The sequence below is a fragment of the Dermacentor variabilis genome, chromosome 5, assembly GCF_050947875.1.
Source record: "Dermacentor variabilis isolate Ectoservices chromosome 5, ASM5094787v1, whole genome shotgun sequence".
NCBI classification, from domain to species: domain Eukaryota; kingdom Metazoa; phylum Arthropoda; class Arachnida; order Ixodida; family Ixodidae; genus Dermacentor; species Dermacentor variabilis.
Window position 1 is genome coordinate 41,443,844 of NC_134572.1, and position 72,089 is coordinate 41,515,932.

Below are 72,089 nucleotides of genomic sequence, written 5' to 3' on the forward strand. Positions count from 1 at the left end.
GCGACAAAGAAGTCAGCATGACATGGCATTCGACTCATTGTATAGCAGGGTTGGTGTTGTCAGCTTAGTATTCATCTTGTTGATTCAGTAAAACCAATTCCATCGTGTATAGCCCTTATACCGAACTCGACAAATCTTTATAGAACTTTGGATAAGCGACAGAGCGAAGCCAATCATTTCACACAAAGCCTGCACCCGTATTGATGGTGTAGTTTTGAGCCACATTAGAGGAGCAACACTCACAATCCCGTTTTTTTTTATAGGCACGTATTGCGCGAGCTTTAAAAAAAAAAGTCTGCGGTCAGTAATCCCTTCCTTGGTGGTTGAAGTGACACATACATGGCGTTATCGTACATTATGAAAGTGGGACCCAATAAATCGAATAATCATTGTGAAAAGGCGGGATCGCTTAATTATAGACAGACGTACCCAGGCACACGAATCATTACTGGGTGTCGTCATACCGCATGAGATGCATTTCTTCTCTGATTGGTGCACACGATAAATTTAATTATGTTCATTGCTTCGAATATTGGCTGCAAGTAAAACAGCATCGTTCTAACTTGATGCTGCGTAACAAAGTGCCTACTTTGAGAGTAAGGGGCGAAGAAAATCACCCCGTTTAAGTTAGCATTTGATACGTCTGGTAGCTAACTCCTACTATGGGGAAAATATGGTGCTTCAGGCAGAGGGAAGGCTTTGCAAGGCCTCCAGAAGCAGCTGTGTCGTGTGCGACGGCAACGGCGTGACGAAGGCAAGGACGGCGACTACGGCATGGTCACCACACTGCGAAGTGCCGCAGCGCTCACACCTCATTTACGCCGCAGCTTAACCGAAAGCTGTTGCACAGGTGGTGCGTCAAGTCGTCTTCTTACTTTGTGTCGACAACCATGCTTAGCGCGTGTAGCGTTCGCGTGTGCTTCGCTAGTTCTCGAATTCACCGATAGCAACAGAGAGAGGCCCCCCATAGTAGTAGCCAAAAAAGTGGTTCTACAAAAGATGTCGTTTGAGCCAACTTTCCGACAAGAGGACTTGTGTTCGTCGGGAGCACCGAAAAGTTCCCGTGTCAAAGCTTGGCCCAAACAACATCCCTTGTTCGACCGCTTTTCGTCACTTCGAGCCTCCACTTTTCTGCGAGCCTCTTTCTTGTCAGAAGTAGTGGGTCCTAGAAACTGTCAGCGGACTGACCCTCTCTAAAGGGGAATTTGAGCCTTCGTGTTGCGGTTTCCTCCTTTTTTGTTGTTTTCTGGCAGTTGTCAGAGTGATTCGTGCCATTCATGTTCGAAGCCACAAACGCACGCTTCTTTTCAGCGGCGCAACACAGAGCTTGCAAATACTATTTCGGCGACGAAGAAGGCACACGATTGGTCGTCAATGTAAAAACAGCATGTGCAGCGTTATTTGGCAGGGCAAAACGTTAATAATACTCGTCTTACGCCACAATAAGCAGTTTGATTGCGAGGGAAAGGGTGAAGTTAAACGATATGGCAGAAATAAATAAAAGAAATAAGCGTTCACTCAACGTACTATCCTTTTAAGAACCGTAAGGAAATTAAGTACTTAAGCCTTCTCAAACGAAACAGTCAATCACCAGGAAAAAAACAACAGTAAGCGTCTTGACAACGTCAATGACAACGACGATGATAATCAGCGTGGTTGGGGTGGTCGCAATGGCGATGGCCCGACAATAACGATGACTCACGATGGCGAATCCCCTTAAAAATATCGCTACGACAACGGGCGATCCGCATACGTAAATAAATATCTGCGGACGCCTATCCCTGATCCGAAGACAGCGCCTACTTCACGTAGTCCCTCTACGTTTCAGTGTAGAATCTAACATCGTGGACTTCAGGCAGCTCAAGGTCCTAATGCCAATTAAACGTTCTAACGATACCACACTATGCGTCCTTTGCCGTACCTTGCAAAGTATTGGGCTCTGATTGTTGTACAGTTAAAAAGTACGTGCCAAGATCCGCATTTCTTTACGCGTGGGTAACTTAAGAGCGGCCTTAATAGCGCAAACACAATAGAGTTTGAATACCCGTACCGTCGTATAGATTGCGGTGACCAGCTGCACTGTGCTAGACTTCTTGAAAGAACAGGCGTCGTCCTAGCAACTGTTCCTTGAAAGAACGGGCGATTTGCGTTGCATGAAATTGTGCTTTTTGCTCGGTTTATTCGCAAGAGACGGAGCCGCATACTTCTGATTTCGTGAGCAACGACTTGGTCGTGCAGTTCTCAATGAGAATGGTGTTTTGAAATGATGCTGGCGATACCAGCACGTCATATGGTGCAAGCGAGGTTCCATAAAGTGAGAAGGGTCACCCGACGAAGCTCATTTTGAATACCTTTAAGGCCGCTAAGAATTTCACGCGCACGTTCGCTGAAACAGCGGGTTACGTGTATGGTCTGGACATATTCAAACGACTCATTAAACTAGAAAGTTTCTGAGATTTTCTGTTTCTTCTCTTCTGCACAACCACTGCAAGGAGCTGGAAACTGACTACGCAGTCATATTTCTCAAACTCAAGTTTATTCGTTTTATAGTGGGGGGAGTTTGTTTTCCGAAATTTATCGACATCAAGCGGTTGAGTTCTGTCCTCCGCCGATGCCCATTTATAATTCTCAATGACTCAAGCGTGACAGCGCAAGAACCCACTTTTCGGCGCCTTTTGCTTAGCCATGTTCATGGGCTTCGCTGACGAGCGCCCGTATTGCACAGACACACCCACACTAGAACACATCACATGAGAGTGCCCAAAGAGGCCTCCGCACATAGACAGCCCCATAATACACCAACATCCACTAATGAGGAATGAGGCATGTGCAGCGGGAGACATGGCTTGTGTACGATGACCGCTCGTGCCAGTGGGGCTCTGGAATAGGGGCCCCAACCATCGCGCTATATTTTATTTGTTTTCAATGAATCTTTTACTCACTCACTCGAAAATTTTAGCTTTGGCTAAGGTAGTAGGCGTGAGCGAAAATGTACACGATTTGCGCGATCAACTGTGCGTTTCGCTGAGAGACCGAATGGCTTGCATGAACTAATGGATGTAAAGTGCGGTATACGCGAAACCTTAACAATAGGCTCTTTTGTCTCATACCCAAGCGTTTCGGCTATCTTGCAATGCAAATAGGGTGGCACCGAATTCACAAAGCCGATATTATCCCAAAGCGTCTTCGTGGATACAGGCGCCAGCCAATCGTCACAGCAAACACAGCAGTCGCCGGCTAATTGCAAACAGTTGTTGCGAACAACGGCTTGCTGATATGACTCTTGCTTCAGTGCAACTTTGGCGTAGCGATTGCGTACTAATTGCTAATAAAGTAGGTTTTCGACAATCTGCATGATACGGAAGTCGAGCATTTCGTTGCTTTATGACCTGCAGGGTTTTACACGCGAGCAGTTCTGAGGCATGCAAATGGTGGTGTACCTTGAACAGTACTTTTGTTACTTATCGGTCACGGTGGTATGGGCACTCTGCAATGAAGTTTGCCCGTACATGTCGCGCCACCTGGCAACGGCGGTGAGCACCCGCAAGTAGGCTCTCACCGTCATTTCACCATTGTCCGACGTGCGCTCGATCAGGCCCGCCTCCTTTTCCAATTTTCTAATGGATTCACCGTGGCCTCTTGGCATCTCCTCCGTGAGAAGTGTGAACAAAAAGAACAAGCGCAGATACTGCTGCGTTAAGGATTGTAACAACCGCGAAGAGGATGTCGGCGTCAAATTTAACATCTTCCCTTCAAAACCGGCGGAAGCACCCCGGCGGCTGAAGTGGATCGTGGCGGTTTGTGTAAGTCTTGCTAATTGCTGTTAAACGAAATAAGACGTAAATGCAAAAGCAAGAAAAAAAAAACAGCTGTGGCATCCGTGAAAACACACAATATAGCGTCAACTGCATAAAAACGCGTGAACCGATTCCCGCTGTTGTAATTTAGCTTATATAGTTGTTTAGCTCGTCTTACTCCTAAACAAACGCGCAGTGGTTGTTACGTGTCCAATCTAGCTTCGTAAGCGCTCCGTGTTGGAGCTTTGCACGCGCTGCGTTTCTTCCTGCGCCAAGATCAAGACGCGACTGCTGGAACCGGGCTCGTTCGTGCCGATGTTTTCTCGCGCTTAGAACAACGGACCTAAGGTTGCAGTACACCGCAGTACGCGTCAAGGTCAAGTATCCGAAAATTAGCATTTCTCTCGCGCACGCTAGCGCATATTCAGTCATGTTGTTTAGACTCAACTGGTTGCTCTCTATTATGCTTCAGCGGTAATGCCCTCTCACATTCGAGCCCGAACGACAATACTAGAATATGCTCGAGGCACTTTGTCAACGGAGGAAAAAGCACTTACCTGCCATTTCGCCTCTACAGTTGGGAGTTGCAAGGCACGCTCCAAGTAATGAAGCTAAGAATGACACTTGAATAACGTCCACGGCCGTATTTGCTCACTTAAGTGGCATAAAATAATGATTTGTTAACTTACTTCGAGTTCGACGCCGTAAGCATGTTTGGTTTGTTGTGACAAACACTTCGCGATATGCGGTGGTTGCTTAGTCGCTATGGTGTTAGGCTGCTAAGCACGAGATCGCGGGATTAAATCGCGGCCACGGCGGTATAATTTCGAAGGGGGCGAAATGCCAAAACACCCGTGTACTTAGATTTTGGTACGCGTTAAAGAACCCCAGGTGGTCCAACTTATTCCGGAGTCCCCCACTACGGCGTGCCTCATAATCAGATCATGGTTCTGGCACCTAAAACCACATAATTTATTTTAAGCACATCCCTGTGATGTCCGTGCTGTTTACTTCTTTGACACAATATACATGGTTGTAGTCGTAAATTTGACGTCCTTTCTCAAGCGTCGGTGGTCCAAAATGGCCCTCGATGTTTTCGATTGCCTTAAAACCGCAATTTAGAACGGCCGACACGTTTCAAACGAGCGCTGCAAAAGCATGCCTCCACAACAGTGGCCGCCTCGGTGCTTCGCGAAACTGACACGGTGACGCTGACGGCTGAACAGATTGCTGCGCCGCCTGACCATTGAAGGGAGCCCATAGAAGTGGCATAGCGTGGTTTGTGACGGCTGTGAACAACACCCAGAACAACAAATAGACAAATCTGTTAACAGCGCAAAACGTAGACGAGACACGAGACGAGAAGACGACACTACAAGCGCTGTACACCAGGACGGAAAACCGAGCCCCAAGCTGCTATTCTAGCGAAATAGACAAAGATTACATTTTTTTTTTAAATTCCCACTCTAGAGATATAACCAAGGTCCAAGGTAGAGGCGCGCTTTGTCAGAGCGCGTGCGCTTCTCAAACGACACTCGAAATAGTCGGGTCCTTGAGCATTAAAGCAGTAGTTGCAGTGCAGCGTCTGCGTGTGTCCGCCTTCATGTGTGCGTGAACTTGTCTGTTTTAAGTGCGCCGCTTCATCAATATTGTCGAGGACGTGTAAAAGCACTTTATCAGAGCAGTCAACGCGACGTCGTTGTCGTCTCTGTTTTTCTGCTCGCACGCTACTTCAGCGTCGTTTTCATCGCCTGGCACATACCTGCGGCGACGATAGAAGATGTGGCATTTGCCCCTCCTTTGAAAAAAAAAAAAAGGCATCGTCCCGATGCACCAACCTGCGATGGCTGTGCACAGACGGTGCAAAGTTGCGGTCATGAGGAAAAGTATGGCTTCATACGAAGCACGTGCACAACCTCGGGCAGATGCCACCGGCGTTTGGAGCAGTTATGGCTGTGGGGGAGAACTTCATAATTTACATCGCTGATGCGGCGCGGAACTATAACGGGCTGAAGTATCTTCGCAGGAGCTTTTCAAACAACCCCCGCCGACGAATCGGAGTCCAGACCCACACCTGGTCACCGACGTTGTATGTGACGGGTGTGTGCCGAATATTGTAGTGTCGGGCATCGTATTCCTGTTGTTCTTGGATTCGGAAACGCGCAAGCTGCCTGGCTTCCTCTGCGCGTCGCGTAAACTCCTCGGCACCAGTCTCGTCGTCCCCGCACTCGTGTGGCAGCATTGCGTCCAACATTGTTGTCACTTCCCGGCCGTAAACGAGGTTGAAAGGCGTCACACGTGTTGTGTCTTGGCGCGCCATGTTATACGCAAATGCAACGCATGGTAAAATCTCGTCCCAGGTCTTGTGGTCGACTTCGATGTACATACTCATCATGTATGCCAGTCTTATTCAAGCGTTCTGTCAGCCCACTGGTTTGGGGCCTTTCGGTGAGTGATACCACTTAGTCGCAAAACGGTGTCCAGAAGCGCAGCCCTGAACGCAGATCCTCTGTCTGTTATGACCACTGCGGGAGCGCCATGCCTTAGGACGACGGCTTCGATGAAAAATCGTGCTGCTTCGGCTGCGGTTCCACGTTGGATAGCACCTGTTTCGGCGTATAGAGTAAGGTAATTTGTGACGACGATTATCCATCTATTTCCGGCAGTAGACAATGGAAACGGACCTAAAAGGCCCATGCCAATTTGTTCGAATGGCGCTTGCGGTATCTGGACAGGATGCAGCAGTCCAGCTGGCTTGCCGGGTAGGGCATTGCGGCGCTGGCAATCCAGGCATGTCTGTATGTAACGTTTCACGATCGACGCAAGTCTTGGCCAATAGTACTTTAGCCTAATTCTTCCCAATGTGCGGGTGTAGCCCAAGTGACCAGCGGTCGGCTCGTTGTGACAGGCATGTAGGACTTCGTCGCGAAGAGATGCGGGAACGACGAGTATGTAGCTGCTGCCACTAGGTGTAAAGTTCTTTTTATAGAGAACATCGTGGCGCAAGCAAAACGAAGGCAGCCCTCTCGCGAATAACCTCGGCACGCTGCTTGCTTTCCCCTCCAAGTAATCGAAAAGGGGAAGCAGTTCTGCGTCCTCGCGTTGGTGGCGTGAAACGGCGACAGTATCTACCACGCCTAGAAACGCCGCGTCATCATCGTCGTGCACTGCAGTCTCAACAGGAGACCGAGAAAGGCAGTCGGCGTCGGTGTGTCGTTTCCCTGATTTGTAGACAACCGTGAAGTCGAACTCTTGGAGCGGAAGACTCCAGCGCGCAAGCCTACCAGCTGGATCTTTTAAATTAGCCAGCCAGCAAAGTGCATGATGATCACTGACAACGGTGAAACACCGACTTACAGATATGGCCGAAATTTCAGGACCGCCCACACCAGTGCGAGACATTCTTTTTCTGTAGTGGAATAGTTAGCCTCCGTCCTTGATAGCGTCCTGCTGGCGTAAGCAATCACTCTTTCGGTGCTGTCCTGCCGCTGTACAAGCACTGCGCCAAGGCCGACATTACTAGCGTCGGTATGAAGAATCGTAGGAGCGTCGTCATCAAAGTGTGCGAGCACCGGAGGCGTCTGCAGCCGTTGCCGTAGGTCGCGAAATGCCCGTTGCTGGTCTTCGCCGCACACGAAGGGGTCATCTTCTCTGGTGAGATGTGGTAATGGCCACGCGATGCGCGAAAATTCCGCAATAAAGCGGCGGTAGTAGGCGCAAAGGCCCAGAAAACGTCGCACGGCCTTTTTATCTGATGGCGTTGGAAAATTAGCAACGGCAGAGAGCTTATCAGGGTCAGGTCGGACACAATCACGACTAACAACGTGACCGAGAAATTGAAGTTCTTCAAAGCCGAAATTGTACTTTTCAGGTTTTAAAGTTAGACCAGCTGAGCGCATTGCTTCAAAGACCGTCTTTAGTCTCCGTAAGTGTTCCTCGAATGTGACGGAGAAAACAATCACGTCGACGAGGCACGCCAGACAGGTTTGCCATTTGAGGCCTGAGAGTACCGTGTCTATTAGTCGTTGAAACGTTGCTGGCGCAGAACACAAACTGAAGGGGAGCACCTGAAATTCATAAAGTCCATCGGGCGTCACAAAAGCGGTCTTCTTACGGTCTCTCTCATCAACTTCTATTTGCCAGTAGCCGTTTTTCAAGTCCATCGACGAAATGCAACGTGCGTTTCGTAGCCTGTCCAGTGAATCGTCGATACGCCGCAGCGGATAAACGTCTTTCTTTGTGATGTGGTTGAGTTTTCGATAGTCGACGCATCCCATGAGGTGATGCCCAAGGACTCTTAGATGGACGAATAACCCCGTCCTCAAGCATCGTCTTCACTTGGGCTTGTATTGCCTCGCGCTCTTTCGGTGCTTCAGGATAAGGATTCTGCCGAATTGGTCTGGCGTCGGCTTCGGTGACAATAAGGTGCTTAGTGAGCGCCGTCTGGCTGACTCGTGACGTTATTGAGAAGCAGCTCTTAAACTCATTGATGAGCTCAAGAAGGCTGTTGCGTTCGACGGGCGACAAGGTGGGACTGATATCAACCACAGGGGCAGGCATAGCCACGGCGGACGTCGCGTGCTCCACTGGGAGACAGTCTTGTACTGAGGTAAATTCGTCGAAGTAAGCAACAGCCGTACCTTTAACAACGTGTCGACGTTCCCTGGTAAAATTCGTCAGCAGGAGTTCAGCACGTCCGTCGTGTACGTTAATTACGGCCCTGGCGATAGAAATACCTTGACTCATTATCAGTGCCTCGATGTGTTCGGCGACGCCAGTCCCGGTGTTCAAGTTGTCGCAGATAACAGGTGCGAGGGAACAGCTTCCCGGCGGAAGCGTGACGCCGTCGTCGGCGACACGTAAGCGGGGTCGCTGGTGTTCCGCGGGGTCGACGTCGTCTGAGCTCGTAGCAAATGTGACGACGAGGTCACGGACATTATTCACTGCACCGTACTCTCTCAAGAAATCCATCCCCAATATAAGTTCCTTGCAGCATTCAAAGAGAGTGACGAGGGTGGCGACGAAGGTTGCACCGGCGATTACCATTCTGGCTGTGCATTTTCCTATAGGCGTCATCAACTGGCCGTCGGCAGTTCTGATGTTGGGACCAGTCCACGGCGTCTTCACTTTTCTCAGCCTGTCGGCCAGCTTTTAACTTATTATCGAAAAATGGGAACCAGTATTGACGAGAGCGGCCACTTGGTGGCCGTCAATGCAAACGACAAGATCGGCGCTGACGGCGTCGGTTACAGGGGGTGTGGTTGGAGTCGTCAGAGTTTTACAGTCGTCGGTCGTCGTTGATGGGGGCTCTTGGAAAGTTAGACGGTTTGGAACCTCACCCCCGGAGGTCGCTGCCTCTAGTTTCCCCTGCGCGGTCTAGGGGACCTGCCCCTAGAGGCGTCAGGAAAATAGCGACGGGTCGGTGGGGTGTAACCCGGAGAAGGGGAAGGCGATCGAGGCGTCGCTGAACCTTCCAGCCGAAAGTTTGTAGAATTTTCGTCGCAGGTACGTGCTGCATCAAACACAGGGTAATTGCAGTTGGGAAACCTTGGATACCCAGCTGCGCGGTAGTGGCACGCGCGGTAAACATGTCCTGCTTCGCAGCAATGAAAGCATAGCGGCCGGTGGTCAGCGGTGCGCCACAAATAGGTCTTTCGAAGCGGGCAGCCGGCAGGGGATTCGCCGTAAGACCGAGGCGCAGCGATCGGCTGGCGGCGATACGGCATAGCTGGCGGCGGCTGTGACTGTCGAAAATAGGGCCTCGGAGGTGGCGGTGATGGCTGCGTCGTAGTGGTTGACGGTGTCGGCAGCATCGAAGTGGCGGGAGGTGGACGACCGACAGCTTCCGCGTAGGTTAATCGTCGTGGCACCGCCTGCCGGTCGGGCTACGAAAAGGCCTGTCGAACTTCCTCCCGAACGATATGAGCGACATAAGCCACCGCTGCTGCCATAGGAGAAATCCCGAGCTGCCGGATCTCCTCTCGCACAATCTCTCGGATGACTTCACGCCGAGACATGCCGCAGCTCTCAGGAAGAATTGAAACATTCACCGGTGAGTTCTTGCGATCATATTGGCGGTACCATTGCTGTAGTGTCCGTTCTATAGCGGTAGCCTCCTTGGTGAATTCGGCCACTGTCGTCGGTGAGTTCCTCACAAGCCCGGCAAACAGTTCCTCCTTAACTCCGCGCAAGAGATAGCGTAACTTCTTTTCTTCGGCCATCTCAGGGTCTGCTCTGCGGAAAAGACGGGTCATATCTTCTGCAAACATGGCAACGCTCTCGTTTGGTTTTTGAATACGGGATTCGAGCAGGCGCTGCGCGTTGTCTCTTCTGCCGCTACTAGTGAATGTGTCTAGCAACTGGGTGCGGAAGGTACCTCATGTGGTCAAACTTCTCACCCTGTTCACAAACCACGTCCGCGCACTGTCTTGAAGCGCAAAATAGACATTAGCCCGCTTCTTCTGGGAGCCCCTGTCATTATAACTGGTGACACGCTCAAATTGCTCCAGCCAATCTTGGGCATCTTCAAAAGCGTCACCATAGAAACTTACTGGGATCTTAGGATTCTGTAGCGTCACCTGCGATGGAGTTGCAGTAGCCATGGCTGAAGTGGGTAGACGCGTTTCTGGAGGGTCCTGCAAAGGGTTGAACTCGGACGTGAGGCCTAGCAGGCGGTGACTGTACCGGTGAACAGGAGTTTCGACGAACGCAGGTGATTCCGCGTTCGGTGTATGGCTCCGCGAAGGGGTGCCGAGCATGAGGCAATCCTACCCAGCACCTCCACCAGTGTCACAGCCTAGTGGGAGACGGGAAAGCCGGTGTCGAGGACGTGTAAAAGCACTTTGTCAGAGCAGTCAAAGCGACGTCGTTGTCGTCTCTGTTTTTCTACTCGCGCGCTACTTCAGCGTCGTTTTCATCGCCTGGCACATACCCGCGGCGACCATAGAGGATGTGGCAATACCATGGCTCGCCAACTAGCCCATCAGTATCTACTAAATATAATATCGGCTCACAGGCATCTCCAAAGCACGCCAATCTGTTACAGGAACGATGAATTATATTCAACGGTTTCATTGATTTACTTCCTTTTCTTTGATTTAACCACTGAATGTGTGCCACTAGGTTCTTGGCCAATCCTCCAGAATGGGCATGTCCCAGTATCTTTAATTCCTACATGAAGGTATAACGTCGGCTCAGATATCGCTAAAGCACACCTTTCTGTTAGTGTAATGATTAACTATATTTCACGTATCGTTCGATTTGCTTTACTTACTTTTAATTTAGCCTTTAGGTATGTTCCACTTGGGGTGTGCCCCTTCTTGGCTATTTCTGCAGAATGGTTATGTTCCATCGTGACGGAAGTGGTACAGAATTCCTGAATGTGGCTTTGCACGCATCGTGCTTTACAGTGCATACAGCTTTCATCACGACATTGTACTCGTCCGCCATAGTGGTAAAGCATATAATTAACCGCTTTACTTAAGCTTTGCTTCGTGTGAATTCCAGCATGCGCGTTGGATCCGCATACTTTCTTTTGTTTGGGGTTTTTTTTTTGTTTACGCGATAACTTGTAGTTAGTTACCTCAGAGTAAATTTCTTCACCTCAGGATCTCTGAAGATATTTTGTAACGATTCAGGGCAGATATTCCACAACAAAATTCACTATGTTCGCACTTAAGTGGTGTATTCTTTTTGATTTACATGACATTTATGTTCAGTTCAATAACTTCACTATTCCAACACCCCTAATAATTAGACACTTCACTAGTTAATTTGCCAAAAATAGGACGCATGCTTAAGAGGCGGCACAGAAGCGGACCTGCGTGAAAAACGTGCCTTCTACTTGTGCCTTTGCTTGACTAAAATGAGCGCTAGGAATGATAACTTCGTTTTGAAAAGTCGGCCACCATTTTTGACAAATTTTATTCGGGTAGGCGGATTCACTTTTCTTACCAGTAATGATTGCGTGTCTCGAAATATTTCTGGGAACAACGACCGCTCTTTAAAAAAACATGACCAGCCATAATTCCTGACAAATATTAGTCGCGTAGGCTCATAAACCGTTCCAACGTCAAAAATAAGTGAGTCACTTACTGTTTTCTGCTATTCTAAGCAGTAAGACAGAATACTAACCTGCCGGTTGCACAACGCGCCGTCTTCAGTGGCTCTTCCTTTCATTGCGACAGCGCTAATTATTACGAAACCTTAATTTCAGATGGAGATTCTAGCCCCACGCATACTGAATGGCGATTCTGCGAGGGAGACTGTTTGCGTAACACGAATTATTGCGGTGTTACTACGATTGTCTCGGGAGTTGCGGTGAAGAGAAATATACTCCGCTGTGGAAAATATTTCACTAGATCTCAGCGCGAGTCCAAATGGTGCGCTTCGACGCCCGATTTACGGCATCCCGCGTTAGACTACGTCGCTCGAGCGAGTTTGTTATTCATCCCTCGTAGTAGACGCCGCATGGCAATGCCCCCGTTCGCAAATTTACATTTCAAACCGGGGAACATCGAAACCAGGCCTGCGCTATACCTTGGTTGAACGGACGATTCTATCTTCCTTATACGCAAGGATCAGGGGCAGTTGTACTTATTTTCAAATGTACTCCCACGCTCACCGATATTGTGCCCAACGAAGACATTTTCGTTTTTCGCGTTTTCGGTCTTTAAAAACACGGAGGAGATAAGAGTGGGAATGAGATGTTTAGAACGAGCAGCGCATTGTCTGTATGTATGTTTGAAATGCGCCTCTCTATCACACTGTTCTTTTTTTTTTTTAGAGCACTGCTTTACACTTGCGGATTTTCACGCGCATCATCTCTGTTTCGGTAGAGAGAGCGGTTATTTGCCGCTGCAGCAGCAGGCACCCACTGGATTTCTCATAGGTAAAGCTTTGCTTTCCATCTAAAACCCCTAATCGGGAAGAAACAAAAAATACTCAATGCTATTTCTTCAATAAACGTCTAATGTACCTTCGGTTGTTCCGTGTCTGGAATTGTAGGCGTTTTATCGTGACTCATATCAAATGGAACGGTTCCTATGTCTTGCTAATAAACCGGCGAGTGATCCTAATCTGAATATTACGAATGTAACAGAGAATTACGCGCGCGAGTTTTTCGTTCTTGTTTTTTTGCTGTGCAGATAATGATATTACGGTTTACTCAGTTTGCTGCGATAACGCAGCAGGCCGTTCTTTAAAAAGGCAAAACCAATTTCGGAACTGCAATCGCGCGGGGAGCGGTATATCGATCGCACCGCTCGTATAAAAACGCATTTCACTCCAGGCAGGGGCTGATTAGGAAGCAATACGAGCTCTTTATCGAATCTCTGTCGCCACGCGGGGAGCCTCATTTTTAACCTTAAGAAGCTTAAACTTGGTGTTTCTATTAAAAGCTTAGCAAGCAGGAGCCTTAAAACTTAGAAAAACGAGAACGAGTAAGCGTTCGAAGTTATGCGTCTTGAGTAACGGAAAAAAACAAATCTGCAGCTAGGCGAAAGTTCAACTAGTGTTTCACTGTTCAGCACTCAAGAATTCTAATAATAGAGAAGCAATGATGCGTCGCGCGTGTTACCAGACGCTGTTTATGTTTACGGTGATAAGAAGAGGCTTCCAAGAAGGTTACCTTGAATATGACCTCAACATGCAAATGCACCGCCTGCTTTCCAAAACAAAAAGAAAAAAAAGAAGCTGAAAAAAAAAAAACATTGATCGCACCGTGCGTCATTGCTCTCTGTGGCGTTGTGTTTTAAGTTTTCCAGTGTAGGTTCTATGCAGTGAGTACACAGTGACTGAGTGAGACTCCGAGGGTGGCTCATTTGCGTGCAATGCCCAACTTGGCACAATGAAAAATGTGTGACTTTCTTTTTCTATGCGCTCTCAATTTTCACGCGTAAAGGATTTTAAGGTTGGCAGGACGGCGCAGTACTTCTCCACTCAAGGTAACCGACACGCAGAACGAAATACGAAAAAAAGTAATAAATCCAAGATATCTTGACTGACATTCACTTCCTTTGTCTTTCTTTCTTGGTTTCTTTTAAGTAAGTATATTACTACGCCACCTTTACTGTGACCCGCCGTGGTTGCTCAGTGGCTATGGTGTTGGCCTGCTGAGCACGAGGTCGCGGGATCGAATCCCGGCCACGGCGGCCGCATTTCGATGGGGGCGAAATGCGAAAACACCCGTGTGCTTAGATTTAGGTGCACGTTAAAGAACCCCAGGTGGTCAAAATTTCCGGAGTCCTCCACTACGGCGTGCCTCATAATCAGAAAGTGGTTTTGGCACGTAAAACCCCAAATATCATCAAATATCATCAACCTTTACTGTGCCTTTTTAGTGTGGCATTGTTTGTAAACTATCATAGTTTTAGAGCGTTCCGTGCGGCAGTGAAGAGGGCTTGTATTGATATGGCTTCAATGCGACCACGTCGCATTTTAGCCATATCGTGATAGTGTCGAATGCGGCTACGGTCACGGAAGTTTCTTTTATGCGACACGACAGCTGAAGCTCAAGCCATATACCTTGCCATTTAGACAATTGTTCTTCAATGTCCTTCTGTCTACTACAAAAAGAAAGAAGAAAAAGGAAAGATGGAAGAAAAATACGGAAAAAAAAATAACCTGTCACTATGAAAGCCGCTCGTGAAGTGAGCATGTCAAATTGTCTTCGAGGTTCTCAACACTTGCATATAATCACTGTTCTTGTGCTTACACGACAGCGGCGACAAGTGACAGCAGAGCTCCCGATCAGTCTTGAGATCTCGGCGTGAAGGCGAAAGTTAAGAAGGCGCAGGCTAACCATATGAGAACGTCTGTTATCATATGGCGCGAAGGCGTAGTAACGGCGTATTTTTTTCATTCTTTTTTGGCAAGGAACAGCCGAGCCATTCATCAGTGTCCATCTGAAGGCTGCGTTCAGTCCGAAGTTTGCGTTCATCCGAAGTCGCTCGGTCCCACCGTTCCCATGGCGACTGAGCTACTGCAGGCGAGGCTTCTGTTTGGGTAACTCGGAATGAAAAACTCGAGGTTCCAGCCACTCGTTATATATTGTTCTCTGCACAACATGCACATTCAGCAGCGCTTCTCAGCCCACCTCGCTGTGACATGCAGTGGTAGGCTTTACCATAACTAAATGTTTTATCTGTGGACACTATGGGCTACGAAGCACGAGGCTTGTTTGTTAGCACTGTGTGTAGTAAGTATTAAAGCTTAAACATGTATAGTTACATATCGTTACACACCTCATCTGCACTGTCTAGAGAAAGAGTGCTGAAATTTGCACAATGCTTTGGTACTGTTGACGAGCCATACAATTTTGGCAATACTCAGGCGACCTGTTGCTTGACAGGAATTTCTTAAATGATGCTACTCGTCAGCCGCTATTATGCGCACGTGATATATGTTTCTGTTCATATTCTTGACAGTAACATTTCTCCTGAAGCAGTCTGTGCGCGGCATAAAGAAAAAGAATACCGTAGTATTTTCTAGGGGAAAATCGATGCGTAAATGGATTGGACAAGTTTCCTCACGAGATGGCCACGTAAGTGGAAACCTTTGATGTCCGGTTTATTGTTCTCATTGCACTCATGCTGACTTGGCCGATTTTTTCCCCTTCGGTTTCGTTTGGCCCTGTGGTATATGTACATACATATATATATAGTAGCAGCATGAAAAGGGTATTCAGTGTCACCTGCACGTGACAGATGTTTGCAATGACCACCACATAAGGCAAGAGAAATCGCGCAGACAAGAAAATGTTACTAACATAAAAGGACAGCCGGCAAATGAAATTCACGGTTATGTTGCTCTGGACGGACTGACGAAACAGAAATTCAGTGTCCGTAATAAGAAGATACCAAAACACGTTTTGGATCCTTTGGTTTCTATTTCTGTAACCTCAGACACTCGTACAATAAAGATTAATGAAAGCTACGGCGCTGTATCTAAGAGCCCACTGCATACCGTGCAGAGTTGAAATAGCAACAAAAATAAAATAGTAGAATGAAATCAAGAGTTTGACGAAATCTCGTCTGGTCCGAAAGTATGGGCATAATAGGAATAAAAGCAGAACGCCGACCTTAAATGAAATAAGAGAAAATTAAATAGCATGAACATAAGGGAAATTATGACCGGACCTGGGGGTTTAATATCACCAGTTTTGTTCGTAATGAACGCGAGCTGCTAGGATGAGGGCATGTTTTGAGGATGGGTGGGCATGTGGGTGGAAAGAGGGAATGACACGTGTACAGTCAGAGTACCTTGCTCTTTCAAAAATTGAGAAGGCTTCACGGCTTATGATATGTATCATCATTTTCTCTGCGCACGTTGCCCGTCGCCGCTGAAAGAATTTAAGGGGCTGCGAAACGAACTGAACAGTGAGTTAAGGTGGTCGAAAATTATCTATTATCATTCACTTTTCTCAGATATCACTAAGAAACGCCCAGATGCTGCATGGAAAGTGGTAAACACCATTCCGGGTCGCGACAAGAAACACTTTACTCCAGAAAGTATCACGGTAAGCGGTCACCGTGTTACTGGCACAGATCTGGCTGAACATTTCAGTGCATACTTCATGAATACTGGCGTGCCTGATTGTAACAGAAAGCTTCATAACACATCGCAAAGTGCCTCGAGCGGCCAGTCGCGCGGCAATATTGAGTGCATTTGCGGGCTTCTTTCAGAATCGGACAAACACTTTTATGTAGCACGTACTGAGCAACAGAAAGCTGTATCGGGAGTTTTTCATGCCGATCTCCAATCTCCTCATTGACACTTTTCATTTTACTGTAATATTCGAGAGGTTTATTAGTTAATTAAGGATAATTATCTAATTAGGCGGAATGAAAAAATAATTTGAGTATCTCCAAGCGACGGCAAACAACATTACCCTTGTTCTGTCCAGCTACGTGGCATTTTTTCTTTAAAGTTTGGCTAAAGTTACCTAGGACACCCTGTATATACGCTGATTAGTCGGAGCACCGCGTTGTTACACAAGCAGGTATTCAGCGTCGTTGCAAGCACGAGCTTGTGCCACTGACCCCGTACGCCCAATCACATTATCCCGTTAAATGTTCTGTATGTTGTGCATGTGAAATTTTTTCAGACACTCTCAATATAGAAACTTCTGCAAGGAGGTCTTAGCACAACTTTATTGATACCTCTCACAAGTTGGCTACGAGCACTCATTACAACTCTGGGAGAGGCAACCACAAATTCTTTCATTTAGTATATAGAGCCAACTGAAAGCAATATGAGATATTCTATGACAATCTATGACAATAATATGCATAAGAGTTATTTAGCGAAGGCGCGAATGTGGCTGTATGTATCTGTTAGAACGTGTTTTTTTATCATCGAAATGTAACAGTAGTATTTCCAGCGCAGGTGGATACAATACCTAAAGCAAATTTAATTATGCGTGCATATTTAGAATGCGTCTCTCTCGGCGTCCTACTCAGTGTTCAAGCGTCCTCCTTGCGTGCTGGCATAGACACGCAAGACGAGAGGCTCCCACAGCGTCTCCATCTCTTTCTTTTTCCTTTCAAACTCGTCCCTGGTAGATTTCTGCGAGGAAACAAAATTGCACAAGCGCGTGAGAGGATACAACAACGGTCTAAAACATTGATAGCGAACGCAGAGCCATATGTCTGCCGTTAGAACATGCTCGCAACATTTAGGCAAAGAAGAAATGGGGATGGGATCGTCACAGGCTTTACAAGGTAAAGCAGATGAGCAGAATGCTAAACTGTAATAAGCACTTCCCGCCCTCAGATGCCGGCTAGGTCACTACTCGTCGACGCCCCAATTCAAGGAGCATGTCATCATCATCATCATCATCTACTACCATGGCTCGCCTCGGCGCTCTTTTTGAACATCAAATCCGATCATTTCAAGAGTTACACTTGGAAGCCACTGATTCCACTACAGTCGCTTCCGTTCGTAACTTAGCAATAAATCATTCATTGAAAGAGCTATTCCGGTCTGAGCGTGGCTGAGCCAAAATTAGTGCCACCAGGGTATACCTAAAATTGTCGAGCATACAGTCCTGCCCAAGCGCCTTTGAATATATCAAAATTTGCGAAACAGATCGCGTCGACAGCTGTCGTACTTATCAATGCGGTTAGTATTCTTTGGAAAGTTCAGCAAAGAGGCGGTATCGTTGTCTGGATCTCACCTCTTTCACGCAAACTTAGATCACTGGGTATGTGCCTCTTCAATTAACATTTTCCACACCAACTTGAGCTACTGGGAGGAATCGAAGCTGCGTCTATACATATTCAGACAATCGTGTCTGTATATACAGGGTGTTTCAGCTAACTTTAGGCCAGAGCTGAAAGATATGCCGATGTACTCTAAGACAACGCGATCAAATACACGTTGATCATTTTTATATGAAGTGTGTCACGCTATTCTTTTGTATTTTGCTTAATTAGATAATTAGCCAACTTTAATTAGCCAGCTTGCGAAGCAACGAAGTTAGGCAATCACTTCCAATTAGAAAGTTGTAGAGCGCTTTGCAAAACGTCCGATTAGGTAATTTCTAACTTTCTATCAAGTATTAGTGTTTTTCAGCTTGCTGCGGATCCCCGCGGAATGCAAAACAATACCACGTGACATACCCGCTTGCACGCCGTGATTGCAACGCTCCCAAACTGTCCCCGTGTAAACGAACATAGCATCTAGCAGGGCGTGTTGCCGCTTAAAAGGCGACAGGGCAGTGACAAAGGCGTGGGCTTTGCGATTTACGCCAGCGATGTGCTTCCCTCGCAGTTGTTCATTATAGCGATAAGCAGACGCAGCGACAGCACACCCGGCTAAGTGCTATGTTCGTTTGTGTGCGGAACGCTTGGGAGCAGTGCACTAACGACGCGCAAGCAGGCATGTCACGGGGTGTTATTTTTTTTTCTTGCGGGAATCCGCACTGCGCGGAAAAACACTGATATTTAATAGATAGAAAGAGAGAAACTGTTTATTCGGACGTTTTTCAAACTGTTCTGCAACTTTCTAATTGGAATTTTTCCCTAGCTTCGTTGCTTCAGAAGTTAGGTAATTAATATTGACTAATTACCTAATTAAACAAAATAAAAGAACTAGCTTGACACGCTACATACAGAAGTGAGCAACATGCATTTGCTCGCGTCGCCTTAGAGTGCATCGGCATATTTTTAAAATCTGGCTAAGGTTAGCTGAAACACCCTGTATATTCAATCTCGCGCCACACGCGGACTTCGACCCGGTACCGCTACATGGCGCAAGTAGACGCCTCATACAAGCGCGTATCGGCGCTGACAATGCGGTGTGTCGTTACATTGCTTCAATGCTAGTCGCATTAACGTCGACGGTAATACCGAGATGGTTTCTGTCGAAATATCACATAAAGATAGATCATCAGGCTTCAGCAACTTCTCCGCATTAGAACCCTACAACTACACCACCTTCCCCTCCGGCTCTCGCCAACGCTCCAAATTAGTGCGAAACTCCTGAACTGCTGTGAAGACTCTCCCAACAGTGTACAAGACTGAGGTGGCGGCATGACGACGACTACTCGGCGACAATGACGATGGCGACCATGCATGACGACACAGTCAACGACAGCGAGATCAAGACGAAGTTTGCATGGTAACTGCCGCTTGTTGTACTTCGTCGCAGTACAACGCACTCACCCTCACGTACCTTGAAGAACACACACTTCGTGAAGGCGACGTCTGATTGGCCCACCCTTTTAAAGCGAAGCTTTTTATGGCTTACTGATTCGTCCGTGAGTGCCGAAAACGCACTGCAGGAAAACGAACTTAGATATATGGATAGAACACTACAATTTACATTCGCAGTACCGCGCCAGGGTCGACTGGCCGGTCGGTCAGTGCCTGACAACTGCGCGAAGCGACGTGTTCAACAAGAGTAGCGCATGCGCACAAAGTTCACTGGAAGCACAAGTTGCGTATGCCAGGCATGACAGCACCCCTGTCGCGAATAACTGAGCTTCCCTGCTTATCGGAGACAGCAAGTGCGCGTGAACAAGGGCTCCGTCTTAGGATCTGGAAAAAAAAAAAAAAGCCCATTTCTTAACGAAAAATGGTTCAATGCCACGCTACCCAGACGTACTGTATATATCTGCATTACATTACGCGCGTCACGCAATGCATTCCCGGCCGTCACCATGGGTAGGCCGTGGGCGCAGCGCACGGCAGAAGAGGCTGCCTTACGCGAACGTAAGCGCGATTGCGATCGCAAGGCAGACCCCGTGTATCGGCAACGGCATGCAGTAAGCAATGTGGGAGACGCTTGTGCAGTCGAGATGCCTACTGGTTTTGTGATCGTCAGCCTGTACATCAGACCGAACACATCTCTTTGTGATGCGTAAACGTTCCTGGCAGAAACGATGAAGACCCTAAAGCCACATAATAAAGCCACATAATACGCCGATCCTCCTGTGCGGTGACTTTAACGTCGATGGGGCGAAAGAGCACGGCAAGCGGATCGAGAGTTTCATGCTAGCTACTCGTGGAAACTGAAGACGCTACAGAGACCCACGACACAACACCGTTCCTGAATTGATCTCACGTAAGCAGGCTATGTCACGTTACATATGTATACCATGGCAGAGCTTCCGACCATCTACCACAGTGATCACAAGGCAACACTGTGCAAGTGTAGAGCCGTCCGTGAAAGCGTGTGTGCGCGCGTAATCAACGGCTACATGATCTAAAAAAAGGCTGTGTATCTTAACAAAATGTGTCTTCATTCAACTTCAGCGTTAAGAAAATCCAATCCTAAACAAACAATCAAATAACGTATGCATAGCATCGAGTCGTCGCTGAGCATTTCTTGGGTTCGTTGCGTGGTCGTTGGCTTTGGACTTTGACTTTGATTCAGCTTGCATTAAGAAAGGGGCTTTGATTTCTTTTTCCTTTGCACTCTTTGAACATCTATTCGATAACCAAACCCACTTTCTTCATTTAAGAAAGCATGCGCAATGTCTCCTGTCAACTTTCATTCCTCTTACATTTGATGAAATACCGTTGCAAGCCCAATTTCTTCTTTTCACTTACGATCCGAAAGTAATTGCCGAAGCGCTTTCGCTCCGCCCATAGCTAAGACTGTATAAATAAATATCTCATGTATCAAGCATACCCAGTGTGTGTGTGTGTGTGTGTGTGTGTGTGTGTGTGTGTGTGTGTGTGTGTGTGTGTGTGTGTGTGTGTGTGCGTGTGTGTGTGTGTGTGTGTGCGCGTGTGTGTGTGTGTGTGTGTGCGTGTGTGTGTGTGTGTGTGTGTGTGCGCGTGTGTGCGCGCGTGTGTGTGTGTGTGTGTGCGCGTGTGTGCGCGTGTGTGTGCGTGTGTGCGTGTGTGCGTGTGTGTGTGCGTGTGTGCGTGTGTGTGTGTGTGTGTGTGCGTGTGTGTGTGAACAGCAACACACAAAAAAATCAAGAAAACGAAAGCGCAGACGCGGAAAACGAGAAGGCGGACGAAGCGGAATGGAGCTCACCGCGTTCATCTCCAGCCACCCTTCTAGCTCGTCCACTTTCTTGAGCACGCTGTCCATCTCTTCCTGCTTGAGTACGTTTTTCACGGATGGGTCCTCCTTGATCTTGGTGCGCAGCTGCGAAACGTAGACGCTCAGCAGTATAAGGGCTTCAAAGACAGTTAACACAACGCGCCCGTGCACTGCTGTATGGGCGGCCATAACAAGGGTGCGCAGTTTTGTAATATATACGGTAAATGATTGTAATTCGGGAAGAAAAACTGGCAGCGGAGTCAGCAAAATTCAGAAAGCAGCGTACACGCTTCACAAATGGCAAAGTTGATGCTTACGTTTTGTTAACTAATGTGAGGCGACGAGGAGAAAAGCCAGCCAGAAAGAACGAGCGAAGGGGAGAAAGAATGGTAGACCTTAGGTTAGAATGACTAGAGCACTCGCTAATCTTGAGGAGAGCGAGAAAGTAGGCGGTATGAGAGTGAAGTAGAAAGAAAAATGTGTAAGCGCACATACAGCTGACGGCGTTTCTAACTCTCTTTTTGTGTGCGCATGATGTGTTGTTTATACGACGGCCGGACGCTTCAGCCGTCGGCTATTCAAAAGCACGCAAAGATGCGTATTTAGAGAACAGGTCAACACAAAACGCGTCGAGGGTGCTGATCAGGCAGCGTGCTACACTGGCGCCGTGCGGACGATCAGCGGTGTGCGCCAACTTGCACAGAAAGCGGCTCTCGCGTAGCCTGCCTGCGCTGCAGTATAGTATGAACAGAGTGGAGAAGGTTCTTCGTATGAATTGGGATCTGTAGACTAAAGGCGAACGCATGACGAACGTAGCACAATTTCGAAGTAGCCGACTGCGTCGCCTTCAATTCAGTCGTGATGTTTCTTTTATTTTCACCTATATTCCCTTTCTTGCGCCACAGTTTTAGTGATTTCAATAATGAGTGACCTGTGAACAAATGATTATTGCCTGTTCGGTTCGCTCGGTTGGGTGTGCCGATTCCAACAGCCCGAAGTTCATGGCGTGTGGCACCAAACTCTGACAGTAGAGAGCCACGGTCGGCTGCGGGTACCTGAAATAGGTAGGTTTCCAGTGCGCTTCGGGCGGCGATGCGGTTCCTCTCGACGATGTCCTGTTCCTTGTAGTTCTCGCTCTCCTTGATCATCTTCTGGATCTGGTCAGAAGTCAGACGGCCCTTGTCGTTTGTGATGGTGATATTTTTGGGCTTACCCACGCTCTTCTCGACAGCCGACACGTTCAGGATGCCGTCAGCGCTGAGGTCGAAGGTGACTTCAATCTGCGGCACACCCCGCGGCGCGGGTGGGATGCCCTTGAGCACGAACTTGCCAAGCAGGTTGTTATCCTTGGTGAGAGCCCTTTCGCCCTCGAACACCTGCGTGCGCAATGAAACCGCAGCAAGGAATTCCAAAATTTGGTGTTTGTAGGCGAAACCAGTGACAAGGCAACGAAACCTGAATGGGCGAGCCGGACATATACGACACTTAATAAACTGTGAACGTGTTTTCTGCGTCTTCGCGGATTCGTACGCTATAAAAGAGGGCCTGAACGATCAGCCTTGCTGGGTTAGTTGTTCTGGGTGCGAGTGTGCTTAACTGTTTTGTTGGAGCGTTAACCGGGCTGATACCACTGTAATTCAACCTCATTGCTTTTATTGATAACGATTGCCTGTTGATTATCTGCCTCGGCATAATGGCATCGAAAGCGACTTGAAGGTTTTTGGAAAGTATGCCGTTTTCTATGCATGAGGAGTTAAGCAATACGAGTGGGTTCTTAGGAGATTACTAATCACACCATCACAAAATATTTCCTCCAGGACGGCTTCTCTCACCTTTACCTACAGTATCTAAGTGATTCGATCAATGGTGGTAATGCGTGAAGGCAATGGTAAAATGACTCCAAATTTCTCGCCATGCCAACGACATCCCGTTAAGTTTTCGGGCTGAAGTAAAACACGAACTATATATTTTCGTTCCCCTGTGAATTTACTTGGTTGACTTTATAAATGTATATTGCAAAGAAAAATAATGCCCAATTCGACTTAATGTTTTGAACAAAAGCGCAGAAAGCACAGAGGATACAGAGGAGGGAACCGAATGAACACTCCTTTGTGCACTCTTTTTGTCGCGCTGTTAATCACGCCATTGAGCCATGTTCTATACCAACATCGTACATACGCCTGCAAGATCTACAAGACTAAATTTTATACCGCACCTGTATGAGCACGCTCTGCTGCTCGTCCGTGTATGTGGTGAATATGCGGGTCTTTTTGATGGGTATGGTGGTGTTGCGCATGATGAGCACCGTCATCACTCCGCCCGCCGTCTCGATGCCGAGCGACAAAGGAGTGACGTCGAGGAGCAGCAGATCCTGCAGCTCGACTGTCTTGACGTTCGTCAGGATGGCGGCTTGGACGGCAGCGCCGTACGCCACAGCTTCGTCCGGGTTGATGGACTTGTTCAACTCTTTGCCGTTGAAGAAGTCCTGGACAAGCCTCTGTATCTTGGGAATCCTGGTTGAGCCACCTACAAGCACGACGTCCTTGATGTCTGACTTGTTCAGCTTGGAGTCATTCAGGCAGCGCTCCATCGGGTCCAGGCACGACCGGAACAAGTCCGAGTTGAGCTCTTCGAACCGTGCTCGTGAGATGGACGTGTAGAAGTCCACGCCGTCGCACAGAGAGTCAATCTCGATGCTGGATAGAGATATTTGCCAAATTGTACTTTTTGCTTGCGGTAAAACAGTGTGACGCAGTTGGAAGAATGTAGATGGGAAAATATTAATTGCATAACAGTATGTGGTCTAGTAGTGCGTAGGTGGAGAGAAGATCGCTGCCGGTGCATAAAATGCCGCGCTTTAACTTTCGCGATGTCTTTCACTAAAATAAACATAGTCATTAAATGGATGGGCGCCGAAGCCATCAGGCTGAGGCGACTGAATAAGACGGAGGAGACTCTCGCAGGCAAGGCACATCAGTGTTTTATCTGCGGATGTCGTGTTTTTTGATTAACCAATTTATTTTAGCGGATGCTATTGTCTTACAATACTCTGCCAATGGCACTGCCGCTAGTAAACGCTTTTAAGCCATTTTGCAATCTCCGTGATACATTAGAATAGCAAAATAAATCACCTTGCGTTGCTTAATTTACGTGAACGGTATAGAGCAATACAGGGGACAGCTGGCTTGGCAAACAGATTTCTGACATACTCTTTAGTCAAATACCATTCCTTTTCTTTTCTGTCGATCATAACTTGTCAGTTAAGGGTACATTTCGCTTTCGAGGAAGCGGAAATATAATCTGATGTGTGCATCATATTTCACAGTCTCGATTGCGAACGTGTGACGCTCAGCATTTCTCATCACTTCGTCACGCAAGGTATCATAAGCGTAGACCGCTGGGCCAGTTCGTGCATCATGTAATGTCGTTGAGCGGAAATACGGGCGGGAAGAAACGGAGTGGACAGGCGCTCATATACAAATGAAGTTTAATGAAAGGTTATCCAGGGAGCGGAGGGCCGCACATGCGCACTCAGAAGGCTGATACAAAGCTAATGCATAGTCGCATGTAAATATTGTAATAAATGCTAACTCCCAAGGAGTTGAGCAATTTCTTTATCCGTCATGGCAACTGACGGGACATTGACACACGTGGCAGATTGTGCGTAGGTCTGGCCAGCGTCAATAATTTCTCTGGCCAATCTGTCATTAGATTTGTTTAACATGGTTGCATTTTTTAATAGCGGAGTGCAACCGCAATCCTTGACGTGTCAGTAGGTACATACCACTCGCAACAGCCTTCAAAGACGCTGAGTTCTCCCTGAGCCGGTCGTTTACACATCGGCCCACTCAGGGAGCACTCAACTTCTTTAAAGGCTGTTGCGCGCGGTATGCACCTACCTGCACACATTAAACTTTCATTACTTTCAAACTTTCATTAAACTTCATTTGTAAGTGAGCGTCTGTCCTGCCCACTCCCTTTCTTCCCGTCCGTATTTCCGCTCAGCGACATTACATGAAACAACACATTGCACAAACACGCAAATGACATGTCCTACGCGCTGCAGTGCTTATGTTTGTGGCCTCGAAACTCCCTCACCCCAAGTGACAGACTGGTATGTGTACTCTTTCTTACATAAGTGTAGGGCAATTGCCACACTTCAAGTGGTAGTGTACTGGCTAACAGCTTTCTGGCATATTCTTTAGTCAAATATGATTCTTTTTTCTTTTCTGTCAATCATAACTTGCTGTTAGGGGTACATTTCGCTTTCAGTGAAGCGGTAATGTAATCCGATGTGTGCATCATTTTCCAGGGCCTCGAATGCGAACGTGTGACGCTCAGCTGTTCCCATCACTTGGTGACGAAACATATCATATTGTACAAACACACTGACGCGTCCTACGCGCTGTAATGTTTGAGGTTGCCGCCTCGAAGCCCTGTCCAATGCCAGACTGGTGTGTGTACTCTTCCTTACTTAAGTGTAGGGCAATTTGCACATGTCGAATGCCAGCATACTGGCTAAAGAGGACGGGACAGTGGTGCCTTCCTTTCAGGTTGTACACCCTAAATACATGGAATGGACTAATAACTGGGCTAGTAACTCGACTCCGTTGCTTTCATCCTTTATGCTTTATTCTCAGCGGGCAATCCACAATGCACGGTTGGCATCGACGTTCTGTGGACTCGTACTGAATGCGAAGACACTCAACCGCACGCACGCACGCACGCACGCACGCACGCACGCACGCACGCACGCACGCACGCACGCACGCACGCACGCACGCACGCACGCACGCACGCACGCACGCACGCACGCGCAATGCACACACAGACGAACAAAATGGCGTAAACGTGTTTAGGACGCCCGACACAGACCTGATCGAAGAGTTTGCGTTATTACAGAAGCCTAATTGTCTAGGTAGTGCCACTGTACCTGCTGCACCACTCACGTCTTTTCTGGAATGTGTAGAAACTGCTTACCTGAAATCGACCTCTATCGCGTTGCAAATACTAGTGTACCGCCAGGCGAACAGCCTCATCTATAAACAGCCCAAACATTATCCAGTGTTCAATCTTCATTGTTAATTTCTGAGAATGAAATATACCAAATTGTAAGCTTCTTTCAGTGTTGCCTTTACAGTACCATATACATGAATAATGCTCCCAGTGAGCTCAATATCAAGTTATCCGTTAATTTTCTTTAGTTTGGTTTCATAATACTACTGACAAGTAATATTCGTAGCCATCTCGACAATATCGTGCGATGCCTTTCTAAAGAACATCGTTTGGCAACAACATTCCACGGGGACCCCTAGCCAGCGTTCGGGTGCCACTTTGGTGTCCTCTCAAAGTGAGGCTTTGCTTGCCTCTTCTCCGCACTTTGCGGGTGCTGGCTGCTGGTGTGTTGCCATGTGGACAACAATTTACAGGTAGGCCGCAAGGTATGCGCCACCAAGTACGTCCCATTGGGTATGTTCCGCTGGGTTTATTTACAACTTTCTGCTGGTTGCTGTCTAGCCGAGTAAACAACTGCGATAATTCAGTGTGTGCCACTATATATGTGTTCCAATAGACACCTTATACCGCCGGGTATGTGCAACTGAGCGTAGGCCAAATCTTGGCCAATCCCCCCAGAATGTGTGCGGCTGTGATACAAGGGGCACAGAAAGGGGGAAATTGTCATCTACTCCACCGAAGTATGAAGCTACACAAAGTCAAACCCACACGGGTTTCTCAGGGAGAAAGCTTCGCAGTGGCAGAAAATTTTACCGCGGTCCATGGACCGAACTCGGGACCAATGCCTTTTCGGGGTTAGTCGTTCTAGCATCTGAGCGAATTGACAACTCGTAGCACAGGGACGCCGAATATGGCAAATCAGTTCTGCGGAATACGCAAGGTGGAGCAAGATTTATGAAAGGGAGAAATAATCATCCAGCCGACTATAACATGATGCTACAAAGGAAACCAATATGGAATTCTGAGAAAGAAAGCGTCGCAGTTGAAGAAAAAAATTATCCTATTACAGGCGATATCACCGAAAAGGCGTTGGTTCCGGGTTTTAAACCCACAGCAGGACAAAGTATTCTTCTACAGCAAAGCTTTCTTTAAAACGCGCATTGGTTTCCTTCGTAGCTTCGTGCCACAGTCGGGTGAACGGCAGTTTCTGCCTTTCATGAGCCTTCCATTCCACCTTGCGGGCATCCGCAGAACTGATTTGCCATATTAACTGGTATAGAAGCCGTAACGCATTGCGAGATGTGTCGTGCTTCTTTGTGTCATGCACCTGTCATTGACATTCTTCCCTCGAAAAGCATCAGAATCAGTGTCAGGCTCAGTTTTATTGTGACGATAAGAAAGATTACGGGATGTTCATATACAGGGGGAGGTCCCGAAGGGTAGGACTGCGTGGGGACCTCCTTTCTAAACTTAATAAAACAAAAATTACAGTAATTGCAACAGATTGTGAACAGTGAACAGTTAGAGGTTTATAACATAAATGTCATAATTAAAGAATGAAATGTGCATAAAAAATAAGCGTATGAAAGAGCACTGTTGCATAATCTCGTTAAACAGTAATATAATTTAATAGTACAAATGACAATGTATGCATAGTCTGATTGACGAATTCGAATACATATGCATAACTAGTACACCAAACAGCAATATTATATTATCGCAATGAAAACTAAATGAAGGTCTACTGAAAGAATGTTAATGAGTATATTTATACAAAATATATATTTTCTAGTTCATTAAATCTGTGAACTTCAGATGTTTCTATATATAATGTCAGTGTGTTCCAGAAAGCGACGAATGAAAAATGGACACTCCGCTTACCATAATTAGAATGTATTTTGGGTAAAATTAGTTCCTATTTATTGCAGACCTCATGACATTATTTATTACAGTAAATTTTGGAATCAAACTATCGTATCGTGTGTAATTGATTTTTGGAACAAAAAGATAGCAAGGATACATTTAACAATTTTTGTGACTTAGAGGATGTTGTCAGTTTGTAAAAGATATGAGGTGTTGTGGTAGTGTGGGCTAAATGTAATTCTCCTAATAGCCTCATTCTGAACGATTTGCAATGAGTTTAAATGGGCTACAAGAATGTTTACCCATCAAGCAACGTCGTAGTGAATGCGCAAATGAATACATGAAAATTATAAGGATACTAATGTGTGATGGTTAAATACGTGCCGTGTATTTGAAGCATCCTAATCCCATTGGTAATAATCAGTTTTACTTTAGATATTTGTTGAATACATTTAGGACTTTTGTCAAGTTCTACACCAAGGTAATCACAGGGAAAACTTGCAGGAATAAGAATGCCGCCAAGAAAAAATGGGAGGAATGGAGGGGAGTGTTCGTTGGTAGGAAGTGAATACGACAAACTTTGTTTTCGATGTGTTTATCTGTAGCTAGTTTGTACGGCTCCAGTGCAGCATGCTGTACAAGTCGTCATTAAGTTTGGATATTAGAATTGCAAGACATTTATCATAGTTAATGATAGTTGTGCCGTCTGCAGAAGATAGGCAGTTAGGCAGATCAATGATATAAAATAACGATAAAAGCGGACCCAGTATATAACCATCGGACACGCTAGTATTAGTGAGCATTGTTTTAGGATAAATGTCTGAAATAGTTAATGCCTGCATTGTGTCTGGTAAAAAATGTTTAGTAGCTGTAGTGCTTGGTATGTAATTCCTAATGATTAAAGCATATGAAATAAGATATGAAGATTTATTTTTTTCAAACGCATTCCTTAAGTCTACAAATACAGAAGCTGTATAATTACCCTCATCAATAGCGAGCTTTAGTTGATTGGTTAGCGCAGCAAGAGCAATCGCGGTCGATTAACCAAGGTGGAAGCCGTGTCAGAATGGCGAGAGAAAGTTAAATATTGTACATTTATTATTTAAGCGTTTCTCGCTAAGCCTTTCAATTACGTACTTTGATAAAGGAGCTAATACACAGGTGGAGCGATCATTCGCGATTAAAGAGCGGTCACCTTACCTGAAAATTGGAGTGATCCTTCCTTAGCAAGTTCCTGCGGCACAAACTGCCAGATTTAATCATGATGTTGATTATGTTCGCAAGAATAGCAGTTATTAAGGATGTAATTAGTTTTATATTAGAAGGGTGTAAGCTTGTGGGCATCATTAAGGAGTGTGCAATGGAAGTCGGTGGTAACTCCGTTAGGCAGGATACCAGCAAACTATCGCAGGAGACGAAAGATCTGATCAAGAAACGCCAATGTATGAAAGCATCTAACCCTACAGCCAGAATAGAACTGGCAGAACTTTCGAAGTTAACCAACAAACGTCAGACAGCTGACATAAGGAAGTATAATATGGATAGAATTGAACATGCTCTCAGGAGCGGAGGAAGCCTAAAAACAGTGAAGAAGAAACTAGGAATTGGCAAGAATCAGATGTATGCTCTAAGAGACAAAGCCGGCAATATCATTACTAATATGGATGAGATAGTTCAAGTGGCTGAGGAGTTCTATAGAGATTTATACAGTACCAGTGACACCCACGACGATAATGGAAGAGAAAATAGTCTAGAGGAATTCGAAATCCCGAAGGTAACGCCGGAAGAAGTAAAGAAAGCCTTAGGAGATATGCAAAGGGGGAAGGCAGGTGGGGAGGATCAGGTAACAGCAGATTTGTTGAAGGATGGTGGACAGATTGTTCTAGAGAAACTGGCCACCCTGTATACGCAATGCCTCAGGACCTCGAGCGTACCGGAATCTTGGAAGAACGCTAACATAATCCTAATCCATAAGAAAGGGGACGCCAAAGACTTGAAAAATTATAGACCAATCAGCTTACTGTCCGTTGCCTACAAAGTATTTACTAAGGTAATTGCAAATAGAATCAGGAACACCTTAGACTTCTGTCAACCAAAGGACCAGGCAGGATTCCGTAAAGGCTACTCAACAATAGACCATATTCACACTATCAATCAGCTCATAGAGAAATGTGCGGAATATAACCAACCCTTATATCTAGCTTTCATTGATTACGAGAAAGCGTTTGATTCTGTCGAAACCTCAGCAGTCATGGAGGCATTACAGAATCAGGGTATAGACGAGCCGTATGTAAAAATACTGAAAGATATCTACAGCGGCTCCACAGCCACCGTAGTCCTTCATATAGCAAGCAACAAAATCCCAATAAAGAAAGGCGTCAGGCAGGGAGATACGATCTCTCCAATGCTATTCACAGCGTGTTTACAGGAGGTATTCAGACACCTGGAATGGGAAGAATTGGGAATAAGATTTAATGGAGAATACCTTAGTAACTTGCGATTCGCTGATGATATTGCCTTGCTTAGTAACTCAGGGGACCAATTGCAAAGCATGCTCACTGACCTGGAGAGGCAAAGCAGAAGAGTGGGTCTAAAAATTAATATGCAGAAAACTAAAGTAATGCTTAACAGTTTCGGGAGAGAACAGCAATTTACAATAGGCAGCGAGGCACATCTACTTAGGGCAGGTAGTGACGGCGGATCCGGATCATGAGACGGAAATAATCAGAAGAATAAGAATGGGCTGGAGTGCGTTTGGCAGGCATTCCCAAATCATGAACAGCAGGTTGCCGTTATCCCTCAAGAGAAAAGTATATAATAGCTGTGTCTTACCAGTACTCACCTACGGGGCAGAAACCTGGAGGCTTACGAAAAGGGTTCTACTCAAATTGAGGACGACACAACGAGCTATGGAAAGAAGAATGATAGGTGTAACGTTAAGGGATAAGAAAAGAGCAGATTGGGTGAGGGAACAAACGCGAGTTAATGACATCTTAGTTGAAATCAAGAAAAAGAAATGGGCATGGGCAGGACATGTAATGAGGAGGGAAGATAACCGATGGTCATTAAGGGTTACGGACTGGATCCCAAGGGAAGGGAAGCGTAGCAGGGGGCGGCAGAAAGTTAGGTGGGCGGATGAGATTAAGAAGTTTGCAGGGACGGCATGGCCACAATTAGTACATGACCGGGGTTGTTGGAGAAGTATGGGAGAGGCCTTTGCCCTGCAGTGGGCTTAACCAGGCTGATGATGATGATGATGAAGCTATCAATACCGGCGCTGGTTATCTTCACGTTGTTTATAACGTTTATAACTTCCTGGGGTGTGGCTGTAAATACAATGAAAAACTTTGGCAGGCGGCGGGACACGGGACTGTCTTGCGCAGGTGTTTGTGGCTCGCTTCTCAAGAAGAAATCAGCGAACGCATCAGCTATTTCTTTGGCGGTATTGAACACCATGCCCTGATGAGCAGTTGCTGTTGTTTCACGATTACGTGTCCCATTTATGAAGGAGTTCACAATTTTCCATCCCTTTCTTAAGTTCCTACCGCATTCCAACATGCTTCTTTCATACTATTGATTTTTTTTTCAATGTGGCAGAAAGCTGGTCAGCAAAGTTCTTGTATACCCAATGGCCAAATTCTCGGTAAGTGGTTGTCGTTTAGTTTTCTTGAAAATGTTATCCTTTTTGCTTATTAAAGCTAGGAGCTTAACCGTTATCCATGGATACTAAGGTGCCGCAAATTTCTGTTTGCATTTAACTTTTTGGGAATGACGATCGAAATAGGATTTAAGCAGAGAGGGAAAAAGTGCAAAGTACTCTTTGTGGATCCTTTGTAGCTAAGATGGGGGACCAGTCAGGATTAGAAATGGCTTTAAGAAATGATTGCTTGTTTAGCATAAACTTCGAGTGCGTGAGTTTTCTGGAGTGAAAACTTAAAAATATAGGGCAGTGATCAGTTATGTCGGTGATTAGAACATCTTATTCTCGTGGATACGCGAAATTCGATAGTGCATTGCCCAATTACCGTACCTATGGGTGGTTAGCATATCGTGTTGGTATGTTATTTAAACATTCATAACCAAAGCAGCTAAAACAATCAGAATAATGGAAACGAAGTTAATTTTGTTGTGGACTATGGTTACTGCATTTTTGTTTTCGTTTTCTAGGATTTCCATAACATTATGGGGACCAGCACGGAAACCTATTGCTGATGAAGAAGGTGAACGATATATGCGATCAATTATTATATTTTTGTTCGCTATGTTAAGGAAGTAATTTTTAATTAAATTCAAGTGTCCTCACAATTAATCAGGTTAAGCACAAGATCACAGATTTTTTGTATATATGTAATATCAGAATAGATATATAGTGCTGCTCCGCCGTGGTTGTTCAACAGACGATTGGAGTATTCAGCAACAAAATTATAAAGGCAGAAGAGGTGTTTAGCGTGGTCACTCAATCAAGCTTCAGATATTCCATTGACTGAAGATGGGAAGGTGAATGTAGAAAGGAGATTACAAAATTCTTCCATGTGTTTGCGCAGACTGCGCGCATTCAAATGCAAGACAGATCGTTGATGATTTGAAAGAAGATTGCAACTTGCCAGCTGTGAGATAGGAGGAAAGGCGAAATCTGATATTCGCCTAGGTGATACGCACGCGCATGGTTGATTACAGCCAAGTTATAGCGGGAAAGTAGGATGCAGTTACGATTCAAAATACGCGGCTTTCGGCTGTTTTCCGAGCCTTGATTTGAAAGTTGTCTGTCCACAGACACAATCCAAGGTAAATATACCTGGTAGCGAAGCTTCCATAGCAGCCCATACGTTCAAAACATGGCGGTCCATCGGCGGTTCATGGGGCTTAGCGCCATCTGTATGTGGTGGGAACACTTCCGGCGGAAGACAAAATAATGTGACGCCATGTCCGCTAAAAGCAGAAGTGACGTCAGTTTGTTTTCGAAGGCGCGACATTTGTTTTGTTGTCCTTCTTTTGGAGCTATATATTCAAATGCCCCGCCATTCGACTTGATGGGCGTTTCAAGCTTTCAGCGTGGAAAGGGATGCAGGAAAAGGCCAGCCGTACGGTTGTCGAAATCGTATCCCTGCACAGAGCATACTTTCTTTGGAGGCCGACGAGAGCTTTAGGTTTAGAGTGCTGATCCTATTGTCGGATCCCAAGCCCGTTGGCCAGCGCTGTCTCCCGAAAACAACTACACAATTATCTGGCAGTCGTAACCCACTCCTTTTAACTGAACAGATTAAGAAGCGATGAAGCTACCCGCGTCACCGAATTTAGACAAACTTCGACAAGCAAGAAAACACAAGCTCTGAGGGGGGCGTATTTCAACAGGTGAACTTTACGAGTGCGCCTTTCTGCCCATTTCAAGACGGGCATTGCATTGCGAGTGATAGTGGCGTCAACGCCCCCTGTAGCGATGGGCGCTGAAAAGAAATGCATTTATTAGTAATAACAAAATTAAACTTGTGTTTTCTTAACTCGTCACGAATATATAAAAATGACTAGGAATTTTATTTTCATTGATTGACTCTAACTGTGTCTCGTTTGAATTAAAAAACGCGTTTTTCTTTCCAAATGTTTGTTCCCTCCAAACATAGTCGCGCTTCAATCGCTGCTCCCATAACCCCCCCATGCTGATGTCGGTGACAATTTGTACTGAACCGCTTTTCGCCCGAAGCTTCGCGACCTATTTGAATCGACCTTGCACAATCTCCGGCCCTAGCGACACAGGCAAGCTAACAGCTACACGCGACGAAACTACGCTTCTGCTGTTTCGCCAACTCAAGCAAGCGTCGCGCCATCTACGATCCAACACTGATTTCGATCCATGTGCTTCTTCTCAGTGCCGACAATTGCGCGAGGTGGCACCGGGCGTTGTCGCTCGGAGTCGTGCCGGCGGATGGCTCACCTGGCCTGCGTGCAGGACGACAGCGTGCGCTTGGCCTTCTCGCAGGCGGAACGCAGGCGGCGCAGCGCCTTCTTGTCCTGCTCGATGTTCTTCTTGTGCTTGCGCAGGAACTCCTGCGCCAGGAAGGACACCATGCGGCTGTCGAAGTCTTCGCCGCCCAGGTGCGTGTCGCCCGACGTGGCCTTGACCTCGAAGGTTCCCTTGTCGACGCAGAGCACGGACACGTCGAACGTTCCGCCGCCCAGGTCGAAGATGACCACGTTGCGTTCCTTCTCGTTCGTCTAAACAAGACGGAAGCCCGCAAGAAGATGCAGGTTTGATATGTGGTCAAGAATGGTCGAGTGCCACGGTCGTGTTCCCTTAGTGACTAAAATCGCGTGCACAGTTTTCTAGTCATTAACAGTAACAGCTCGTCAGTGGCTTGTGGCAGGGCATACATGGTCGCATTAAAACGCACGGGACCACGGCGTAATCCGACAGACCGCTCCATTCACTGCAACCACGTCTGCCCCTGCGGAAGGCACCGACCTGCTGATATTGTTAAGGACGCTAATATTATTAATTCGGTGGCCGTACATCTCGCAGAAAAGCAACCAACCTTGTCAAGGCCATAGGCTATCGCTGCCGCTGTCGGTTCGTTGACAATGCGGAGCACTTTGAGGCCTGCGATGGCGCCGGCATCCTTTGTCGCCTGCCGCTGCGAGTCGTTGAAGTAGGCCGGCACGGTGATGACAGCCTCTTTGACGGGCCCGCCGAGAAAGGCCTCTGCGCTCTCCTTCATCTTGTACAGTATCATGGACGAGATCTCCTCTGGGTGGAACACCTTGGTCTCGCCGTGGAAGGTGACCTGGACCCGGGGCTTGTTTCCGTCGTTGATCACTTTGAAGGGCCAGTGCTTCATGTCATTTTGCAGCGCCGGGTCATCGAAATTTCTTCCGATAAGCCGCTTCGCATCTGTCGGCCAGAACATCGGCATCAGCGTAGGTTCGTATTCCACACGTCTCAATTTTTTGAACGAATGCATCGTTTTTCTCCTAAGAGTAACTAGAATAAACGCATGAAAAGAAGATACAGCAAAACTAAACAAGTGTTGGGTGCGTGTGCGTTTGTGTGTGTGTTGAATTCTAGGGTTTTACGTGCCAAAACCATCATTTCATTATGAGGTTCACGCCATAGTGGGAGACTCCGGAATAATTTTCGCCACGAGGGGATCTTTAACGTGCCCTGAATTCAGGAAACATGGGCGTTTTTGCATTTTGCCTCCATCGAAATGCGGCCGGGATTTGATCTCGCGACCTCGTGCTTAGCAGCGCAACACCGTAACCGCTAAGTCACCGCGGCAGGGTGCGTGTGCGTGCGTGGGTGTTTTTCCCTTGATGACTGCAATCTACACTGCGTGTGAAAAGATTTCTGACGTTAAGTCTATTGGTGTTCCGCGTGGTGATATACAGGCCGCAACAAGTTCGCACGCAATCCTAGCAGCAGTATTGCACAACTAATACTTGCGTTGAACTTACGTCGCGCGTTGGTGATCGGAGCGCGAAAGCTTACCGAAGATGGTGTTCGTAGGGTTGAGCGCCGCCTGGTTCTTGGCAGCCTCGCCGATGAGGCGCTCTTGATCTGTGAAAGCCACATAGCTGGGCGTAGTGCGGTTTCCCTGCTCGTTGGCGATGATCTCCACCTTTCCCTGGCGGAACACGCCCGCGCACGAGTACGTCGTGCCCAGGTCGATGCCAATCGCCGGCATACTCGCCATCGCGCCGCTGCCGGGACCCCACCGACCTGCTGGCGGCGTCGAAGCGAAAGCGAATACGAGTCAGTCCGGCAGGTACCGACCTTTACGGCTATAGCAACGCGTTCCGCACTATTTAAGGAAAATGTGCAGCCACCGTAATAGCCTCGCAGTGTGGAAACAAATGAAAGACAAAAACAATTAGATTGAGCCCATCCATCTCGCGATGAATGTCTGTGGTAATGCGTTTAGCATTGAATCACTATAGTGACACAACGTATTGTCAGCATCGAAACGAGTTATGTATGACGCGTGTGCTGCGGTGGGACTCCGTTCTTGCGCTTCACTAAGCACACTTAGTGCCATCTAGCGCCGCCGTCACAAAGCTTGCGCGTGGTCTCCGAAATGCAACGCGCACCGGTGCGTGCGTACGCAGAGAAATGCGTCATACGGAAACCGCGCTCCTGTCTCCCGCTTCTTTCTGGACACCCTGCGTCATGTCGTGGTGCTATCGAGAAGTCCGTGCGTCCCCCCCGAGACCAGAAGCGTGGCGCGCCGGTGCCTGTGAACGCTCGGAATTGTTGCTTGGCTTGCCGCACACCCAGTGGCGCATACTCAGTGTCCTAAGTTGGCGAGACATTTGTTAAAGAGTTCCACATACGCAGTGCATTTGTGGCGCAGCCTGCTAAAGCCTCGGGTTGCTGTCCTTGAAGGACCCTTGTGACGTGGCTTCGACTCCGATCAGCATCGAAATAATTTAAGCAATCTTTGTTCGCCGTTGCCGTCATTAAGGATCTTTTTCGGCACATTCCCAGTGACAGACACATAGTTACCCAAATTGGCGTCAAAAACATTCATTGAAGAGTGGCATACACCTTCTGCAACATACCCAGTAACCAGAGCTGGCATGAAAGAGGTTCATTGAAGACCAGCACAGACCGAGTGGCATTTACTCAGTGCACCGAGTCGGCGTTAAAAAGTATCATTGAACAGCGGTACCTACCCAACCCCGCATCTACATTGACCCAAGTCGGCATGAACGATGTTCGTTATGAGCAGCACATATGTACTCAATGCCACTTACTCAGTGACCAAAGTTCGTCCGACGGTTGGTTTCTAACCCTGTTCCCTCTGCACAGCAACCCGATGCGCTACCCATTCGACCATTAATTATACCAATGACCCAGGTAGGCGTGAGAACTGTTGGATAAAATCATACATATGTACGTAGACAGCTTGTGCCAAGAAAGTGCGTTAAGTACCCTAAGAATGCTAACGCAATAAGATAAAACTCAATGTTGTAATCTAAATGATATGAAGTTGTAGTTACAGAGCTAGCAGCGGCAGTGCATGACACGGACATGGCATTGTGGCCTGTATGTTTTAGCTCTGGGCGCCTAGAGGATGAAGGTATTATGTGAAGCTTATCGGGGAAGAGTTTTGATGAGACGCGTATGCACATAGAAGCACGACAGAAGTAAATACATTTAAGGGTTCCGTACCCCTTGTCACATTCCCATTTTGGAGTATTGGCCAAGAATGCTCACGTACACAGTGGCACATACTCAGTTGTGCAAACTCGGTGGCCCAAGTACTCTATTCGGGCACGTGCGCAGTGACACATGTCCAGCGGCTAGAGCTGTCTCCTTTGCAAGATAGCACGCGGATGTTCGTATTTGCGTTAAAAGGTGGGACGAAGGCCGGTGGTGACTGAGTTCGCAACTCAGTGCTTTTATCAAGCCAATGGTCATATGTTCACAAGCGTTCTCAGCCACTTCCGTAAACCACACGGACGTACAGGTATGCCCTTCTAACTACCCTAATTATTTTCAGTGTCGCAATAACTAAGAGGATCGTTACACTTTGTAGTACTTTTGACCAATAGGGCAAAAGTAATATTACAGGAACTGCATATAACAGGAGTATTAGGCAGTTTCAGATGAACAGGTGGGTTGTGGACGACGTCGCATTTAAACACTTTCACGTCGGCCAACGAGCAGTTGTGAAATGAATCATATTGTTAGTTACAGAGACACGATGATTGCTGGAAGAACTGAAGAATCAGACACCTCGGGCAGATTATCCTCTGTGTCATCATATAATCAACATGTCGATCTTACTTTTCTCAAGTTAGCGCCAAAATTCACACGGTTTTCATTTCCCCTCATTTCGGTCATATGTTGGCTATGCTTTCTTAGGCAGCGAATTAGCTTAACAGGTATGCTTCCTAATCCGAAGATATGGCCTGTCACTTCACTAATTTAAAAGAAATAGTGACATATATGCATGGGCGGAAGAAGTTGATTTTTTGTGACTTGGAAGCGCCACTAATGAATTAGGTTCCGCTAGACTGTCGCAGACTCCCACTAAGGATCACTGTTTACACCACGAATGACACAACATCGAAAACGCCCGTTCACACCAACTTCCTATCCCTTCATCACCTCCCCATGACGTCCTAGGTAGTAGCAGGGTCTAGTAGTGCCTAAGTTATTGTCAATAGCTAACATTAGCGTTATATTCCCGAATTTACGACGACTCTGCCAGACGTTGCACTGGTGCCTTTAAAACCGCATTGTTTCCTATAAATGCAAAAACAGAAGCTTTACTTTCACTTTCACCAATAATTAGCAATATTTTTTCCCCGAGTAAATTTAGAGAGCTGCAGGATAGTAAGACACGAGGTTAGCGGGATATATTTGTTTATCGTCCATTCAAGCTCTGCTAGGTCAGTGACACCTGTACAAACCATAATGATTTGCATAACACATACAACACGACTAAAAACCAAAAGCACATGATAATTTGAAAAATCTAATTGTCAGAAATTTCAATTATTTAATTGAAGAAGTCTTCGTGCAGCAGATAAGATTCTTTCTGAAACTTCGGTAATGTCAGCGGGGCATAGCAGTTTCTGAAGGTCATTGCTATGTTAGCGAGGAATTTTACCAAGGGAGCGGCGTTGGTGCGCAGCTTCTAATGAGGGAATCCATCCATCGAAGAGACTAAGGTGTGTTGCAAAGAGCATTGGAAAGCAGCCCTTCACACGCATGGGCATTGCAGTTTCTGTGATGCGCCACATATTTTTGTTTGTTTGTTTCCTTCAACTGACTTGGATCTAGAATTTTATGTGGACACTTCACCGTCTAGCTGAAGTAAACCGGACAGTTGTAGATTCATTATTCACCGATCAGCACTGAATGCTCTGTACATCAGGAGCAGTTACGACAATAAACCGAAATACATAAAATGCAAAGCAAGGCGTTCTAAATGCCCTTTAATTTATACAGGCACATGTCCACATTGATTAACCTGGAGACCGCTGCAATTGGGAACCGCGGTGACATTTGATGCTGGCTCGCTTAGGGTGCATTTCAAAGTGAGCATAAGCCAAAGGGACTCGGAAACTGAAATATGGTGAATGCTAAACAGTCCCAGGTCAGTAAACTAGGCTGGACTCCTCTCTTAGAACTATCCTAAAGCCTAAAGCACAGCGGTCGCTGATCGCCGTTAATGCCCACCGGTATTCTGACCACCTGCTGTTAAACCGCCGATTTTTGCGATCGATATTTAGATTGCGCCCAAAAATTAACAAGGCATACATCAACCTTAAGTCGGTGTCTATAACGGCGACCCGTGCTCCGCGTGGTTTCCTTAATTATTCAATGCGTGAATACAGAAAAACTTTGTTGAGAGACAGTGTGGCTCTGTTTGATTAATCGGATGTTTCACCGATTAATGTATCTGGAACAGAATAGCGTAAAAAAATATTCAACTTCTATGGCAACAAATTCTGAGCAAGCAACTATTCACGGTAATTCCGGCAACTTCGTAGCACATGCACAGTCCGTGTACTGTCCGTGCGTAAATAATGAAACGTGTTTAGAGGTCTACACTTAATAGGGCCTCTGGGCCATTTAGGTCTAAATATTCAAACATGCTTCCACACTGTGTTTATAAGCTTGGTTAGACCCAATAGTTTTGTATTCCATAAATATTGATTGAAGTTTAGAACAATGGCTGTAGGTAGCCGTCTATAATGGCGTACATAGAAATGAACAAAAGACGCAGCAGCCGCACTACTCCCGAAATATTCCCGTGCGTATTCACAAAGGTCACGTTTGAGTAGAAATAACCTCTGCCATCTCTAACGGGTTCAGCATTTATGTATGCGCGTGTTGCATGCCTTGCGCGTGTATAATTTACGGCGGCTCCGCATTGAGAAATGCGCGTAAAGAGGCAGCGATCGTGCAGCGAGAGCAACATTTGTCGCCATTGTCCGTGGAGATTTATTTCGCGACATCTTGCGTAGGTGGCGGCCCCAGCCACCAACCCATCGACCGGCGACTGATCCTTTCTCAATGATGTGTTATGCTGCACTTAATGTTTACAACGTCATTACACCGCCTGTGGCATAGTGTCATACAAAAAGAATACAGAATATAATATGCGCATGCCCCTGTACAACCTGCTGTGAAACCTAAGGCCTTCAAAGCACAAAGTTGGGACATATTGCTATTGTTGCATCGACCAAAGGTTGTCGTCAAGGTTCCCACGTTGTGACATTATAAACGCATACATGGCAAGCAAAGGCTTTCTTAGCAGGCGTGACCAGGACATAAACATCTGTCCCGTTCGATATCTATGCACAATGAACAGACGCTTCGCTTAGCGACTGTTGTAAAGCGGGCGCGTGTGATTGTAAAAATACCACTTACTTGTTACGCGTATATCACGGTAAAGTGAACAAACGTCCGCCGTGTACTAACGTCGTTGGATCATAACTAAATCTTGCAATAGTGAACTCGTAGGCTTCGTTACGTTATTTCTTGAATATCCCAGCAGACAGCCTCTTAAGATAGCCATTTCAGGAGCAATTAAATTGCTTTGTCCTTCTGTCTTAACGGTTATGAAAAAATGTCGTAACTAATTTACGTTGTTTTTGTCATTGGTAATTTCTTGCGCTAACGCTTCATGGATTCCAGTTGATTTTGCAGATGCTTGTGAACATGTAAAAAAAGAACAACCTTGCGCTCCAAAGAGATCGATCGCCGCTGGTAATAGCAAAATTAACCCATCCAATAATCATGGATAGCGCCCACACTTTTAGTGTGTGGCAGTGGAATTGTCACGGGTTCCTCAACAAAAAGGCATCGCTGCGCCAATTAATTATATCTACGGGGGTCAAAACAAAAGTAATTATGCTGCAGGAAAGCTTAGCGGACGAAGTCAAGCTAACCGGGTAGAAATCGGTATGTAGAGAAAAAGATTGTGGGAGGGGATTGGCAACCCTCGTTGACAAAAAGCTACCCTTTATCGAACACGATATCCATCTCGGATTGAGTAAAATCGAATATACCCTAGTAGAAGTCGTACTCAAAAGGAACAAGGGCAGGGCGCTGAGTAACTTCTGCCTAAACATTTATAGCAGTCCCACCGACAAGAAACAAAGCTTTAGGGCACTTTTCAACAAGGCACTCGCAGTCGCAAATAGCTCCCCGCTCATCATCAGAGGGAACTTTAATGCCCCCTACCACGCGTGGGGATACGCTTGGAATACAAAGAAAGGTGAGGGGTTATGGGACCTCGCCACGGGCTTGGAACTGTGCCTGATCACCGATCCGGCTTTCTCCACCCGCTGTAGCACGTCCACGTGCAGGGACTCTACACCGGACCTCACTTTTGTCAACTCGAAACAAGCTAGTTGGGAAAGCTCGGGCACCGATCTAGGCAGAAACCACTATATAATACACACAGGTATAGGCATGCCGAAACAAGAGGCTAGAACATTTCGGTGCGCAGACTGGGACCTTTTTAGGAAAGTTAGAGCGAAGAGACTAGAATCGGAACCGATAAAAGCGGGCAGACATTTTTTCCAGACCTGGGTCAAGGAGCTCGAAGAGGACCTCAGGGAGGCCACTAGAGAAATGAAGACCGAAGAAAACATACAGAGCATAGACAGTAGGCTCGCGCATCTGATCGAGGCCAAACAATCCATCCTGCACAGATTGAAAACGCAAAGACTGAACCGAAAGCTCAGGAAAAAGATAGCATCGCTAAACAGACAGATCGAGGTGCATTCGAGGACACTCGTGAAACAGCAGTGGGACGAAGTTTGCCACTTGGCAGACGGCCGAGTCAAACATGGGGGTAGTTGGAACATCCTCAAAAATCTATTGAACGAGAGCGAAACTAAGTCAAACAAGAGAACTGCAATTACAAAACTAGTGCATTAGTCAGCCAGTACAGGACTCGGGAGGTAGTCATGAGACAGCTCGCGGACAAATATCTCCCGCTAAAACAACCGGGCGATAGCGACGAACGCGTATAGTACATGGGAGGACCGTGCGAGGAAATGGACCGCGATTTCACCGAGGGTGAGGTACGGGCCGCCCTCCATGAACTCTTTAGTAGATCGGCAGCCGGACCCGACGGTATTAATAAGCTGTTAATGAATCTAGACGATGACTCGATCACTTTCTTGACGGATTATTTCACCGAGTTGTGGAGAAACGGAGACTATCCGGAGGAAAGGAAGATGGCGAACACCATCTTCATACCCAAACCGGGTAAACCGCTCCATATGGATAACCTGCGTCCTATCTCGCTTACATCGTGCATAGGTAAAGCTATGGAACACGTTATTCTCAACAGACTCACTAGATACGTCGAGCAAAACGACATGCTCCCGTATAACGTGATCGGTTTCCGCCCCGGGCGATCGACTCAGGACGCCATGCTCCTGATCAAACATCAGCTCATACAAGTTAGCCCGCTGCACGCGAGTGGGATTGTGGGACTAGACGTCGAAAAACTTTTGATCGCATAGAGCACAAGTCCATCCTCGATGTCATGTCCGAGCTGGGGTCGGGCGAGAGGCTATTCAGCCTAAAGGCGTTTCTGGGCGGTAGGCAAACGAGCCTCACGCTAGGAGAACTAAAATCGAAGGTGATGAACCTGGGAAACAGGGGCACCCCGCAAGGGGCCGTGCTTTCTCCCATGTTATTTAATCTAGCAATGACCAGAGTCGCGAGGAAACTGGAGAGTATAGCAGGTATACACTTTGCAATGTACGCCGATGACATAACCATAGGGAGTGCCAACGGTAACGTAGGCCAAACGGAGACCAGCCTGCAGGAGAGCATACACATCGTGGAAAGCACTCTAGGCGAGATGGGACTAAACTGTTCGGCGGCAAATTTGGAGCTTTTGGTCCTAAAATATCCAGGCAGGGGTCGAAGGCCCAGGGGCTACGTCCCCGGGGAGGAACCCAAGATTATATTACGCTGTCACGACGGATCCACGATCAAGCAGGTCGAAACGATTAGTTTTAGGCTTCCAAATAGCAGCGGGAGGTACCAATCTCAATGTCATTCAACACATTTCAAACTAGACGGACCAAGTCATCAGGTTGCTAAGGAGAATCAGCAACAGACACAGGGGCCTCGGTGAGGACAGCGCTCTAAGGCTAGTGCACGCCTTCGCTCTCTGTCACTTCACCTACGTGGCAAGACTATTTAAATGGTGGCAGGCCGAGCTTAACAAGCTCAACACTATCACCAGAAAGTTAGTCAAGGCTACCTTTGATATACCCATCAGCACCTCGAACGTGAAGCTCATGAACCAAGGCGTACATAATACGATAGAAGAGATGGCGGCAGCGCAACAGATGGCGCAGCAGGAAAGACTGACGAAAACGTGAGCGGGCAGGCTGATACTCAATAGGGACAGAACCCAATAGATCGATGAACGCGAAGGAGGCCGAGGTAGAGTTGAGCGCGGACCTTAGAGACGCGATCAGAACCACCACCCTCCCGAGAAAGATGTACCCGGAACACAATGTTAGTAGGAGAAAAACGAGAGGGAAAGTTTTGTTGAAAGAAATTGAGCAGCTAGGACAACAGGCGGCCGTCGTAATGCTGCCTGGGTCAAAGGTAGAGGCCTACACGGCCGTGGTGGTCAACAGCCAGGGCGAGGTGCGGGTCGCCGTCACCATCTTCACTAAAGATTCCACGGTGGCGAAGCAAGCCGCGATTGCTCTAGCCATCAGGAACTGTAAATGGTCTTTCATTTATAGCTATTCCAAAGAAGCAATTAAGAGCTTTGACAAAGGCTATGTCGCTGGGACTGCGCTGGGACTGCGGCTAAACAAGGTCGAAACTATCAAAACTGAAATCCGATGGTTTCCTGCACATGGGGGACAAGTGGACGAGACTCTGCTCAACCTCAACGAGGTGACGAACGACCTGGCACGAGGGCTTTCTTGCTGTGCCGGTCAGAACCGAACCGACGCCCACTAGCATTCCGGGAGCATAAAGATCATTTACTAACTTCCAACGACATCACTAAATACTACATGGGGTGTAGGCAATTCTCACTGCCACACGTAAAGTTGAACAGGGCTCAGGCAGTGATGCTACGTTTACTGCAATCCGGGACGTACCCCACTCCGTTTTTCACAAATGAAATTCACCCCGAAAGAGGAATTAGGAAGGAATGTAACGTGTGCGATGGCATCATTGATATCAGACACATGCTGGCGGGCTGTCCCGTGACTCTCGCCGACCCCGAAGAATAATGGCTTTACTGGCACAAGATGATATCAAGCTCTTCATATCAAGATCAACTACGGGCTGTCCAGAGGGTCCACGATGGCGCCATAAGGCTGGGCCTGACGGTGCCGACGTGGACGCGGCCCGCCTCGGTCTGAAAAGACCGGGCTTCAGGACTCTAATAAAGTTTTGTGAATGAATGAATGAATGAATGAATGAATGAATGAATGAATGAATGAATGAATTAATGCGATTCTACTATGCACAATACTGTATAAGAAGCCGTAGACATGCGGTATTTTCCATATAGCAATATTGGTTGCATTTCCAGACACTAAATGAAAAAGATACACTATTGCGCCTTACAGGTCTAGTTAGTCCGGAGCTAACAGTGCTGAAGCATTCTCCGTAGCGTAGTCGACCAGGCGCAAGAAATGCCTTTCTAGCAATAATTTTCACACTATCTTGTTAAGACATGACTAAAGAAAAATTACAACTTGTTCGGCCACTTCCCAAGAAGAACGTAAACTTTTAACAAGCCCGTTTATTTATTTTTTCGTTGCTGTGCATGGGAACTCGAAAACTCTAACAAAGGCACGATTGTTAGCTCCACGTTTTCTGTAGTTCTGTCATGGTGTTCTTTGTACCTTCATAAATGACATTTCTTTGCGGTCGTCATTACTTCATTGGTCTTGTCTGTGTGCCGTTCTTCTTTGCTTTGTTCCGAATTCTGTTCAGTTTGCGCCTAACCTGAGGGCGATGCACAACTTTACTTTCCAACCTGTCATGTTCTTGTACGGAGAGACGTTTATTTGAGCTACCCTCCCTCCACCCTCTCTTCAAACGGATATCACTCGCGTCCACGGACGCACGTCATGCTTCAAATGGTTTCTCAATCAACCCGAAAATTTCCTATTTCTACGGCATGGCCGTGTCTTCTGTTCACGAATGTCAAGTTTCGATATTTCTCGTGCTCGCTACCATGTATGAAAGCGAGGTACCTCCGTTCGATTAGTTGGTCAGCTTAGCAGAAACGGGCTCGAATGCGCAGACACTCAAAGATTGTTCTGCGCAATGACCAAGTGGAGTCGTTGCACCATCTTTAACAGAAACTTGAAGACCATCAACCCTGTTTCCACAGTGCGCTGCCTACATGCGTTGGCGTTGCGCTCACCAAAAATCTCTCGCAGCAACAATGAGCATTAACTTTACTGCCAACAAATCCGGGTCGTCCACTCTTACGACAACAGCGGCGGCGCTCTTTATAGTTTTAAGCATGAAATGAATTCAGCTCCCGTTGTCTGGGATTTTCAAGAGACCTTGAGCCGAAATCTAGAGCGGTTATTCGGGCACTGAAGACGCGAATGGAGCGAGAACGAAACGAGAACATTCGGGCATCGTTGCGAGAGCAAAACGAGATCATCCGGGCAGCCATCCAAAACTTAGGAATATGTGGTCTCTGGCCCCTGACCCCTTGTACAGGACGCCATTACATACGCCAGTTACTTCCCAAAGAAGTAAAAAAAAATGCTTCCGATTTCTTCCTAGTGTTTGTTCACAACATCATTCAAGCTGTAACTTCTAGTACGCTGATGTTTATTTTGTCATTACCAACAGCGACGTTCAAAAATCATATACAGCGCACCATACACTTGATTGTAATCTTTTGGCGCTTTCCTTTTCAACGTCAGTGGTCCGTGAGTTCCGCGGCGCGGGTTTTGTACCGCCTCCTTCAAGAGATGGCGCCACGATGCGTGACCAGGTCGGCAGCAGCGTCCAGCGCGCCGCGGATGGTTGTGTGGCCGAAGACGAGACTTGCAGCGAGGTTCAGTTCAGTTCAGTGTGGTGTGGTGTACCGGTTGCGAACATGCACTATACCCAGTTGAAGATTGTCGCTGGTATCATCTCCAATCAATCTGCTTTGCCGGTAGCCATTTCATGCTTACATCTACTCTCAATTACGGGAGAGCCAGCATTTATTATTACAAATTATACGTCCCCAAGCTACACCGCACATCAAAACAGCGACAACTATCGTTTGTTTCGGCTTGCTTGGCTTCAGACACGCGACCGCTCCGCGCGTAAGAGCACTAACTATGAAAGTATATTAAAACCCCACAGAGCAGAAATACGTTCCTTCACTTACCTTCTTACTAGAAATCAAAACACAGCAAAAAAAAATATGGCAGAATCATTGGAGCATGATAGGCAATATCAAGTGATAGCTGTTTGGTAGGCCGCCTGAGATTTGCTGCAGGGGGCACTTATTGGTTAACTCTGTCGGTTAGTGCATTGAGACGCGTGAATGCTGCGACGTTTCACTGCCTCCAAGGTCGACCCGTGGTACAAAAGACATTAAAGCCCTTGCGAGGGCTATGTGTACACGTCACACACACCGTGTACTCTTATCAGGGCAGGCCTACCAAGGCACCACTTTGATTATCCTGTATTTGAGGTAGGCCCGGCTTACTTTGGTGGACAGCCTTCCACGCAAAGTGGGGGAAGAGCGAAAGAAAGCTCCGTTCTAAAATGAACGCTGATAGCTGATAGCCACCAGAATGAAATTACTGGTGTAACTCATGCCCGTGTTACATTTTGTTACATTTTGTGCACGTACATAAATACCCAAGTACATGGACGTGGGGACAGCCGCTGCCGTATCACAATTGGTAGTGCAACGCACGCGTAAAGTTTTGGGTTCGGTTACCACCAGCGGCGAATTGATTTTTCTTCCATTTCCCTTTAGCTCGCCATTTCTGAACTTTAATTAAAACGACAAATAACTTCCCGTATCCTTTCCTTGGCTTCATCGTCTGTGGCATCATATGGCTGTGACTAACCAAAAATCACGCCCCTCTATTCTATGTTATGTTACGTAACAGTATGACGGCAGCTCATTTGCCATGTAGTTACACAGCTATTACTATTATTACAGCCTGCTACCATGCAGTAGAGACAGCTATTTATCAGGTACTGTCTTTACGAACACACGCATAGTAATTTAGACTATATGAGTTACTGTACATTTGAGTGGTAGCACGTAGCTGCCACCGACTTTACAGAATTAAAATTTCTTTTTAGGTGGATTAACTGGAACTCATTACAAAGGGTTTCCTAATGGCGCATATTATGTCCAAGATGCAACGCTCTGTTTGCTTAAATTGATTCTTAAGAAGTACAATCGACCGTTTATCTAAATCTGAGGCAGTAGTTGTCCCCGTGGCCTAAGACAATATACACGATAATTATAGACGGTGCGCCGTTTTCTTCGCAATAAATAAACAGAGCTGCGTGTTTATGCAGCCATAAGTAACGGCATCGACTCGAAGTACGCTCACTGCGTTGTCCGCCTGGACTGAGTACAAAAGAGGAATAGAGCTCGCTGAAGTTTCTAAGAGGCAAAAGATGACATGTGATGGACGCTCTTATACATACGCATAGTCGAGGTGGAACTCAAGTACTAGCTTTAGAAAAGCTCACCTGTCGGTTGGAGCTCACCGGGAGCTCGCTGGAGGCGTGTCGAGCCTCCGTTTCCCTGATTTCAGTGCGGTGGCCTGAGTGAAAGACGCCCTCGTCTTCTTTGTACCTAAATGCAACTGACGCACGCTGACGTGAAACGGTTATTAATAGTTCGTGGTCAGGCTTCAAGGCATTGCGTGGAACAACATGCATATTTTTATAGGTACGTACACAAGATGTGATGAAGAAAGGACCACTTACCTTTGCTTTTGCACATAAAGACTTGTAGTTGTCTTCCTCTCAAGCTATGGCTCATACCCAGACAAACTCCCATCTTTTTGTTGATCGCTAATGAGCGCGCGCCACCCACGAGACACTGTACGCATACGGCCGCGAAACAGGCCTCCTCCGCCTTTTTGCAGGAATCCTACAGCCTTCGCATCGCCCACTGATCCTCACTGTGTCCCTCTTTTCTGCTTCCATGCGCACATCTTCCCACTTTAATCACAAAGCAGCATTATGTTAATAAACTCTTTATTTATAAATACACCCATGTATTGCTCGATCTTGCCTCTTCATTTCTTTGCATGATTTTATTCGAGGGCTTCACAGTAAAGAAAGAGCCGATCTACGCTACTTTAAAAAGCAGCACGAGGAGGCTTTCGCCGATTTATTGGTTGATTGATTGATTGATTGTGGTTTTTTCTAGACGACAGATGGTAACTATTTGTTCTAAAAGGGCGTCCTCTCGATTGTTCATTTGTGGGAAAATTCAGCACTGTCGCGGTGACCGCATGATGTAGATGTTGATCGTTGGAAATACTGACACGTGCCCACTCTGAGGAAATGGCCAGAAACTGTGTAGGTCAAAGTAGAGTACAAAATAAGAGGGCAAAATTGTATAATAGGTAAGTGAGAATCGGAAAATAGAGATTGAAGAGACTGCATCACTTTAAGAAAATGAAAAATTATCGAGAGCATGAAAATAAAGAATCTTATATTAAGCTTAGTTAAAAGAACAGGAGGCTTAAAATTTTGTATTCGAGTTCAATTCTCATTGATCCTAAAAGAAAATCTTCGACGGCGGCGCTAGTCTTCGCGTCACTGCACCCAAGGACACCAGCTGGTGCCAACCATCGCTTCTTTTTTTTTTTCTTTTATAGTTTTTACACGATGGACTAGGATTGAGTTCAAATGATTTATCTCGATCTCTCTCATTCTTTCTGCAACACGTTCGACTCATTTCACACGTGAGAGAATTGAACGAACAAAACGTGACATGTCCTTCATGTTCCACAATAACTGAAGGGCTTATCTACAAATTTCTCATTTGTTGCAGTGTTATTTGAACGTCAGCTAGGACGTGAAATGTGGTAGTTTAGGATCGCCAGTGAAACTACAGAGATCAGATATGTTTACAGGAAAGTGCCAGTGCTTGGCCGTATAATTGTATACTTGTATACATTTTACAAAGGCTCTACTAACTCTGTAGATCTAACAATAGTTTTTCCTCAGTAATTACTTTCCTGGACATGACGCCACCGCTGCCCAAAGCTTGGTACGTTTTATACACGTAACGCCATATAGTGTTCCATGCTTGAAACGATGTTATTATTCAGTTAAGCCAATCGGTCAAGTGGTCAACTTTGCTTTTTACTATAAAAGACGTATGCCGATGAATAAAGTGCCATCCACTTAAACGAGCTCAAACATGTTTCTCTAGTGAACTCAAAAAGTGCAGTCACGTTGTTACTCCAGGAGGTCACGTAAAAAAGAAAACTGAATTCTTGAAAAAAGTCGTTATTTGATGATCGCCGCCAGTATAGTTACGTTGGAGGGGAGTTGTGTCTCGCGTTCTCTTTTGTAGGGAATCTCCTAACGAGTTGCATAATTTTGATTTTGTTCATTGAGTGTCCGCATTTCTTGTAGTACTTGCGTTTTTTTCTCAATAGAGAAGTTCCTTGATTCTTCTTACTTTTTTTTTCGGCCAAGTTCCCGTCGCATCCAGAGAACTCCGCCTTCTCACGGAAGGACCTTCGCGGCTGTCCAGGTCACATACCCATGACAAAGAGTAAGTCCATTTTCATATACAACTTTATTACCCCTTCTCACTATATATACCTTCACATACTTAACGGGTGAGAAGAGGTTGCAGTTCAACTAACCTTTATCAGAATTTATTTTAGCACCGTTCTAGACTGACCTCAGGAACACGCAGGAGGTCCAATAATCCTTAATATTTACCCCCCCCCCCCCCACTTCCGTAAACACAGCGTCCCTAGCAGCAAAATCCTCTTGACCAAGTCTTCCTCGCTGTCATCTCGCGCAGTAGTTTTTTTGCCATTTTTGAATGTTTCTTTTTTTAGTCTGACTTCCTTCAATGTTATTTATAATCAGGAAACTCGCGCCTAAGCTGCATTTAATTCACGCCCAAGAAAGGCACCATCAAAAGCAGAGCAATGAGATCGTTTGCCGAGCATCACAGAAAAAAAAAAGAAAGAAAACATGCCTGCTTTCGTTATCTGCATATTTTATTGGCTTTCCACTTAAGAAACTATAAACCTTAACGTAATGAGTTGTTGGCGCTTCTGTTTGTGTAATATTTAGAAATTCTTCAATACGAGGTCTTAGCCAGCTGAACAAGAAAATGGCCCGGTCATGAAGGCAATATAATTTGCTTGATATGCGAGGCAATGGTAATGGTCCCTATGTAAGCATTCGTTGCATCTTTATTTTCTCAGTAGTTAGACCCGCTCGGCGCACGAGTCTGCTCCATAATGGCTTCCAATTACATGCAGTGTTTCTCGCGGTCAACGCTGTCATAGTACTATCATGGTCCCTTAATACAGATTTGAAGGACCCTGGTTAAACCTTGATGACCTATGTGGCGGCGCCTGCGCAAGTTCGTTCTGCTTGCCGGCAATCTGCTGTTTATTGCGTTCTATTCTGGATGATAATACGAAAAATGCAGATAAAGCTTTGACGTGTTCAGTCTGAAAGGCTTGTCACTCACGTGTTTTTCATTCTAACTCCGGACATTCAAAGATTATAGCGATATAAAGCTATAACATTCATTCATTCATTCATTCATTCATTCATTCATTCATTCATTCATTCATTTACTTCTTATAAACTCAGGGCCTAAGGCATTATAGCGGGGAGTGCTTACGGTAAACAAACGAAAATATATCAACAAAAATATAGGGAGGTAAGAAAATAACGTTACAAAGGCTTCTGATTATAGTGTTAGCTAAAGCGGCTCGAAATTGTTAGTTGTCATTTATAGATACAACTTCCTCAGGAAGGTTGTCCCAGTCAGCGGATGAGTGAGGAAAAAAAAATGGAAGAAATATTTAGTGTGACATTAATCAAGATCAACCTGATAACGATGATAAATAGAGACATTGAGAAATTAGTTAGCCGCGTGGAGTCGTGGTGGAACTTGTGAACGACGAGATGGTTGTGGCGTGAGCGCCAAGTTTGTTTTCATGTAAGATATACTTGCAGTTCTATTATAGTTGCACAAAATTAAACGACCTGAATTATTCTGAACAAGTTATAATGCACTAAATAGTTTCTCTTGAGTAGAATTCCGCTCAGCACTTGCATACTCCAACTTGGAACGCGATAGTGTCTTATAGGCTTAGAGACGTAGGGGCAGTTAAAAAGTTACAACGCAGATAGTCTCGTATGCTATTAGCTTTAATTACGTAGCTGGTGTGGACCGTCCATGCTATGTTAATGGCGATGTGCACACCTAGGTACTTACATGTGTCGACTAATCCCAGGAGAACATCATGTATGTCCTATTAGTTGGTGATGCGCGCATCATTTCGTGCTTGGAAAGTTTATTTTTCATTAACCAATCTTTGCACCAGTTAGCTATAGTATTAGGGTCAGAGTCGAGGTGTTTAATGCCATCAGCAGTAATTATTTCTCGAAGGATAACACAGTCGTCGGCAAAATTTTTGAATGTTAGAGGACAGCGAGGAAGGGGATTGTTAATATAATTAAGAAACAAGAGAGGCCCTGGCATCGATGCTTGTGGCACACTTGAGGTTATATCCTATAGCGATGAGTTATAGCCGCTTGTAATAACAGATCGCATGTGATTAGTAAGGAAACATAGAAGCCACACCGAGACGTTACTGTCAGGGCTTAGTTTATTTAGTTCATAAAGCAGGAGATTATGGAACGCTCTTGCGAAGTCTAAAAAATGCAATCCGCTAAATATGAACGATCAAGAATACGAATACGATTTAATTTGTGCTTAAATAATACAAGGTGTGTTTCACGGTAGAATGTTTTCCTAAATCCATGGTGCGTTGATGTGATAAACGCGTTAAATTCTAGAAAGTGATCAATATTACTGAATAATATGTGCTCTAGTATTTTAGACCATAGGGTCCTATTTTATATAGTCCTATAAATATTTTATAGTCCTATTTATAGTCCTATTAGACAGTATTGCATACCCGCTCTAATTGAACTAACGGGTATAGCAAGGAATTGAATATATGGAACAAAGCAATACATTTATTTGCTTTAACCGAAGCGACATGAATAGTCTCGCCATTGAAGAAAACTGAAACCGCAAACACAAAAAGAGGGCGCGAAAGAGAGAGAAAAAAGAACTTCTTGACGGTGACCAATCAAACTATGGCAGCAATCACCATGGCGAGTGCCAATCGAACTTGCATGCTCAGCTATCGAAAGAGCCAAATTTGAAATCTTTTATTCGACAATCAAATAACTGTGATCAGAAAGTCTTTATTGTAGTTACTAAAATAGAAAATGGAGCACTATGTTTATAAAGGAGATGCCGATAAAGCGACAATTTTTCTTCCGTCACTATGTGTATAATTAGGTTCTGATCTAATACTGAGCTGGAAAGCTCGAATGTTGAATATACTTAGGAAGAGTAGCGAACGGTGGTAAAAAAAAACGAAGAATAATATAAGTGAATAATAGAAAAGAATAACAGAGGCCCATATCGATTGCACAGCCCTTCGTTCCGTGCGTACCTTAGACGGTTGCTTTTGGCTTTTGCTGAGCAGTTCACTGCGCTGTCTACCAGCTGTGCTTCAATCATTCAGCGCTGTTCAAAAGAATGCAGGCTTTGCTTTGAACAGGTGAGAACAGGTGAGAACAGGAGGTGTAAGCGTGGAACCTTTACTCAGATTATCCATGTTTATTAGCATCTGGCGTTGATAATTTGGTTACGACCTTGAAAAGCACAATAGCAGATTTTCGTGAAGGTTCTTTTCTATTTCTGGGAAGTGACCTTTTAGGTATCTTAAGTTTGTGCTAATTGAGAGTTCTGAAAAGAAACCCGCGTAATTATCCAAGGGCGACGATCAACAATTTGTGGATATCTTAGTAAAAAAAATATTATACCGTTATTATCGTTTTTTCTTTGCGCCACTTGCCTTATAATGTGCGGTGCTTAGTTGCAGGTCCTTTAAAATAGGCTGCGGATAAAACACTCATTGCTCAGCATGTAGCTCCTCGCGTAGAAAAAAAAAAGTAATCAGCAATTATTAAATAAGAAATATTAGCATCTATGGTTTCGTTTTATTCCTCGTTGAATGTGCGGGAAATGTGCCAGGGTGCATAGCGCGCAAGAAATGAAAAAAATATATACGGCGTGGGTTTCGGGGTGGCGTTGCAGCATAGTTTGGCCCCCCTAAAGAAAGTCCCACGAACGCCTACGCTTACGAAGGATAATAATATCTTTGTTTTACTACAGACCCCACGTGTTTTACGCGTGCAAAGACAGAGCGATGCCCTATAAATCCGTTTCGAGGATAAAATAGCTCTGCATTTCGATGAGCGCTGTTTGAAATAAGCCGCTTACACTTCTGCTCTGTAAACACCTTCCCTGAAGTTGCATCCCTTTCACCTAAGATGGCACAAAAAAAGAAAAAAAAAAAGACAACGAATGCGTTCTAGGTCGTTGGACCTGCCACCGCTCCCTTCTCACTCGCCTCCAATTTTTATGCCATTCAAATACTTGCCTACAACTCAAACCCGCGTGAGGATAATAGAACGATTTTATTCTATTCCACCTCTTCCTTTTTGCGCTTCGTCAGTGGTCCAAGTGGCCTACGTTAGCATCAGGATTGACGGGTCAGTTACCGCGGGTGATGGAACTAGATGACGTAATGATCGAAAGGCAGAAAGAAATAGACCATGCGCTGTGAAACAAATTGTTGCGGCATGCCAGCGCGCGCTTCGAGTGAATTCTAAGAGGCTATTTACATGTGCAAATCCTGAGTGGTAATGTAAAAATTGACTTTTTTTCTCCTCTGTGATTACCCATTTACGACTGACCGATCTCAGTGGTAACACAGGCGAAGCGCTTCTCGGACGGAGGAGAAGCAGAGCTAAAGCTGCATGCATGAAACCAGTGCCCCTACTGGAGTTGCGCCGCACCTTGCGTAGCTATATAGTGTGAATTAGCTGGACTCACGTCTTCTCTATCTATATTTCTTTCACTCCCCATCATCCTCCCCAGGTGTAGGGTAGTAAACTGGTCTAGCCTAATCAAGCTCCTTGCCTTTCCTTCCCTTCTTCATTCTTAAAGATAATAAATGTAATACATTGCTAGATAATAGCTAGAGTCGGCGCTCTTATCTTCTCCGTGCACTAATAGAACCGAAAATAGCCGTATACGAGGGCAAGGGATACAAAATGACCTTGTTGGTGCATATTTGCGTGAATTATTGGGGTGGCGCAAAATAAAATAAAAATAACGAAAAACAAGAAGAAAAGGAAAAGAAAAACGAACAAGACCAGGCAGTATATAAGAGCACAATATACTTCTTCTTAGTCTTTGCTAGTGTTGTTTGGTCACTCCCGGTATTTTTTTTTTTTTTGCGGTCCCATGGTAATCGCGTAGCTAACTGAGCATACACCTGGCACGTATTAAGGTATTGGCTATCAGGCGAGAGCAAGAACCCGTTCTTTCGTGTTGCCGCTTTGTGGGCCCATCTTTCTGGTGGAAACCGCATCGGGCAAAATACAATTTCTTTCCAAATTTGCCTAATCGTAGACTGCTGTGTGCCAGCACATCTCAAACCGTAATTGGAGTCTGGCTGTACAGACGTCTCACTCAGACAGGCTGGATGGTCACGTGCTCTTTTACTAGTGTGCGTATGCACGTGTGAGCGTGAGTGTGTGTGTTGGGGTGAGCGCCTGGCGCCTCTACCTTGCGTGAGTTCGCAGGTTGTGTTACACCCTCAACACGAAAAAAGAAACTACAACTTCAGGCTGTGGTCGAAATGGCAGCACGAATGCGTCGTAAAGATGGCACAGCTCTATTGCCTAAGCTAAGCGTGATAAAGGTATTTTTCACGTTGCTTCTTAGCGTCTCTATAGAGTTGTAAGCGCTTAACTGCGTCATAGTCAATAATTCACACACGCACACATCACTGCCACATTCAGCACAGCTGATTTTATTTCTTTTCTGTGCAACTTAGCTTTCTTTTTTTTTTGATTGGCGGCTGTATTCTGCGTTCTTCGACAAGGAAGTGTTTGCAAGAGGGCGAGCGAGATGAACAACAAAATGAAGCTATAGCCTATAGAAAGGCAAGCTTACAGCACAGCACAGCACGCGCCACGCGTCTTTTCGTTTCGTAATTTGTAGAGATGCCCGTTTGTTCTCACGCATCCTCCTCTTGTGCCGGTCGTGCACAAGCTTGCAAAAGGCGTCCCTCATCGACCGATAGCACGGGCATGAAAACATTTCACTAATGGCTGTCAAACCAAGAGCAGCGCCCTGACAAGCGCCCTGTCTGCACAGTTTGGACATTGTGCCCGGGAAGACAGGTTAACTTAAGTTCCCCTCAGTTTCGCTTTTGTCTTAGCACGTTTTCCGCTGGTTGCACAATGTGTGTCTCTCTTTCTTTTTCTTTTCCCTACTGCTTTCGCTTGTTCTTATTTATTCATTTATTGTCTCTTTGTGTTCGTGGCACGGCGCTTCTTGAGCGCTGGCTGCTTACTAGCTCACGCGTAACACTCGCTTGGCTTAGCCTACGTTTTTACTGCTTTGTATCTGGACGTGCGATGTAATCCCAGGAGAGAGGAAGTCAAAATCATCTGCGTTTGTCCGTAACTCTTGTGAGACTGTCAAGCGGTGCTCTCCTGTCTTCACTCATATTTCGTTGCCAGCCGTTACCAGTTATTTCGGAAGGCTGAAATGAGTGCAGCCCGTAAAAACTCCCGGTATTTTTGCTACTTCATCTCATTCATCACGGCTGCCTTCGTACTTAGCATGCTCCTGTGTTATTCGAAGTGTTTTGATGTCTGTACATGCTGCAGTAATGACTGCGCAATGTATCGGATGACAGGAAAATAAGTAATACAGAAAGATCGTTATTTGTTCATTGGTAAGCTACACTATTCCGCCAGTGCAGGGTTACAAACCAGAATCTTCTCCTGCCTTTTCCGCCCAGCTCGCCTTTCTTTCTGTAATGGATAACTTTCTAGACTTTGTCTCGGCGGCATAGCCTTCCAGGCCAAGATGCTATTTTTCGCATGGACGAGTGGGAGCAGAGTTGGTATTGATCGACACGTTTTCATCGCTGGTGATTGCGAGCAGTGCGATAAAAGGAGCGGAGAAACTTTTCCTTGCTTAGATTTAGGTGCACGTTAAAGAATCCCAGGTGGTCAAAATTCCCGGAGTCCTCCACTACGGCGTGCCTCATAATCAGAAAGTGGTTTTGGCTCGTAAAACCCCATAATTTTTTTTCCTTGCTTAAAACTTATAGTAGTGGTTACACTATGTATAGTTGTAATCACTATCCTCCTATTCACAGCAAAAATTCGCCGGCTTTGTTGCTCACTCTTCTCACCTTCCACTCAAATAGAAATATTTCCTTTTGAAAGATTTAAAGCATTCATTGTATCGCTAGCAGCCTATCAAAATCCAGACCTACGCACAGATAGCTGAGAAATTCGAGTGCGAATCCAGAGCACCCCCAACGCATGCACGCCACAGCATCCTTCTCGCGGTTTAGCCCGCTGTAAGCACCGCGTCTTAAAGGCTTTACGGTGGGCTTCCGATGGATCCCTTCACGTGTCAGAGTCATCGCATAGGACTCAACGGTTTGCTTGTCGCAAATGACGTTTCGGGGGATGGAGGAGAGAGGAGGGGGGTTGCGACACTGCTCGTCAGTGGCTGTCACAAAAGATACATTCCTTGCCAAAACAACTCATTCGTGAGGCCTATCTTACACAAGTGCCGCCCACGAATAGCCATTGCGGCGGCGACGGTTTCGTCACCATGCCGATCGCTAAAGTGCGTGGCAAGCTCCCGAACGCCCGCCAATGAGGGAACGCTAGTGCATGATTAGAGTTTTGCGAATGAGGGATCAGGATTCGTATCCACAGAGCGGCTCTTTTACACTAGAGCCGACCACAAATGGCCATTATGTCGATGGTTGTGCTGTCATTACGCCAATCGCTGTCCTTAGAGGCTGGTACCCGAATGATAGGCAATAAAGAAACGTTCATGCCTAAGGGAAGATTTGAGAACATGGGGCCAGAGAACGTCATTTTCTAAATCTTTTAATCAATTACCAGTCTTCTTGTCCCTAGTTATTGGCACACGTGAAGCTTACCCAATATCGACGGTATTTTCCAATCGTCACTAACAATTACAAATTCAGTTCACGTAGCTATTATGGTAGAAAAATTCAGCGCTTAAGAAAGCATGAACCGCATGAACATCAGTTTGCTAAAAAACTATTACTTTCCTACAGCTAGGGCCGCACTTACCGCCCCAAAACGAGGGGCTTAAATCGCCACAGCAATGCCATAAACAGCTTTGAATGGCTAACAGTGCAGTTGTTAGACGTTTGAGAGCTCGTATTAGGACCGGAGACGGCACGTGCGCGCTTGTATAATTAAGGAACTCATACCATGTCCTGTGACTGTAGCCCGCTTTCACTCCTAATAAGCTTCACTGCAATTATTGCATCTGCTTCACCTCGTAGCAGTAATGTAAGACGGGAAAGCTGACTTAAAAAAAATAAACAAATTCTGCAACGTTTTTTAGATGTTTGCCATAAATAGCCCATTTTGTGAGCACAATGTGAAGCTTGTTTCCCTTTGCGCAATGAGCGACCGGGCATGGATTCTGTGAGTTCAGAACATCGTTGCTTAATCATGGGCACAGAGTCGACGCGCCGTCTAGACAATTTAGGTCGCCTGCTAGTAGCTTTTAAATAATAAAGTGCGTTTAGGAAATACATTTTTGAAACACCTTTTTAACTTCGAATACACTAAGATTTCGCCAATTATTCAGTTACGCGGCTAGAAAAGGCCGCCCGTCGCAGAGTGTAAATACTCGCCTTTATACAGACAGAAAAGGCTCCAGATATAGCGACAAAATCTCTAAAGATGGCAGCGCTGCCTGTGTGCTTCTTTTTTCATCACGCCATTGTTACATAATAAATTCATTTCACATAGCAGCGCATGAATCAACGTAATGTGTTAATTTCACGGCTGCGTTAAAGTTCTCTGAACTTTGGCGGAAAGCTTGTCTTTTTGTGGGAGCTAGAGATGCTTTTTTGTTGTTGTTGGCGAGCTTCAAACTGACCTTCAGTAACTTCTTTTTTTTTACCTTTGTTGCATGAGAGTATCATTATAGCCAAAAATGTTTACTCGAATCATCTCCTGTTGTATATTGATGTTCACGGCGAGTATCATTTTATTTCAAGAGCACCGCTTAGCGGTATTTTCAGACTTTGCACGCACACGCGCACGCGCGCGCGCGTAAGCACAAAGTAATTTATTACCTGCGTTCCTAATATTTTTGCTTGCCCGGACTTCTAAGTAACACGGCTTACGGTCATCCTCACTGTAGCTATTGAGCTGTGTGCTATTCCACGCTTTCACAATTTGCTACAGAGGCTCTGCAATTTTCTGCTTCAACTGAAGAATTACCTATGAGTGTACGATGATTATTGTTTCTTTATTTGGGGGGGGGGCGGGTGCGAGGGGAAGATGAGAGGGACGCATCGGCTCAGAGTTTCTTTGGCTTTTCGTAACCGTCTTTGCTGTAGAAGCTCCTATTACTTTTTATCTTTCTCTCGTCTTTTTGTGCTTTCTGAGAACGTCTGGCTTGTACAAGCGAGCGCCTTTGACTCTGTACTGCTGTTCGTGGACATCTCTCTACCACTCATCTCTCTTTCTCTCCCTTCTTTCTATTCCCCTACTCTCTTCGCCTAGCGCCAGCTAGCCAAACGGACTCTTGACTGGTTAATACCCAGGCCTTCCTTTTATCTCTCTCTCCCTCTCGTATCCTTCCTTCTTTGCAATCCCTTTCTCCTCACCCGTGCAAGGCAGCAAGCCCAAGACATGCGTCTCGTTAACCTCCCTGCCTTCATTCTCTTTCTGTCTCGGAGGCGTCTTACACAATTTTACTTGCAGCAAACGTGAAGTTATCGTTAAAACCAATTATGTTATAACATAACATGCGATGGAGACTCTGTGATGTTGAATCTCGCTTAGGGAGCCGTCACGATTTCTCCTGAAGTTGATAATTGATATGCTGCGGTTGGTAACGTTCCGCGGACTCATTTCAGAGTGTTGTGCATGGCCCTGGGGAGGGGGGGGGGCACGGCGTAGCATCAACCGTTGAATGGCTCGCAAGATGTCCAGCCGGGCCTCGCACTATGCGTCGTCTGGTTCACCCTCGTCTGGTCGTCTGGTTCACTCGCGCTACGCTTATCGATGATCACAAAGTGAACCGCGTATACCTATTGCGTTTGCGGTTCTTCAACTTTTCTGAAAGGAAGCACTCGGGCGAAGCCATTGCCGGCAACTCTTCCAAGGCTATGTCTGCAGGTTAATTCCTCCTCCTCTCTCTCCTGCTGATCCTCCTTGAAAAATGTATTTTGCGCGCATATGTTTGGAGCACAAGGTCTCTGCCTTTTTTCCACACCTTCGATAAAGGCTAAATCATCAGTTTTCTGGTGACCAACAATTACAGAAAAGGCACATGCGGAGCTGTTAAATGCGACTAGGAGCATGCAGAAGCGTTATATGCCAGCATTCACGATTTTACGGAAAGATTACGTCCCTCTCGAAGTTTATATTTGGAGGACATTAAAAAAATATTAGGGGCGATGCTGAGGGAAATTTTAAAAATGTGTTTGAATTAAGGGTTAAATAAACGTTGCTAAACCTTCATTCTCGGCCCATTTAGGGGCGGTATATGAAACGCTTAAATTCTTTCCCCGCTTTTACAGGAGGAACAAAAACGGCAGAATTTTCATATTTACAGAAATTAGAATCCACTCTACTGGTGATGTGTACCTAAAGTTAAACGTTTGTATATGAATTATCTTCTTTCAGCATAATTACTGAACACCAGTCCTTTTAATTTTATGATTGAGATCACGAGGAAGGTAGTTGCTTGTCCCTGGTATGCGCAGTGAAATACACAGGCACGATGTTTATACTTCGTTGAAATGTTAAAAATGTTGTAAGCGACGAACGACAAATATTTAGTCTGTGTAAGTTTATCAGAGCTTATATCGAAAGTTACTTATTTAGGCGTTCCAGACTGCCACACTGCCGTTAACCGCAATGTTTCCCACAGTCCATAAACAACTGTGTAACACACCGGTTTAGAACTCGGTGAAAATAATGGAAATAAGGTTATTGTGTGGCGAAACTTTCGCGTCGTTGTCTTATTAATTCTCAGATAACGGCTGAACCCTCGTCTTTGCTCTATTTCAACGCGTTATATACAGGGTGTTTCAGCGAACACTTTAAAAAATTCTTAAATGTTGCCACAGGCAACCTTTAATTCTACTTGATGAATGGTCTACTCAAAGCGGCAGACACTACTTGCACAAAAAACTGAAATGCATAATTGAATAATTAAAAGATCAGTAATTAGCTTTCTAACTAGTTACCTCATGATGCATATTGCAATTTATAAATTCCAGCCCTGGAATTCCCACAGCGGATCCACTTGGAAGAAATTCTCAGGATGACATTAGTTGCTTGATATAAATTCCCGAACTCTGCGGAGAAATTTGTTGGCGTTCCAGTTGCTTTGTTACTTAAATGCACAAAACGACGTTTGTTAGGAAAGTAACTGCAACGACAAAGCTATATATATATATATATATATATATATATATATATATATATATATATATATATATATATATATAGTCATATCATGAGAAGCCAACTTGGCTTCTCATGATATGACTAATTTACGACCAACGTAGAATGTACTCTCGTGCCCCGGGAGAACTGTAACTCCGCCAAAATCACATTTTGTGAAAATTGGAGAACGATACCGGCCAATATTCTCGCGAAGTAAAATGTGTGTGGATTAATTACTGGCTCTGTAAAAATTTATATTGTTCGAAAGCGTTATATACAGGCAAGGTTTCAAACGCAACTCACATTGATACAGGGGCAGTGTTATAAAATATTGATTTGATTGCTGGCAGCTGAAATTTTCATTGTAACTGTTCGAAATAAACAGCTTCGCAGGAAATCGGCTTGCAATTTGCAAGCTGTAATTTGCAAGCGGCTGTAAGTTCGCACAAGTTTTCTGCCGTTTTTCTTTCTTCCTTTTAACGAAAGTATCTTTTGAACCTCCGCATCATTCTAGAATGAAACGAAACGACTTTTCCGTAAAGCATGTTTGTAGCTGTTATGTCAGTAGGATGGTTTGAGCAGATTGATGCTTATAACGCTGTGAGGGAACAAACCCGAGGTAATTGCATCTTAGTTAAAATCAAGAAAAATAAATGGGCATGGGCAGGGCATGTAATGAGGAGGGAAGATAACCGATTGTAATTAAGGGTTACGAATTCGATTCCAATGGAAGGGAAGCGTAGCAGGGGGCGGCAGAAAGGTGGGCGGATGAGATTAAGAAGTTTGCAGCGACAACATGGCCACAATTAGCACATGACCGGGCTGGTTGGAGAAGTATGGGAGAGGCTTTTGCCCTGCAGTGGACGTAGACAGAATGATGATGATGATGATGATGATGATGAAGAATAAGAAAAAGAAGGTGATGATGATGACGCTCTTGTCAGTTTTCTGAACACATTGGTATAGGAGTTTTCGACACACAGCGGTAGCCTATGAAATATGGTGTTGCGCTACTTAGGTTCATGTCATGGATTCGGTACCAGTGACTGGAGCTGTGTTTTGATTGGGGCAAATGCAGAAACGCTCGTGTGCTTACATTTTGGTACACCTTGAAGAACCACAGGAGGTAAATAATTGCAAATCCCTGAATGCGTGCGTGCTTCATGATCAGGTCGTAGTTTTGACACGTGAAACTCCAGAACTTAATTCCTTTAAGTGAGAGTTTCAGTCAGTACATAAATGTAGCCATTAAGACTGGAGAACTTTTCAGAATAAAGTCAGACGAGATGCTTGGTGAAATAATGCCCTGTGGGGTTGTGAAGCGATTTGAGTGAATAGCGAAGCATTGAGCAGCAATCAATTTTTAAAGGGCGTTCCCCATTGAGTCATGGGACTGCTCCGTATCCGCTGCCGACAGATGACGCTAATAATAAACATTTTAAGTTCTTGCAAATGTCTGTTCTGTCCATTATTTACGGGTGATCACTAAACGTTAACATAATGCCTGATTAACTTCGCTTCGCTTTGTGACCGCATTTAGAATGTTATGTTTCCTGATAGTTGATGAACAGAGAGTCGGGCTGTGGAACATGCAGTCCTAGCATCTTTTTATGGTACTGGCTACCTTCAACAAGGGTAAGGGAAAGCAGAACATCAATCCGCAAATCGAGCCGATGAGCGCTGGCATACTTCTCGCGCAAACCACGGCTAAAATTATAAACGTTTACAGCTTGATAGTGGCGAAAATGAGTCTACCAGATATTAGAAGAAATCTGGCCTTGCCTTCTTGGTTTACGTTTGACTGCGTCTTTCGACACTGTATATTAGAAAAGGAGACAAATTCTTATGAAGATTGAACTTCAAGATTTCTTTCTGAGCTTTCTTTTTCAGCGGAACCCCAGTTCCACAAACTATACATATGGAGAAAAGTATGAGGAAACGCAGTAGCTTGCCTTATTATGAAGTTCATCTGACAGTATGGCATGTAAGTTGAAAGCAAAGTTAATTACTCGCAAAACACAACACAACTTGTCTCAAGAGAAATATTTCCCTGATTTCTCCGAGTTTCTCTCGCTCTCTTCTTCTATGGTATACAACTTCCTCGAAACTGTGTGTGTGTGTTTTTTCTGAGAACTTTAGAACGTAAAAAGCTGGCTGATTCTTTTTTTTTTAATGGATGTCCCACTTTCCCTTTTATAGAGAAATTGCGTTGTTCACTAAACGATGCCATTCCGATGTAAAGCTTACATGGATGCGGTTTTAACTGCGAAGGGAAGGGCCAAAATGGAGTTCTGCTTCCTGCGACAATATCGAGCTTTTTTTTCGTTTTTTGCTTGTTTCTTTGTTGTCGTGATTGGCAGACAAAATGTGTTTTTGCCTGCACAGAAGCGCTTTTTGACGTACTCTTGCTTCCCCCCGTACCAGTCTCAAGACAAAGAACGCATTAAGTGCAGACGTCTTATGCGCGCCGTGCCTTTTTTTTACGGGTCCGGTGCGACTATTTCAGCCTGGATGAACTGAGGTCGGGCTGTTCCGTAGTCCTCATTTATAAACTTCTCGTCTTCGCTGTCTTCAATTAGGTTTCGGATTTAGATTATACTCAATGTTTAGCTTTTTCAGCTTTGGAAGCTTTATATTTTTTCGTACTTTTCCCCCGAAAAGCTGCATTTCTTCCCTCTTTGTCTCTGGAGCACTGCACCACGAATTCGTGTTGCTAAGAATAATGAAAAACAAAACACACGATGCAGATGATCAGCTTTGAGAGTAAGAAAAATCTTTTTAAAAATGACGTCATGGGTCATTGTTAAGACAAAGGTATGCTCTGAGAGGGTACAAAGTCCATTGCAAAGAGTGGCCAGTCGCTTTTCGAATGCCTGTGCTGTCATCGACAACCTCCTTTATTTTGATTTTTCACTTGATTTGTGACTGGTGAGTCGCAGCGAAAGGGAGCCCACATGTGACGTTGTTAACATGCACTTGCCTAGCTGCGCTTCTCCACCATACGGTTACCCCCTGCGATTTTGCACGTGCACGCGGTCGCCCAGACTTTCATTCAGCGTGCTCACAGTTCTCGGAGTAGATTTTACATCGACCTGGTCTGCGGCAGTGTTTAGAGCACAGCTCTTAAGCGCCCGTTCCTGCGTTGAGCGCCTGCGCGCCTCGGTATAACCGAGCGAACGAGCACAGCGACAGATGAATGAGCGGACGAAGAGTGCAGCGGTGGATGAAAGATGGCGAGAGCGAAAAGAGCGCGAGGAGGAAAGCGGAGGAGGACGGTGCATCGGGGCGTGAGGAGGAAAGCGGGGAAAGCTACCTTGAAGCGCCACCAGATGGCGATCGCGTCCGCGCATCTTCGGCAGCAGTGGTACCACGGAGTAAGACATTTAGGAGGTGAAACTCCCGTCAGCGCGAGCGAGCGCAGGCGACCAGATAAGGTCACAATTGTTGTATGCGCCGACGGGGCCATATACAGTGGCGGCGCCATGCGGCGCGTTGTAGAAGCCGCAGCGAAAAAAAAAATGCAGCGCCCGCCAGGCGGCTCCAGCGCGCCCTGAACGGCGGTGATTTCTTTCCATGCCGCCAGGAGCCGCCTGCACGATAACGGCTCCGCGGGCATGTGACTTTTTCTGGTCGCCGCAAACAGCGGAGTTTCCACTCCTAAATGTTTCTTGCTCCGTGGGTGGTACCGGCCATGCGGGGGAAAGAAGAAAAGGATCCAGAAAGTTCGCCTTCGCGCATAGCGTTCGCCATAAGTTTCCCGGTAAAGATTACGGTTCCATAAGCTGCAGCTGCCGCGAAGCGGCAACTGTGTGGCCGGTCTATATGTAGCGCCGTGTGTCGCGCCTCTTCCAGTGGCGCCTCTTCCAGTCGGTGTTGTGAATGGTACAATGCCTGAATATATCGCGAAATAAAAACACGTATAAAGCTGTTCTCAAATTCTGCATTAGCGAGTATCGTAATCGTAGTTAAATTTTTTTTGCCAGGTGTCCAATCATCTGACAGTAATAACAACCCAATGCAGAACCAAGGTATTTTTCTACCGGGTGGCTGGTGAAGCCCACGTTTATTGTCTGAGAAACTGGCTTGGTCATCTCTGAAGCGAAGTATTACACTGTAGAAAGAGCGGGATTCAACTGTACCGCCCTCCAAACAGTAGTATCTTGCTTGGCGGCGGACTGTTATTACTACAGAATCTTTCAAAGACTCGAGCAGTTGTCTTTCAGTGTATTGAAGGGGCACAGACCGAATCGTTCAGAAATTTCGAGTGTACAAAGCCCGTATGTACGGCTTAACGCTTAGTCCTGCTGTTTCATTCAGTAAAGGGGAGGCAGGTTTTTCTCAGATGCCACTGAGGCAACACTTACTGCAAAAAAAAAAAGAAAAAATATGGAGGACGTTTAAGCTTCGCCTTTAAGAATAGAACGTGATAGCATTCAAAGGTCTCCCGACTGCTTCTCACGCTTCCCGGCAACTGCAACTTATGAAACCGTAAGGCTTACCATGAATCGCTGGAGGCGAACACTATGCACGAAGGCAAGAGAAAGAAAACGTTTATTTATAATTAGGTGGAGAGACTTCCTCGTAGGGTGGAGCCCTTCTTAGTTCAGGGCCACCTTTGCTCGCACCACTCCGCGTGCCCGCCGCATTAGCCATCGCTGCTATTGCGGGTCTAAGATGGTCAGCGGAGTCTCCCAGGAGGAAGGCGGAGGAATCTGGGAATTAACCCGGAAGGTATGCACATTCCCAGGTGCAGTGATATACTGTAGGCTTTGCTCCAGGCGAGCTTTCTGGTAGAAACGTGGCCTCTTGCGTAGGCCAAACCAGGAGGTTGTGCACAGCCGCGCCAAAAAGAAAAAAAAGGAGAAAAAAAACATCATTTTCAGGTTTCTGTTATTTCTTCGCACTTTTAATATCTAAGTCTCAGAAGGTTTAACATAAGAGGCAAGCACTGTTGGTGTTTTGTTTCATGACATTTGTTTGTGGACTGTCATTTACGAAATTCCGACGAATAACTTTGTCAAGAATCTAAGACAACGTATAAGCAACCTTATTGATAGAATGGGGTGACAATATAGCCCGAATATACCGCATGTCATATAGCGAGGCGTGGCATATACATGGTAATTATATTCGGTAGTTTTCGCTCATGGACAACTCCACCGACACCGGATTTTCTGCGACACGGGACCCTTAGCGCTAGCGCGTTATAACTGCCGTCTCTGTTTGATCGGAGCGTCTTAACATTTTCCTTTGCCGCCGACAATTTCTGAGGCAGCACGATTTGAATTCACTTGCGAAAAGCTGTGTCTTTCTTCTGACGGACGGAACACCACCGAGATTCCTTCAGTTTTCTTTTTGTAGGTCACGAAATTGACAAGTGCTTCATCACACTTGGTGGCTTCCTAATCGCTTAGGCCATAGTTTGAAGTACTGTTGTTCTCCTGATTGTGGGTTTCATCAAGACGAGGTCTCTTGCTCTCACCTTGGCTCGTTTCCACCGTGGTCGCCAGAGGCAGGACGTCAGCGCCTTGATGTCCAAGGACTAGCTATGCCGACTTGATGGCGTCATTCGCGTGGTGTGTATTGGCCGAATCTTGGACGCGCTGCTGCGTTGCACTCATGTGCCTCAAAACACGTTGGCGGTCATAAGGCTCACGCCGCCGTTCTCGGCTGCCTACCGCCGTAGCGGTTGGAGACACTGCGAGGAAAAAGCAATGAAGGCTTCGTACCTAGTTTCGTACCTGTGAACCAAGCTACATTTTGACGATTGTTTGTGGTGGTCTTGGAAATTATTTATTGAACTTGCACGCATGCAAGGAACTCGCGTCAGAGAATGGAACACCTCAAGAAAGGAAACGTCAGCGGCATTTGGTGGCACCATAGTCCACAGATTCTCGATGCCATCATGGAGGTTCATTCGTTGTTTTAATAGCGATCGACTTTATTGCGTAAGCTTGCCTCAGTTTAGCAATACTACTTTCATCTCACTTGTGGTGGCTCCAGATAGGGTCCAGAATTCCGCTGACAAGTGGCAGAAAGGAGCATTATATTGCGAGTCACTCGAAATGACTTCCTACGCGAGAAGTCGAACAGGCCCCGTTCACGATCTCGAACATTTGAGCGACGCGCCATGCTTCCTTCAGCCCGTGCGCTTATTCCGACAATCGGCACAGAACATTGGCCAGTAGCCTTTTGTCTTAGAGCCGGGAACTATACCACCGAAGAAGGTTTCCGCCAGTGGTAGCCAAGTGCGTCGCAGCAATACACGGAGAGATCGCTTGAGCTTATTTTTGTCAGCCTTGTTTTCACTATACGATCGTCGACGGCATGGCAACCAACCTTTCATTGATTAGCCCGAGTTCTGGTTTGTGGAAACGCAGCAGTCTCCATTACGTGTAGGCGCGATAGACGTTTCTTCCGGAAGGATAGAGGCAAAAAAAAAGAAATGAGCGGAAGTGGGGCAACTTCTACATTCTCCAAGGGGATTGCATCGCAGCCGTTTCTTTTACGCGCACTGAATAAAGAATGAGAGCGCGAGAGCCTCACTTTGTTATTGCCTGATTTGGGTCTGTCTTCGCCACACTGGACAGGGAGATAGGGGCACCAACACTTTCAAGTTTACCCCAGCCACATGACACCCTTGGAACTGAAGACTGAACCGTGCAACGGAACAGCGTAAGGCCCTGTCTGCGTACGGTTTGTTGGAAATTAGAGCCGCCAGGATGGAGAAACTTATCAGCGGAAAACTTTCGCCGGATACTGAGTAGACAATTTGTCAGCGTGCTTAATGGAGAAACCATTCACAACTGACATGAGATCGCGCAGGGAATAACCGGGTTTGAAAGTTGCGCTGTATCTTTTAAAACTTTAGGGTCGCGGTGCGGGCGACGTTGAACAGTTAACATCAGTCTTTGCCGTGCCGCTTCTCATTGACTTTGAGCAGGTGCAAGTACACTGTCTGAGTGTGTGAGTAGTTATTGCGTAACTTCAGAATGGCAGCATGCGACAGCTTACAGCCTAAGGATTCTATTTCCTTAATGTTATACGAAAGCGAAATATTCAATCGAGATTCAGCAAGTAATCGGTTCATTTTTCATATTGAATGGGAGAATTAATAATGTTGAGAATCACGTTGATATTTCATACCATATTTAATACCCAACGCAAGCACTTCAAGTGACCTGTGGCACCTAGCAAACGCTGCCCTACTCTAAAACTGTTCACATGCTTTCTTGTATAACATTGCATTTCGTTTAGATATAAAAACTCTAACGAACGGTCGGGCGTGTGAATATTTGCTCTATATTGTCCGTATACTCTGCCACCGAAACCAACGTGTTACGTAATTTCTGTCACGGCTATAGTTACACACGGGTTGCTTTTAAGACAGAAAGAAAAAAAAAGAGAACTGAAATTGGGGCAATATTCAACTGGCAGATAAATATTGAAACTAAGAAGTGAGTTCGCATGTGGGCGCGCCCGCCACCCCATTATTATTCTAAGTTTGAAAAGCAGTTGACGTAAATTTGGATACCATCTATGAATGATTCTAGCAAAAAAAAAAAGTTGTTGAAAAAATATATTAATGAGGATCATCCGAAAAATGATTTCGATGACCATCTCACATTAGTTAGCTTTCTACTTTCGACAAATAGCACGCAGTCAGAGCCTTACGTTCTTGCCCTCCTTGGTGTTGACTCCAGTTTAGAGCATGTGATGAACGCTGGGACAGGGAGCAGGCACATGGGCCTCAATGTTTAGTGTGGCAGCAGCAGACCCAAATGAGAAAATGTCCAAATGAGGATCACAATATTTCGATATAGCAAATCACTTCATCAGCTTCCACAATAAGGGCAAGTCAAGTGCTCCAAGGTTTCCATATTTCATTATCTTGCGCCAAACTATACAATTTTGGAACTTCTTGACAGAAAAAGTTTTAGTTGATCTTGTACTCGACTTCGGTACTTTTAATATGGATAACATGCATTTAACATTCTATATCCGATAATTTTCGTTTCGTGCCAAATTTGATGCGATAAGTTTCATTTGGTATTCAGCGATAATCGCAGAAACATTCGCTTTGAGCGACTGTTTCCGTCGCCACAATCAAAACAGTCTCCTTCCCTGCTCAACAATGTTTCTGCGCTTGTCGTGGGCACATGCCAAATATACAGGCAAGGCCGGTAGCACACCAAATGTAATATTAGTCAGTCAGCGCACGCATAGTGTGGCGATTACACCACCTGTGCTCGCGCAGTTAGACGTGCTTTTACTGCTGAGTGACATTAGTTACTCTTAATGTTCCTTTAATTTCTCCTACTCGATTGCTAGACCTGCGTGAATTGGGACACACATGTCGTTTTCATCGTGAAGACCCGAATCGCAACCGCGTGAAGGAACCTGGTCACGTCATTGGCTGCCATAGAGGCGGCCGTTCCTAAATCTGCTCTTCAGCTCGCAAAGTTTCTCGCTCTTGCGCGACGCCCAGGCCTGCTTTTCTCGCAGACACTTGCTCACTGCCCCCAGAAGCTGCGCGATCCGGATTACCTCGCATCTCCGTCCGGCACACCGGCCTTGCTCCGGTGCGCATAATCCTAACGAGGCTTTGTCGCGTCGCGCCGAGGAGCTCTGAACGGCCTATCGGACGTCGGAACTTTCCTACTGACCATCCATGCTTCACGCCACGAGGTGCGCGTAGTGCAGAGAGGTCCCGCTGAAAGAGACAAAAAGCATAGGTAGTGAACAATCCGTGCTGATGAGCGGACTCAGTGACCCAGATCGCAACGTTAACAAACTCTTTCGGAAAATATTTTGTTGGCTCATCTGGCCGTGAAACTCATCTCAGGTATAGAAGACATCTTTGGTATGGCCGGGACAAAAAAAAAAGGCAAAGAAAAAATTGGCAGACTTCTCCCGGCTCTGACTTCATTTACTGCGACACGTTAGCTTCTCCACTAATTGAGACACAGAGAAAAAAATATTTATTCAAACTTACATCATCTATACATTCAAAGGTGCGCGTGGCTATTTGCCCCCTCCAGGCGCACCTTCGCGTTCGTATCTTCTTCTAGCCTTGTTCGCCGTCCTGCGTTTAGCACTGTAGCGGCGGCGCTAGCGATCAAGTAACTTCTAACAGACAGCAGCAGGCCGTCACAGCGGACACTAGCAGAATCTTATCGAGAAGTGTCCTTGCGATGTACTCAACGCCGTCCTCGGGCACACTTTGAAGTCCTAGAACATAAAGTAAGCTGGTCTCAAGAGTCAGCAATATGAGGGAGTAGGTGGACTGGGGGGGGGGGGGGGGGAGGAGTACAGATGTCGGAGAGTCGTGGGTGACACTTGGACCCGCGAGGAACCGTATGCATCTCGCAAACCGCAGTTTATACCGCTACATACTTGCTGAAATATTGTATACTCGTACGTGGCCATCTTTTCTGCCCACACAATGTCGTCTCATGACGTTTCTCGTGCTTTTTCCTGTCAGCGGCCCAGAGCGCCCACGGCACCGTCCACTTTATGGCCACCATCGCTGCCTGAGTATCACAAACCGTAACAGGCACACCAACGCGGAATGAGAATAGCGACGGAGTTAACGGCGACTTACTTTCGAAACAGTTTCGCCCTTTCTGGATGCTTAGCGTTACGGTCTGAATGTTGTGTTATTTACACCGGCACTTCGTCTGGTATAAACAGGGCTATGAACGAGAACTCCAGAAATCAAAATGTGCGCGTTCGAAAGAAGCTGTGAGAATTAGTACATAAGCGACGCTGCGACACTGGTGGAGCTGGCAAACTAGTCGACGGAAAAGGTGAAATGGGTCGCGCAGTAAGCAGGAAGCGCAGATGACGCCTATCCTCTGATGACGTAAGCGGCGCGAACGTGCACAAAGCCACTCCTGTTTTTCTCATCACATGCTTGCCTGTAACAAATCACGTTGTTTGCTCGATCGCTCTCGGCTATGTTATGTAGCGCCTCGCTTACGAAGGTAAATAAGTACCCTAGGAGGCCATAGGATCTGGAATTGGAAATAATGATTATAAATAGGATTAATTTCTTCCTACGAGAAATTACAATCAATGCTGGTTTGAGCCATCAACGAGAGTATGTGCTTCCTGCACCTGACTAGGAAAGATATACATGAGGTTATATATGGTTGTGATTCTTTATGCCCGCTTCTCTTACGCGGTCCTTGTCTGCAGTAAAACATAGACTCACACATTGCGCCCTAAACATCTTATCGGCGACATATGTGTTGACAGGACACTCCTATACAATGACAATTGTTTTACGTACTATTTGACTGTACAGTATGAAATTGTTGTTCAGGTAAAATTACAATGTACTTCAAAGGCGCGCTAGTTTAGGAAAATGAAGTCGAGTCGCTAAAATCTGCGTAGTCAGCGCAGATTTTGTGCGTGCAAACTGCGGCGGCGACCACCCAGCTAGTTACAGCCGTTGTCCTGCACGGACAGCTGCTCAGCGAAGGAACAGGATGTTTGTGTTGGGTCGAAAGGAAGCAAACGCACCATCGAGCGAGAACAACTACGGGATTTAGAAACAGAATATGCATCTAATTTTCCGCGTCTTACAGCGACAAAGGAAGTTATTGAGCTAACGCAACTGGTGGTGGTGGTGGTGGTGCGTCAGGCCCAACGCAACTGGTCAACGCCGCTCAAGAACATGTTCCAAAAAAGTCCGAAAGGCGCACCTATGCAGCCGCAGGGAATAGACCTCAAGTACCACTTCGAAGCGCTCGGGAGAAAAGCTGCCAACATATGTCACGCGCTTTGTTCACGGCACAGCGCTCGCGCGTCGCGAAGATGCCTGCGAGTTCAACGAAGTATATGCTTGAAGCAGTGCTGACTTTTGAGTCGGTAATACTCTGCTTAAGCAAATTTCCACATACCCTTAGTAGCATAGTGGCAATTTCTCGCCCACCTGGTCCATTCCGCCTTTCAAAAGTGCTCTTATTAATGCAACGGAACCCCGCCGGTATTCTGCAGCGTCTGTGCGAATTTAGCTTTTTTCTTTTGAGACATCCCTATACCCATTCTAGCCCTCTCAGAGGCTGGTCTCCCTAACGGCAGGACGATCCCAGGATACATCAGACACAGAAATCCAAGTGGACCGTCATTTGCAAATGGCAGTGCAATGATGAACATCAGGTGCG

At 46.0% G+C, this 72,089-nt stretch overlaps 1 protein-coding gene across 1 annotated transcript; it reads right to left on the minus strand.

The window, feature by feature from the left end:
• Positions 1 to 16,939: 16,939 nt before the first annotated feature.
• Positions 16,940 to 35,821, minus strand: LOC142582466 (heat shock 70 kDa protein 1B-like). The gene is made up of 7 exons (XM_075692222.1): positions 35,596 to 35,821; positions 34,643 to 34,998; positions 34,045 to 34,325; positions 23,512 to 23,992; positions 22,352 to 22,672; positions 21,288 to 21,401; positions 16,940 to 17,363 (listed from the first exon to the last, which is right to left on the minus strand). Exons 1-7 carry the CDS (start codon positions 35,798 to 35,800, stop codon positions 17,250 to 17,252), a joined length of 1,872 nt encoding a protein of 623 aa, XP_075548337.1. The 5' UTR covers positions 35,801 to 35,821; the 3' UTR covers positions 16,940 to 17,249.
• Positions 35,822 to 72,089: the final 36,268 nt, after the last annotated feature.

Coding starts and splice junctions, on each gene's coding strand:
- LOC142582466 (XM_075692222.1), bottom strand. CDS start 35,800: ATGGCGAGTATGCCGGCGATTGGCATCGACCTGGGCACGACGTACTCG. Junction 34,999..35,595: donor CCCTACGAACACCATCTTCG/GTAAGCTTTCGC, acceptor TCTGGCCGACAG/ATGCGAAGCGGCTTATCGGA. Junction 17,364..21,287: donor GGTGGCTGGAGATGAACGCG/GTGAGCTCCATT, acceptor GTTTCCTCGCAG/AAATCTACCAGGGACGAGTT.